The sequence below is a fragment of the Eubalaena glacialis genome, chromosome 14, assembly GCF_028564815.1.
Source record: "Eubalaena glacialis isolate mEubGla1 chromosome 14, mEubGla1.1.hap2.+ XY, whole genome shotgun sequence".
NCBI classification, from domain to species: Eukaryota; Metazoa; Chordata; class Mammalia; order Artiodactyla; family Balaenidae; genus Eubalaena; species Eubalaena glacialis.
The window spans coordinates 52,206,837-52,267,784 of record NC_083729.1 but is presented as its reverse complement, the minus strand read 5'-3'; the positions used below and the strand labels follow the sequence as shown (position 1 = coordinate 52,267,784).

The 60,948-nt window shown below is 36.6% G+C and overlaps 1 protein-coding gene across 3 annotated transcripts; it reads right to left on the bottom strand.

Annotated features, from left to right (window-relative positions):
• Positions 1 to 4,449: 4,449 nt before the first annotated feature.
• PAPOLG (poly(A) polymerase gamma) lies at positions 4,450 to 36,404 on the bottom strand. 3 transcript variants are annotated; one of them, XM_061168625.1, is made up of 23 exons: positions 36,160 to 36,404; positions 33,998 to 34,159; positions 32,436 to 32,502; positions 27,706 to 27,787; positions 27,369 to 27,478; positions 26,110 to 26,163; positions 24,131 to 24,242; positions 21,306 to 21,395; positions 18,031 to 18,169; positions 17,305 to 17,377; positions 16,390 to 16,510; positions 15,958 to 16,042; positions 15,515 to 15,568; positions 12,269 to 12,388; positions 11,730 to 11,839; positions 9,666 to 9,787; positions 9,241 to 9,416; positions 8,739 to 8,827; positions 8,438 to 8,658; positions 7,182 to 7,247; positions 6,941 to 6,997; positions 5,047 to 5,141; positions 4,450 to 4,875 (listed from the first exon to the last, which is right to left on the bottom strand). In XM_061168625.1, exons 1-23 carry the CDS (start codon positions 36,174 to 36,176, stop codon positions 4,656 to 4,658), a joined length of 2,442 nt encoding a protein of 813 aa, XP_061024608.1. In that variant the 5' UTR covers positions 36,177 to 36,404; the 3' UTR covers positions 4,450 to 4,655. The 3 variants fall into 3 exon arrangements, with proteins under 3 accessions (XP_061024608.1, XP_061024606.1, XP_061024607.1); XM_061168623.1 differs by having other exon boundaries at positions 4,866 to 5,141; XM_061168624.1 differs by lacking the exons at positions 4,450 to 4,875; positions 5,047 to 5,141; positions 6,941 to 6,997; ... (3 more) ...; positions 9,241 to 9,416; positions 11,730 to 11,839 and having other exon boundaries at positions 9,672 to 9,787.
• Positions 36,405 to 60,948: the final 24,544 nt, after the last annotated feature.

The following is a 60,948-nucleotide window of genomic DNA, read 5'->3' as shown; positions in this document are numbered from 1 at the left end:
TTTTAGAACATGTGCTTTAAAAGCATCAAATTCTATCTTGCCCTTAATAGCTTAATGTATTCAGATCCACAAAGAACCTGTTATGATGTTAATTTAACACATTCAGCATACTGTGATAATTGTTAAAGTTATATCCTAGGAGCAGTGAGTTGCCCTAATCAGAAATTCACACCCCAGGGATGGTCAGCTGGCATTCCAATCAGTGTACTTAACAAGTGACTATTAGAAGCCCTTCTGTTATCCACAGCTCACTCAATACAGGAGGCTTTGCTAATTAGCTTAATAAATGTCAAGTGTGTTTCCACTGGTGCCATGAGTGGCTTGCTAATAATCTTGATGTAGAGGCAGGTTCTTATTTGTGAATTCAGTACCTGATTTAAGATAGGTGGATAGGCTAAAAACAAGTCATTAACAAGAATGTGACAAGCTCTGTAGCTTGTACTTCTGGAGACAGTACCCAAGATCTGATTGCTAAATGTACTTCTGTCCAGCCATTAGTAGAGAATTCTGGTTGCCTGATGTTGACTACAGGGTGATAGAATTTTGCCCTCAACACTTGAGGCAGATGCTACTGCTTGCTAATGTTTAATCAGATATTCTGTGTAAGGCAAATTGAGTATGAACTTTGCTTTTATGTTAAGCAGGTTGTGGATACCACTACCTGCCAAAGACTCTGAGTGGTGAAGGACCGAACTGGCTGTCAGTTTGAAAAATAAGTTAAAGACGTCTGGTACTTTTAAGTTACTCCCGAATAATATCAGTCAATCATCAACACCTATTTATCAAAGCAAGTTTATTTGATTACTTATTCCAGACAGATAATGAGGCTCGTGTGTACAACTAAGAAATTAAGACAATCCAAATAAAAGGCAGGAAAAATTAATATGAACTACACAAACAGCTAGCTAAAAAGGAACAGGAGCTGCATTCATTTTACATAATACTGTGAAGTGATGTAGCACCATTTACCTCAAAGATATCCTAAGCACTTTTTAAGGTAATTACGTGGGTCCTTGCTAAAAATGCAGCAATACATTAAAAATTATAGCAAGCCTGATGATAATCTTATGTTCAACTACTTCAAATATAAAATTATTCCAGAAAAAATGGGAAATTTCGGAAGGATCTGACCTTGTACAATTCTTTTAAAAAATCCTAAGGAAATAGTTACCATTATTGAGACCAGTTTTCTTCCACCACTTGCACTATATTCATCACTATTATCATGACCTAAATTCTAAGCTTTGGAAGATTTAATAGGTAGTTATTTATTTAAATATGCACACAATTTTATTTATTAAAAAAAATTTTTTTTACACTAAAGTTCTATTTATTGGTCTGTTCAGTCTGTTCTGGTCTGAACCACAAACATGGAGAAATAAGAAATTTAAGGCTACCAAAATCAAAGGATTAGGATCTTTAATGATAAATCCTATTTTTTACCATTTCTAATCATTATTCTAAGCTATTCTACTCTGATCATTCTTAGGTTGAAATTTGTTGAACTTAAGTTTGACCCTGTTAATGAATCTAAGTTAACTGAAGACATAAATCTAATCATATGCCTTTTTCTAAATACTGATGAAGTTTCATCTGAGATATATAAAGAAACTTGGAGAGAAATTCAGTGTTCCAGAGTCCTTCATGAGCCCACTTTACTAGTTAAGAGCCACAGTACATTTTCAGAAATACACCACAGAAAAATCTTAAGAAGAAAATTGCAAAGAGTTTGGGATTATTCAATCCTGAAAAGCTGTGGTTCCTAACTTTAAGGGTCATGACCACTTTGAGAAGCTGATGAAATTATGAACTTTCCCTCAGAAAAAATGCATATGAACAAAAACTTCTTATATACATTTGCAAGGGATTCCCTACAGTCCATGATCCGCAGGTTAGGAATTTCTATTTCAAAGCTGTGGGACACAGTGGAAAATAAGTTTAGCCCATTTCAACATTGCCCATCTTCACTTCACTTCACTGCAACTACATAGGACAGTAAGCATTTTAATGATGTTACTAAATTGCTGCCTTAAGACAAAAACTCTTATTGTAAGCATAGTCTTATAAAATCCTCTTGCCCCAATTTTATAAGGTTTTAAGCCATTTATCCTGTCTCTCAAATTAGTTAAGTCCCTAAGGTTTAAACTAGCAGATAATTGTTTCATTGACATATTATTCTTTAGAGCCAGTCACTGAAAAATGAGATTAAAATACCCTTCTGAAAATGAACATGTGTCTACATACTGAAGAACAGGTTATTTGACTTTATAAAATATATTTCTAGTTATATTTCTAGGTATAGTCTCTACACTTTGAAATCAAATGCATCTACCTAGTGCCTCTGAACATAGCACATAACTGCAGACCATTCCCTCTTACTTACTTGGAACCCTTACAATGGAGGTCTCCTACCATGGTAACAAAATGTACAGTTGACCCTTGAACAATGCAGGAGTTAGGGGCACTGACCCATTCACCCCAGATGAAAACACTTGTACTGCTATCTCTGCTTGAAAAACAAAGGAAATGATACATGACTCACCCAAGGGCAGGAAGCTGAAACAGTCTGGATCGAATCAGGACTCAAACCCTAGTTCTTTCGATTCCACATATTGTGATCTCAATCAAACTTTCTCCTATAATTAATTAATTAAAGTTCTGTGAAATGAAAATACAAGTACTATATTTATTGAAAAAAAATCCACATATAAGTGGACCCATGTAGTTCAAATCTGTGTTGTTCAAGGGTCAACTGTACTCAACGTTCTACCTACTGTTCAGGATAGAAAACACTTCATTTCTGACCAAACCTGCTATCTCAAAAGCACCTCATCAACTCCCCGGTTACCAAACAGGTTGAAGAATGCTATCTTTGAGAAGTCTAATGTTAAACTCTTGGCTATGTCTTAACCCCATGTCAAATGGACCATTAAAACAAGAGGAATGACTATACTACAGTACAAAGGTTAGGCCTGTTGCTTTCTTATTAAAGACGAACTCCACTAGTTACTCCAAGGAATCAGTTTATATAATAGGGTAAACATGGATGTACGTATGGGGAATTCTTAAAGCCCTTATTAAAGAAGTTTTCAATCAATCAGTGTTTTAAGTCAGGTGACAGTTATTCAGTCCTTTCATAATCATTCACTTTTGCTCAAATAGAGTATTTATAGAACAAATCTCAAAATACTTGAATAAAGAAAAAGGGTCAACTAAGAGAACAGCTTTGCCAAGGAAGCTACAACTTGGTTATGGGATTTCATTCTCGTCTTTTGCTATATAAAAAGTGAATAATGGAACCACCATTGTTTTCCCCTTGCTCTTCTTTACTTCTAAGAAGTCTTCCTTTGTAAAAGTTAAACACTAGAATTTCCATTTCAGAGATGTAGGGGTCAGGAACAGGAGTGGGAAAAGAAGGATCCTGCTCTCTGACAATCAGAATTCAAGTATTTCAACTCAATGGTAAAGGGCTTGCAAGAGAAAATGGACTATTACTCCACTGGCTAAATGGCATCCCATGAGTCCTATAAACTATATAACCAAGGATTTTCCCTGCAGTATTCAAATGTACCATTTTGTGTTTTTCCTACTGGACCTACTAAATGGTGAGTGAAAGCTGAAGAAGGTAATATATACCAACATTCCTGGCTGTGTAATCTATACATTTTCATTTTAAGAGTAATTCAAGCATAATCCATATTTAAAAAATTAGACTAAAGAGAGACAGTAAAGGTTTTAAAGTTTTCTCTTTGAAAAGATGGTATCTTACAGTACATACAAAAATACTCTGAAAATACATACGACTTCATTTACAAAACACTGAATCAACATATTACAAGAAGAATTACATGGTTATGGATTTTAATAAATGGAGCATGCGTTCATGAAACTTAAAAAATATTAAGAAATGCACTGAAAAAAGCAGTGTAAAAAAAGACAACTCATATATTTAAATAAAAATTACAAAGGTCCTGAGCCAATTAATGGTTGGTAACAATGTCATTCAAAAATGCCTTTAGGTTTCAGTAAAATCCACTGCTCATTTCTGCATGCCTAGTCCATGAAGGAACTGTTTGAAGTTGTGGCGGTAAGTAATGGTCAGGAAGTATCATGCCAAGTTAATCGTACACTTCAAAAATACAAGTTTGCCATACTTAAAGGCATCTTGCTGTTGATGCCGGAATGAGTTGTTCCTCAGTAAAAAGTACCAGTCAACTAACAAGAATGGCATGAGATAGGATATGTAACAATTTCACCGTTCATATACTGACTTTCAGTATCCTGGTCATATTTTGATTCTTAATAAAGATGCATTTCAAAGGCCTCCATAGGAGGCAAAATATAGAGAATTTATGGTGCCCAACTCTTATGTAATCACTGGACTAATCCTCCCTGGTAACTATGCAACATTTGGATAGAAAGGCACAATAAAAATTTAAATATTCCGTGTGCCAATCTGAGAAAAAATAATTTAAATCAACAGAACAGACAATAAGTACATCTACACAAATGAGGAAAGCAGAGAAGATACCTCACATTCATTTATCTCAGGTTTCACAAAGTGGCTTCAATGCTAAAGTAAATGTGTTAACATTTGGAAAATTACATTTTTTGTTTTATTTTTTGTTTTCAACTTTTTTAGTTCTATACAATGATTACAACATAAGACTTAAAAAGAAGAGGGGGGCGGTGTTCAGGACTTGTTTTATCAGTGTCCAGAGAGCCAAGAACTGGTTCCCACAACAGAGAAACAAGCATCGAAAGTTAAGGCAGTAAAACCTCCAACGCAAAGCCATAATATTGTAGATGATAATTTGATAGCAGGTGATCCTCAGAGAATTGTATGTAGCAATCAATGAGAGAATGCTACAGCATCTGCAGGTCAAAGTGTGAGAGTTCAAAAAACCACTTCAAGGTTGTTAGGCCGATGACTGTAACTTTCACCTTATTTTATGTATGACAGCCACCTCTATCTTAAAAAGAGTGGCTGCATCTATGCCACTAAATGATTGCATATTCACTTAAGTAAGGAGGCACTGCTTTTACCGATTTAGGGTCAGTCGAATGGAATTTTTGATGACACGGATGTTATTTGCTGGAACTGGAGATGATGAATCTGGTAGTTCTTTACTGGGCAGTCTCTGTTAGAAAGAAATACAAAGTAGGAAAAACAAATACACATTATAAAGGTTCAACTGAATAAATCAGTCTCAAAACTCTGCGTTTTTTCCAAATGCTTTAAGTTCCTAAACACTCAAGTATATGTTGAATATTTTTTCCCTATGTTCAAGTCCCCTTGTTTTGGGGACTTTTTTTTTTTTTTAAACAGGTGAAAAGCAGAGGGATAGGGAGGACTGTATGAATAGGAAAGAGGACTTTGTTTAATCAGTTGCCACTTCTAGACTGAGAAATGCATAAAGAACGAAGTCCTCCTCAGACTCAGGCAATCTTAAAGAGAAATAGCTGAAGAGCATGGTCACTAAACAGGAAATTCTTGGGGTGCAAGGTGAAAAAATGAGTGTGTGATACAGAGGAAAACTTGATATCCAGTTATATCCTTCAATTAGTTTCTGTAATACATTCATGCAGAAGAATAACCCAACTTGTGAGATAATTAAGTTTTTTGGAAAACCAACTTTGTAGTCAGGGTAGGTAACTTCAGTGACGGTAAAATTCAGGGACATCTATATGAGGGCTTTTGAAGACACTAAAGATTATTATATAATGAAGGCAAAGTCTAAGACTGAGAAACAAAGACAGAAGCCTAAAATACAGATAGTTGTCTGACAGAAACAGCGTATCAGCTTCTTGTCAAGAGATGACTGCAAGAATTAATTCTCCTCGCATGTTACCTTGGCTAAACAAATTATATCATACGCACATCCATTCAAAAAACAAAAAACATGAAAAATTTCAGACGTGCACAGAAGTAGAGAATAGGAAGGACAATGAAGACTTAAATGCCACAATGAAGACTTAGATGCCACAGTGAAGACTCACATTATTAAAATTTTGCCACATTTGTTTGGTTTATGCCCCTTACCCTTTATACTTGAAATCTTTTAAAGCAAAACCCAGACATGTCATTTCACACTTTCACACTTTAATATCCATCTCAAATTTTCTTTTCCATTACCATACATAATATAATTATACACCTCTACTTTTTGTAACCCACTCTTATGTTAAAAGAAATTTTACAAATTCTACAACCAATAGAAAGTATGAGGACATTTTCTATTTTGCTTTAGAATTGCCAATACATCCTGGGGAACCTGGCAGGGTGACAGTTGACTGTGATGAGAAACACTATTATTTAATGGGGGTGAAAAATAAGCCATTTTGTTTACTGTAACCTCTCAAAGAAGGGCTTTTTCTGATTTACACAAGACCGATTTTTTTGAGCACCTATAATATTATTAGCTTAAATGGTAATCCTTTGAAAATAAATTTTTAAATTGAGATTTAGGGGCTCTTTAGCTCATGTTTTAAAGGTACTTACTCTGTATACCAGTATATTTGGTTCCTCCAAAATATTAGTAACTATGGTCCCCAACTATCAAACCTAAATTTTGTCAGTAAGCAGTGGTGTACAACAAAAGACTATCAAGTGTTGGTAAGAAATTATTGTGCTGAACACTAAACTGCTTCTTTAAAAATAAATAAAAACAAAGGTTGAACATAACCTGCATAAATCGTGAAGTCTTAAACGACTCCCTCTTTTCTAGACTTTTGAGGTACATACATTTAGGATCATACACTTTGTTTGCTATTTCCAACCCAACTTCCAACTATACTGCTGGTCTTTGAGGACAGGGACAAAATCTTACTACTCTTTTCCTCACCCCGTGCTAGGTTCTTCTTAGTAAGCTTTTTGTACCTGCAGATTACCTATGAATTTTTACCTGTGTATTTTATAACAAATAAGACTATCTATTACCTTTTTGCGTGATGTATCAATAGTTGGAATAGGCATACATTCTCCTCCAATGGCATCCTAAAAACAGAATTACATACAAGTGAAAACTTTCTTTCCTATATGCAAATGCTTATTTCTACATGAAATAAAACATAACCAAAAGCTGACAGATATAATCTGATCTACTTTTGAATATAGTACTTTTCCTGATACATGGCTCTTTAAAAGTAAATATTTTGAAGCACACTATTGATATACTTACCACTGATTTTCTTTTTCTGTCTTCAGCAGCACGTGATTCCTTAAACGTTGATTCAAGTCGAATAAACTAAAACATAAACATTAAAATGAATTGCTATTATTACCTATAAAAACCACATAAATCTATATAAACTGAGAAACTAATTAGTGACCAGGCTAACATCAAAACTATTACGGGGGCTTCCCTGGTGGCGCAGTGGTTGGGAATCTGGCTGCCAATGCAGGGGACACGGGTTTGAGCCCTGGTCTGGGAAGATCCCACATGCCGCGGAGCAACTGGGCCCATGAGCCACAACTACTGAGCCTGCGCGTCTGGAGCCTGTGCTCTGCAGCAAGAGGGGCCGCGACAGTGAGGCCCGCGCACCGCGATGAAGAGTGGCCCCCGCTCACCACAACTAGAGAAAGCCCTCGAACAGAAACGGAGACCCAACACAGCCAAAAATAATAAATTAATTAAAAAAACAAACTATTACGAACATGGTTTGATGAGGGAAGAGAATTTAAATTAGATTGAATTCAATTGCCACCCTTAATTTCTAAAGTTTTATCTTTTTGTTTAATCTATCCAGATGATAATGAATAAAACAGTTTTACCACCACCTACTGGAAGCAGAGGAGATCAACATTATAACACAATAAATGTGATTATTTAGTTACCAATAATGCCTTTATGTAAGTCAAGGAGAAACGAAGATCAATCATTCGAATTTTTAGACACATTAGTAATTTGAATTTTTAAAAAATTAATTAAATTTTTATTTTTGGCTGCATTGGGTCTTCGTTGCTGCACGCGGGCTTTTCTCTACTTGCGGCGAGTGGGGGCTACTCTTCTTTGTGGTGGGCAGGCTTATTGCTGTGGCTTCTCTTGTTGCACAGCATGGGCTCTAGGTGCACGGGCTTCAGTAGTTGTGGCACGCAGGCTCAGTAGTTGTGGCTCGCAGACTCTAGAGCGCAGACTCAGTAGTTCTGGCCCACAGGTTTAGATGCTCCGTGGCATGTGGGATCTTCCCAGACCAGGGCTCGAACCTGTGTCCCCTGCGTTGGCAGGTGGATTCTTAACCACTGCACCACCGGGGAAGCCGAGTAATTTGAATTTAAGATGAACAATTAGTATTATCCTATTAGGGTTTAGGTAAATACTCTTTTTAAACAGTCAAATCCTAATGGAACATGAAGAATTTGAGTTTCTTCAGCACTATTTTAAGTTTACTTTGAAAAAAATCAACTACTGAATCACCACTGAAGTTGTAATTTTACCTTTTCTATGTCTTTCAACCTCTTAGAAGACCCATCTATGGATGGGGAGTGGGATCTTTTGGTGGCAACATTCTTAGTTATATTTGACATTCCATTTAGATGTGGCTGCCCCTGGGCAGGGTTGTGGGGTGTTGTGATTCTAGGAATGACATTTCGTCCTACTACAGTAGGAATGGTACACACAGCTGGAGGTGATACAGCTTTTACTGCAGAGTCAACTTCTGAAAAGGAAAAAAGAAAGATTTCAGTAATTAAATACAAATGTAGTAGTATCGTTACTAAAAAAAGCATAGATACCTACTTGCACCAATGACGGGAATAGACAGCCCTTGAGCTGGAGGGACAGTCAGTGGCTTTTCCACAACTACAGCAGCAGGCTCAGCATTATTCCTGTTAAAAGTGTTAAAATATCATCATTAAATGATTTAAATAGTATGTATTTAAAACACTCTTATTTTAACATTAAAGGTAATTTCTTTCAAGTACTCCTAACTTTTAACATTTCACTGAAGGAAGAGAAAAGGGTAGGGAAAGGAAGAGGACCTAGGAAGAGAATTAACAGAAAAAATTAAAGGAAAACCTGCACATTTCTGTGTACTTATCTACTCCCACATACTCATAAACCTATACCATGCCCCAGAGGATTACCACAAATTGTCAAATAATTCTAAATAAGAAACTGACTAACTGGCAAAATAAAATCTTTTTACAGTTAAAAAAAAATGTATTTAGCCAAGGTATAGAAAAGTTTACATTATCCTCAAATAAACTGAAGACTGAGAGGAAAATTTTGAAATACAGACCTTTCTGTCTCTCCTGAAGGAGGAATATCAGGCTTGGAAGGCTTGTTTGTAGACACTGGGGAATTAAAAGGTGTTCCATTATCAGTGTCTCTGGAGCTATCCAAACAATTGCTATCCAGAGATGATCTTTTGGATTGAGGTCCACTTGAACTTCGACTGACATCAGAAAGACTTTGCTGAAAGAGGGGAAAGCTTTTAGGATTTCAAAAAGTAAATGAGAAAAATGACTAGTTTCAATTCTGAAGTACATATAAAACAAATTATCTTTTGTGATTAATGAAGGTAAGATTTTAGTCCTAGATTGAACTGTCTGTACTTTCCCTCTTTCTTCTCAATAGGTTTGGGCGTTGTAAAAATGCAAATTTGGTCCCAGGATCATTCATCTGAGTTCCACTCAGATTGGAAAGTTACAAGTACAAACTCACCTTTTTCTTCTTCTGAAGAATCTCTGCGGGAAGGTAGTGATGAAGTTGTTTTTTTTTAACATGAGTTGCTTCAATTTTCATTCCCTCCTTTAGCATGTTTATATTGTTTGCCTGTCTGTACACTGTAACAGAGTCAGTATGTTAAAATGGGGAACTTCCTTCTGAACCTAGGGCTCTGTTTTCTTTTTCTGAAATACATACCTTTAATATCTCCACATCACTACACAAACACACATTCCTCTTGCAGAACAAATACTTCCAAAACATTTTCACAATGTCACAATCCTATTCAAGTACTGACTAGTTTTCTCATGTCCAACTTCTAAGACTTCCCCATAATCAAATCTAACAAAATAAATGTATGGAAAAAAGGCTTTTTCCAAATCTTGTTTTCTGCTATTTTCCCCAAAGGCAATGTCTTCTCATAATTATTTGCCCAAGTCTGAGCTAATCCTAATACCAAATATCCAAGATGCAATTCAAGCTCTCCTCCTCCATGAAGCTTCTTTTACTACACCAATCACAGAATGTTAGACATGAGAAACCATCTAAAAGTACATCCTTATTATACAGGTGGGTAAATGAGGCTCAACAGCCTTGAATGCCTTGCCAAAATTGGAATACACGTAGCCCTAGGTCCCCAGTCTAGTGCTTTTCACTCCTTATAAGAAAATCAGTTTTATTAACTACCATATAAATTATTTAATGTATGTTAATTGTGAATACCAAATTAGATTATAAGCTTACTCAAGACAGGGATAGGAGGTTTCTTTTGCACAGTAACTACTGTGAAATGTAAATTATTTAATCTCTTGGGGCCTCAGTATCTCTATCTGGAGAAGAACATTTTATAAATCTATAATAAACAGAGCTTCCCAACACCCTCCTTTTGGAAAAATGAGTCCAAATTAGAATGGAAAAATTTATATCTATGTTTTCATTCCAGATTGCTTATAAAAGAATCACCAGGAGTGCTTGTTCAGTGTGCAGACTCCTGGCTCCACTCCCAGAGCATGTGATTCAGTGGTTCTAGGTGATGCACAGGAACCTGGATTTTCATGATAAATGTGAGTGCTAATTGAAAAGAATTTAGAAAACTCAGATGAGCTAACCAAGAATATTAATAGTATGAATGTACACTATTCCAGATTATTAAGACAACTCCAAATTTATAACAGATATATTAAGATATTCCAGGGAGATATTCTTAGGGAGCTAGATGTGAAAGACTCTTTTCACTGATTCTGAAACATATTCAGCAAGCCTGTACTGAATGATATTTATTTCATGTAAAAAAAGTAAAAAGCAAGTCGTCTTTATGACTGTGATTACAAACACTGGCTGTGCACACTAAGAATCACCTATAGAGTTTCTTTAGTCTTCTTTTTGTTTTAAAACAGTTAATACATTTACCTGGTACAAAACTCAAAGGGGGGATTTCCCTGGTGGTTGAGCGGTTAAGACTCCACACTCCCAATGCAGGGGGCCCGGGTTCGATCCCTGGTCAGGGAACTAGATCCCACATGCATGCTGCAACTAAGATCCCGCATGCTGCAACTAAAGATCCCGCACGCGGCAACAAAGATCCCACGTGCTGCAACTAAGACCTGGCGCAGCCAAATAAATTAAGTAAGTATTTAAAACAACAACGACAACAACAAAAACTCAAAAGGGTTCAAGAGTATACAGTGAAGTTGCCTCACTCCTGTCCACTAGACACACCTGGTTCCTTGACCTAAAAGCAACCAGTTCTGCCAGTTTCTTTTTTAAAAAAAACTATATATCCTTCCAGAGATAGTCTATGTATTTTTAAGCAAACATACATATATTCCTTCTTTACACTGGTCTGCAACCCCCCACCCCCCGCCCACCAACAGGTCTTGGAAGTCGCTTCATCATGCCTTTACTTTTTTAATAGCAGAATTTATTTTCATGATATAGATGTTCCATCTTCATTTAACCAATTGCGGAACTTTAAAAAATATAGCCAGCCAGATCCTAGGCAGGTGATACTGCGTTACTGCCAAGGTTGAGCACCACAGCTCCATGATGACAAAGTCTTACCTGTATCAGTAAATGACTGTATATCATATGTCAAGTCTATATTAACACTTTCTGCATTTTCTACTCTCCGAAAAATTATTCCAAGGAACCACATTGATACGTAATTGTTGCTATAAAATAAAATTTAAGAATTTCCATTAATTTTTACAATTTTACAGATGCTATTTGGTAATTAAAACTTGGTCTATGGAAGCATAAATACAAATGTCAATCGTTTGGCCAAATTCTTAAAACTGACACCAATGACCCCTGTTAAGTTATCCTGTGTTATTATAAAAGAGGATTAAATGCTTCGAAAATGACTTACTAAATATATATTTAAAGATGCTCCAAATATTGTGATGGAGTTTTTTGTTGGGGTCTGTGGGCTACCAACATAGCATGTATTTAGTTTTAATGCATGACAACTCGTGCTCAAGTATACAATGTATTATCCTCCATCAATGCCTGTTAAATAGCATCTCACAACTGATGTTAAACCATGCATATTTTGGATACCATTATTTTAAAAATATGATATTAAAAAATAATTAACTTACTCTTTATGATGTTCCTTATTTCCTGGGAATGACTGGGGATTTACATGGGCAAGAGTAATAAATTCATTCCGTTCCAAATTTCCAACAAGTACACGTATTTTAGATTCTACTAATCCAACCCTAAAATAAAATGACAAGATTTTTCCATATTAAATGTGGAAGCTACATCCAAGTAAACCAAACAGCATATTAGCTATGATGCTTTACAGGGTTCATTAAAAAAATTCAGTCCAATATTTTAGGGACTCTGTTTAAAATACCATTCAAGTAAATGAGAAGTTACTTAGTGAATTTGTTTCCTCCCCTTTCTTTTTCAAGAAGAACTGATCTATTTAATGCATTCCTGATCTAAAATACCCTGCCTTTTAAGACCATAAAATAGTCATGATTGGAGCATGAACAAAAACTGTTCGTTCACCTGGTTCTAAATCTTTTTCTACTTTCAAATCTTATGCCTAAACCCTAAGGCTAACATATATTTAAATAATGTTAACAAAAAGAGCTAATAACTAGCACTTAATTCATGAAATAAACATGCTCTAATCTTTACAAAATTGATACTAGATATTAAATTTTAAAAAGAATTCACTAAAATCAGATCAGATACTACTAAAATATAGAAAGTTTCATCAGGGACTTCCCTGGTGGCACAGTGGTTAAGAACCTGCCTGCCAATGCAGGGGACACTGGTTCGATCCCTGGTCCGGTAAGATCCCACATGCTGCAGGGCAACTAAGCCCGCGCGCCACAACTACTGAGCCTGTGCTCCAGAGCCTGCGAGCCACAACTGCTGAGCCCGCGTGCTGCAACTACTGAAGCAAGTGCGCCTAGAGCCTGTACTCTGCAACAAAAGAAGCCACCACAATGAGAAGCCCACGCACCGCAACGAAGAGTAGCCCCCACTCGCCGCAACTAGAGAAAGCCCGTGCACAGCAATGAAGACCCAACGCAGCCAAAAATAAAAAATAAAATAAATTTATTAAAAAAAAAAAAACTTCATCAGATACCTGCAACTTTACTTTCTACCTCACTTAAATGTGACTACTGTCACTTATCTTATTAACTTATTAATGATTTTATGAATTACAAAGAACTACAAGAACATTTTCACATTTTCAAACGCTTGAAAAAGCTTACACATTATAATTATGTGTTCTTCAACAGCAGATACACAAAACACTGAGTTACTCCTCTGTGTTATCTAAATGAGATGTTGGCAAACTTTTTCAGTAAAGGGCCAGAGTAAATATCTTAGGCTTTGTGGGCCATACGTTTCTGTCACAACTATTCAACTCTGCCATGCAGCAGGAAAAAAGCCACAGACAATACATAAATGAATGAGTGTGACTGTGTTCCAATAAAACTTTATTTATAAAAATAAGTAGCAGACTGGATTTGCACTATACCATAGTTTTCTGACCCCTAATCTAGACAAATAAAATAATGGTTTAGTGAAAGGATTCTTTTCAGGGTCTCTTTTTTTTTTCTTGTTTGTTTGTTCATTTGTTCATTCATTCATTCATTCATTTTGGCCGACCAGGGATTTGAACCTGTGCCCTCGGCAGTGAAAGCGCGAAGTCCTAACCACTGGATCACCAGGGAATTCCCAAGGTCTCTCTAATTGTCAATGAAATAAGCATTAAACCCTTGAAGCAAAAACAGGACAGTAACATGTTTTCCTTTTCCAAAAATCAGACCCGAGGAAAGCACAACCATCTTTGGTGGTCTAATAGTTTCTGCCTGATGGAGCTAGTGAAGTCAATACAATGGAGGCAGAAGGAATCAGTTCAGATGCGCTAGAAAGAATGTACTAGTCCTTGACCAAAAATATCTCCTATCTGTTGACAGAAGCTTAAGATTCTGAAATCTTTCATGCCACCGTCTCCTAAATTAAAAGAATATATAGGCTCATACAACTCAATATCAAAAATAACAAACAAACCAATCAAAAAATGGGCAGAAGACCTGAACAGACGTTTTTCAAAAGAAGACATACAGATGGCTAACAGGCATATGAAAAGATGCTTAAAGTCACTAATCATCAGGGAAATGCAAATCAAAACAACAATGAGATGTCACCTCATACCTATCAGAATGGATGTCATCAAAAAGTATACAAATAACAAATGTTGGGGAAGATGTGGAAAAAAGGGAACCCTTGTGCACTGTTGGGGGGAATGTAAATGGGCACAGCCACTATGGAAAACAGTATGGAGGTTCCTTAAAAAACTAAAAACAGAACTACCATATGATCCAGTAATTCCACCCCTGGGTATATATCCGGAAAAAATGAAAACACTAATTCAAAAAGATACGCGCACCCCAATGTTCACAGCAGCACTGTTTATAATAGCCAAAACATGGAAGCAACTGAAGTGCCCATCAACAGGTGAATGGATAAAGTTGTGGTGTATGTGCAAAATGGAATACTACTTAGCCGTAAAAAGAATGAAATTCTGACATTTGCAGCAATGTGGATGGACCTGGAGAATACTATGCTTAGTGAAATAAGTCAGACAGAGAAAGACAAATACTGTATTATATTATATCACTTATATGTGGAATCTGAAAAATAATACAAATGAATGTATATGCAAAACAGAAACAAACCCACAGATACAGAAAACAAACAAGTGGTTACCAAAGGGAGAGGGAAAAGAGGAGGGACAAATTAGGAGTACGGGATTAACAGATTTAACTATGTATTAAATAGATAAGCAACAAGGATATGTTGTACAGCACACGGAATTAAAGCCATTATCTTATAATAACTTTTAATGGGGTATAATCTGCAAAAATAATGAATCATTATGCTGTACACCTGAAATTAATACTGTAAATCAACTATACTTCAAAATACATATATGTGTATATATAGGCTAGGGGTGTGTGTGTGTGTGTGTGTATATGTGTGTGTATATATATATATATATATTTATATATATATATATATGGTAATAGGCTAGGTATCAGAATCATTCAAACTGCCTCACAATTTTGCTTAAATCTGACTCTGAGAAGTGACAAAAGGCAAAAATCTGTACATATATTCTTATCTCATGTCACTTCCAATTCTGAAACATTGATTTGATGGCATTTCTTAAACACTGATGCTTCATGGTCAAGTACAACAGTCATCAATAAGATTTAATAATTCTGAAAATAGAGAAAGTGTTTTAGAAATGATAAAGCACCATATAAATATGTTATCATCACACAGTAGGTAGAGAACTTGAAATGTCTTACCACTCTAGATGATTTTCTTCTGTTGATGCACTGGCAGTCAATACTATATAATGTCTGTGAAGAATTTTCAGCAATAATCAGGGGGAAAAAACCAGAGAAACATTGTTAGGGTCTGACTTTCCATCATTACCTTTTCTTTCTCCCTCCCAATGAACAAAACAGCTAATACAGGCACACATTTATGAAAATTAAAACATGCTCTGATTTTCACAAAATTAATTCTAGACCTTGTAATTAAAAACAATTCACTAAACCCAAAACCCCACAAATACTGGGTTAGACACTACTAGAATACAGAGACTTTCTCATCACCTAGGGTTTCTGCTAACCTATTCTTTACCTCACTTAAAATATAAGTGACGTCACCTATCGTGTATTAACTTTGTAAGTTTAACATTCTTCTTCCTTAAACACACACACACAAAATGCAAAATTTCACATACCGATACTTTTGGAAAAAATTTGGTGGCTCAAGGAGTTTGGACCAATCTGATTTCCCTTGAAGAATTTCATCTGTGACTGCAAGACCTAAAGAAAGAGAGACAGACAGACAGTGATTTTGAAAACTGACCATCGTATTATCAGCTCCTGTGTGACCCTACCCCCAAAGTTCTAACCCCACCAAATCCCTGAGTAAAAAAAAGTGTAGATTTATTATGCTCTTTCTTAGAACATAAAAGTCAATTTCAACCAGACTGGGGTGGCTCTATTTTTGGCCTTCATATTATCATATATTTTGCAAAACCAAGTACTTAAAAAATACACATTTGAAAGAACTTTTAGAAATAATAGGCATAACTGCAATAGAGAATAAAACTGTTGTCAATCAAAAACTCGTGGGAACATGTAAAGGGTAATAGGGCTAACAGGTTTACCTTGTTTAAATTCTTCTACCATTACTGTTCGAGTTGATGTGGACACATTATACGTAGAATTCTGTTGTGGGTAGGCAGGGGTGATTATGGGCATGAGATGATACCTATCTGATGGATTTACCTGTGAAATTAGAAGCAGAATAATTGATCTATTCTCCTATTTCAGTTGTCCTCACTTCATTTCCCCAAAAGTCTGAAGAATATGAAATATAAATTTAATACTACATCTCCTCAGTTCTAAGAAGTACATTTCCCCTCCCCAACTTCATTTATTTCTGAAGTCAGATGTGTCTGATAATCAGAGTTAAATAAAACTCTGCAGAAGTTTATTTCTCCCCCAAAAAGCTGTTAAATGGATGGTGCAGCTTATAAACAGTGGTCTTTTAGAACCAAGGAAATACAATATCATAAGTGCAAAAAGGATTATCTGGTCCAATGGTTCTCTATCCTCTTCCTGCACCTATTCAACAGATGACTTCCCCGTGGTTACTCAGAGGAATGAGTACTCACTCTAAAAGCAAATTAAAATGCAAGGTGAGTGAGAGTTATGCTATCTTGGAACCATGAATCTGCTTTAAACTGTACTGCAAAGTACACCTTTTATATGCTTCAGTACTTTATTATTAGTAACTAATTACTTGTAAGACAGTTTTTAACAATAGATTATAACATCTTGGTTGATATACCCACTCATCAAGTCTTATATGGGTGATTTTTAATGACATAACATTTGGATCAGCATTGGAGATACAAATCATCTGCACCAAAAAAACACAGTAGAGGGAGGGAAAGGACTATAGTTACACAGAAGGAAGATGAACAGGAACAAGAGGAATTATCCTTAACTAGATTGCACTTTACAGAATCATCCTATTCCTAAAAGGTTTTAATGAAATGCCGTAATAAGTCACATACCCGAGGATCCCAAACTGGCAAATTCAAATTGCTTTCTTCTGGTTGCTTTAGCAGCACAGGATTTGGCCATTCCCTAACATGAAATAGGCAAATAAACTCACATAAGACCTCATTTCAGGAACTATATGAAATGTTGAAATCATTAGATGCTGCTCCAACTTTCACATAGCAAATGTTTTGGTTATTTGGTATTGAAAAAAAAAAAGAAACTGACAAAGGAAGGGAGTATACAAAGGAAAAAGCTGCTTATTTTAAAGCAGTGTTCTCTGAAAGGGCAAATACTACTTTGCCCATTAGCTGTAACTAATTTAAACCTGAATTTTTTCTTTCCTTCTCATTTGCTTTCATGGACTTAACTCTGATAATTTAATAACAGCAACAGCTAACATTTACTGAGAATACTCCTAATAAATTGTGTGCAGCAGCTATGGTTATCATCTTTAGTTTACATATGAGATCTTAACCTCTATATAGCTAGTAATTGGCAAAGACTACTCTCATAAGCTAAAGGCCCACATTTACAGTCCCCCTAGAAGAAAAAAACACCATCTGGGGTCCCATCATTGCCTCAAATTTGATGTTTTTAAATTTAACTTAAAAAAGGAAAAAAAAAAAAAAGGAATGTAAGACGACAGAAAAGGTGTAAGCATGGCTCTTAAATTTGCAAACAAATTTACATATAGGCAGAGGTTAGTAAGTAGTGAAAATATGCATATGAATACTTACCACTTGGAAAAAACTAAGAAGAACTTATGAACTAAAGTAGAAGCTGCTGCATTTGGATATAATTGGCAAGTTCTTGCAACTAGCATTGCCCAGGAGACACCACCAAGGAATCCCAACATGTTGGAATAAATACCACGTCCTAGAAAATTAATACAGTTGTTAATTATTGTTAGGACCTACTATCCATGACATTCAAGTGTAAGGAACAGTGTAACTTCCCTCCTAAGATTTGCTTAGAACATTTCCCGCTTATAGAAACATTAAAATCAACAAACAGACCTTCGTGTTAGGCTCACATTCTTATCAGTAAACCCTAAGCTGCTCATCTTACCCCCTACTTTGCCCTCCAATACAGACATCTCAGTTCCTTGCCTCAGTTCTGACTGTCCAACTGGGCTCTACTGATATGACATTGGAATTTCCCACCTTTCAATATCTGTGGTTGAGAGAAATGAAAGGGAGGAGGAAAGATATTCGGAGGGTCCACAAGTAGGGAAGAAAAACTTTTCAACAGTACACTAGTTCCCCCTTATCTGTGGGGGAAACCTTCCAAGACCTCCAGTGGATGCCTGAAACATGAGATGGTACTGATATTTATGATAAAGTTTAATTTATAAATTAGGCACAGTAAGAAATTAACAACAATTATAAAAATAGAACAATTATAACAGTATACTATAATAAAAGTTATGTGAATATGGCCTTCTTGTCTCAAAATATCTTATTGTACAAATTTAATGCCCTTTCCATCTTAACTGAGTACTTATCACTAACTGTGGTCATAACGTTTTAAAAATTAATTAATTAATTAATTTATTTATTTTTGGCCGTGTCGGGTCTTTGGGGCTTTCTCTAGTTGTGGTGAGTGGGGGCTACTCTTCGTTGCAGTGGCTTCTCTTGTTGCGGAGCATGGGCTCTAGGCGCGCGCGCTTCAGTAGTTGTGGCACGCAGGCTCAGTAGTTGTGGCACATGGGCTTAGTTGCTCTGCGGCATGCGGGATCTTCCTGGATCAGGGCTTGAACCTGTGTCCCCTGCATTGGCAGGCGGATTCTTGACCACTGCGCCACCAGGGAAGTCCCGTGGCCACAACTTTCGCAGTTTCGCAGAGGTGAGACAGCAAAACTAGCACGAATTTCTTTTTCTTCCTTTACAATTTCATGACAGAAGATTCGTTCTTATGTAGATCTTAGCAACCTCAACATATGGTTTTTTTCTTTCCTTAAGTTGATAACTTTCACCTTTTCACTTAAAGGAAGCACTTTACAGGCTTCTCTTTGGCAAATCCAAGTTGTCAGCATCACTACTCTTGCACTTTGGGCCCATTAATAAGTTAAATAAGGGTTACTTGAACACAAGTACTGCAATACCATCCCTGTCCCAGGCAGGACAGCGAGAGATTTCATCACACTACTCAGAACAGCATGCAATTTAAAATTTATGAATTGTTTATTTCTGAAATTTTCCATTTAATATTTTCAGACTGCAGTTGACTGCAGGTAATTGAAACTGCAGAAAGCAAAATGGCAGATAAGGGGGGACACTACCCTAATCATGGTCTTGGGCATTTAAAAATTCAACTGTAAAGTTGGGGACTGACTTCAGTATTGTGCAAAAATTTGTATACCTCTCCATAAAGTACAATACACCATTGATATTACTCATTTTCTTGAATGATTGTTTTTTTTTTGAATGATTGTTTCTTATAGCAATCTATAAAGAAGCATTACCATATTTCATCAAAACTAAGATGTCCTCAGTTATTATATAACATAGATGATTTTATGTCCCATTAAGAGAAAAAAATACAAAATATCATTTCAGTTATGTTAAATGTGAAAAACATGCATCTAATAATTGACAAAACATGGTATTTATAAGGAAAAACAAATTGTTCATGATACCCCTTTACTGCAGATTACTTTACCCTGACTACACAATGTAATTGAGCCCAAGGACAAATTCTACTTGCTTAAGGTCTTTTTAGATGTGTACTGTCCTATATGGTAGCCACAAGTCACATGTGCCTATATATATTATTTTTTTGGTAACAGCTTTATTGAGCTATCATTCACATACCATAAGATTCATCGATTAAGTATAAAATTCAATGGTTTTTATTCTATTCACGGAGTTGTGTAATCATTACTTTAATCAACTCTGGAACATTTTCATCACCCCAAAAAGAAAACTTTAACAGTCACACACCTCTTATTTCCCCCAAGTCTTCCCAGACCTAGGCAACCACTAATCCACTTTCTACCTCTATAGATATGCCTACTCTGAACATTTCACATAAATGGAATTATACAATATGCAGACTGGCTTCTTTCACTTAACATAATGGTTTCAATGTTCATCTATGTTGTAACATGTATCAATATTTCACTCCTTTTAACTGCCATATAATAGTCCACATTATGAATATACCACATTTTGTGGTCGTTTCCACTTTGACATTATTAATAATGCTATGAACATCTGTGTAAAAGTTTTTGTGAGGACCTGTGTTTTCAATTCTTTTAGATATTATTTAATTTTAAATTTAATTAAAATTAAATAAAATTTAAGTTCAGTTCCTCAGGTGCACATTTCAAGTGCTCAACAGCCATATGGTTACTGTATTGGACAGCACAGATATGAAATACTTCCATCATCACAGAAGGTTTGATTGGAAAGCACTGTTTTAGACTGTAAAACCTGGTGCCAGAAGTGCAGCACAGCTTAAATGTAGTTACAAATAATACAAAATGTGCTGTGCCAGCTCAGGGCTGGGTCTTTTATGAACCACATCCTATATATATAAACTAGTACAGTTCAAGGCTTTATGAGAAGAGTGTTGAAAGGTAAAAACAAAAGGTTAAAACTATCACAGTAGGTTCTTCATTTAATAAATTTACTGAACACCTGCTATACACCAGCCTCTCTGCTGGTAATGGGGAGACAGAGATGATAAGATGGTCCTGTCCATAGAGAGCTCGAACATGAGTAAGGGTTTTACTCTTCAAGTTCTAACTCATTCTGACTCCCTGGCTGTAACCCAAGATGTAAAGTCAGGGGCTTTTAGTTTTCACCCATGGGAGAAGAAGGTAGAGTCACACATCAGAGCACTGGTAAGCATCACACCTGAAAAAGAAACAGCTTCTCCAAAGCTTACTGCACCTCAATCCCCCAAGGTATCAACAGGTTCAGGAATTCCCATATGTGCTTCTACCATGAGCAACTGCAAATTATAATTTTATAATGCAAACGTAAAATGAAAGACTTGGGATACTTACGTTTTGCCCATAGTTTGACTGCTCTTAGGGTGAGTCTGAAAGTTTCTTTATTTGGCACTAAATGCAAAATTTCATCAGTAACTCTACACCCTGAAAAACATAAAGCATTCATTTTTCATTATGCAACAAATTCCAGTTAATTCAAATGTCCTTCTTTGACTCTCAAATGCTAAAAATATCAAAGATACTAAAATATGAGGTTTAATTTCTTTATGTACTTTAAATTATGTACTTTAAATGTAGCCCTTATATAAGAGAAATCACTTTGCTTATAAAGAATTAAAAAGCACATGGGTTATACAATCCAATATTAAAATAAGAGATGAGTCTGAATATCTTTTTAGCTTTTTTCCACCTTTGGCTTTACTGTTAATCAAATGCCTCCAACTTATAAAACTGTTATTGCTTTAATGCAAATCTTATCCACAAATACTGTGATTTACTATTGCACTCTGGAAATACAGCAAAATGCAATGATTAAGTTAAACAAAATATCGGGTTGGCCAAAAAATTCATTCGGGTTTTTCCATAACAGCTTATGGAAAAACCTGAATGAACTTTTTGGCCAACCCAGTATAAACCAGTGGTTCTCAAAGTGTGGTCAGTGGACTCCTGGGAATCTATTAGGTCAAATCTATTTCTATAATATTAATGCTTTCTTTGCCTGTTTCACTGTGTTAACATTTGCACTCATGGTGCCAAACCAGTGGTGGGTAAAACTGCTGGTGTCTTAGCAGTGAATCAAAGCCATGGCAACAAACTGAAATAGTAGATAATATTATCTTCACCACAAATTTGCAGTTAGAAAACAGGAAAGGAACGTGTGTGATGTTTGAACATGTTCAAGGTAAGGTGAACTATCTGTTTTTTTCAAGGAACACCAGTTTTACTTGAAAGAATGATTGACAAGACAACTACAGTTATTCATACTTGGGTATTTAGCAGACATTTCCTAAAAAATGAACAAAGTGAGCCCCTCACTTCTAGGAAAACAAATGACAAAATTTGTTGCCAATAATAAAACTTGAAGTTTCAAGTAAAAATCAGAATTTTGGACAACTGGTATCTGCTAGTGTGAGCTTGACAGCTTTCCAAGACTCAGACTTTTCTAATGAGATTGGTGGTGACATTAATGAATGTGATTTTTAAAAAATTATTTTATAATGAAATGTGTGTTAACATTTAGACAATCCAAATAACTATGTGAGCCAGTATTTTCTAAATGACTAAGGCATGATAGGACAAAATCATGCATGGGTAAAAGATCCATTCAAAGAGTAAGACAGACCAATAGATTTTAATGCAACAGAGTACAAAAAGTTAACTGATACAGTTTTAGGTTTGATATTCTAATTAACACTTTAAAAAGATCACTTTTATTCAGCAAAAAAAGGAACAAACTACTGATATATGCTACAAACATGGATAAACCTCACAAACATTATGCTAAGTGAAAAAAGCCAGACACAAAAGACCACATATTATATGATCCCATTTGTATGAAATGGCAAATCTATAGAGATAGAAAGTAGATTAGTGGTTGCCTAGGATTGGGAGGTTAGAAAAAGGAATGATTGCAAATGGGTATGAGGGATCGTTTGAGAATGACGAAAATGTTCTAAAATCAGATTGTGGTGCACAACTCTGTGAATATACTAAGACTACTGAATTGTACACCTAAAAAGCATGGATTTTATGGTATGAAATTACTCCTCAATAAAGCTGTTGAAAAGAAAAAGGAAATTGGGCTTCCCTGGTGGCGCAGTGGTTAAGAATCCACCTGCCAATGCAGGGGACACGGGTTCGAGCCCTGGTCCTGGAAGATCCCACATGCCGCGGAGCAACTAAACCTGTGTGCCACAGCTACTGAGCCTGTGCTCTAGAGCCTGTGAGCCACAACTACTGAGCCCGTGTGCCACAACTACTGAAGCTCACGCGCCTAGAGCCTGTGCTCTGCAACAAGAGAAGCCACCGCAATGAGAAGCCCATGCACCGCAATGAAGAGTAGCCCCCGCTCGCCGCAACCAGAGAAAAGCCCGCGCGCAGCAATGAAGACCCAACACAGCAAAAAATAAAATAAATAAAATTTAAAAAGAAAAATAAATAAATAAATAAATTTAAAAAAAGAGGCTTCCACCAGAAAGATTTAAAAAAAAAAAAAAGGAAATTGTCATCAGTCAAGTTTTGGTGTAGTATTAAAGAATACCCACAATTATCTAAAAAGGTTATGAAAATACTCCTTCCTTTTCCAATTATGTATCTTTAAGAGGCCAGATTTTCTTCCTATACTTCAATCAAAACAAAATTTTACAAGAGATTGACTGCAAAAGCAGATATGAGAATCTAGCTGTGTTCTAGTAAGTCAAATATTAAAGAGTTGCAAAAATGCAAAAAAATAAAAAAGCCATTCTCACACAAAAATATATTTATATTCACTTATAATGGGTTTACTATTGTTATTTTAAAATGAACTAATAATTAAACACCTTAAAAATTTCTCAGTTTTTATTTCTAATATGATAAATTGATAAATATAACTCACATAAACAGACGATCTTGGGGGGGGTGGTCCAAAAAATGTTTAGAGTACAAAAGGGTCCTGAGACCAATAAGTTTTAGGACCACTGCTATAAACATAAACATTTCAAGTAAATTTGAGTTTTAAGATGCTTAAATGTGATCAGATTACTTGTATAAAGAAAATTACATCATTTTTAACCGAGTCTGTCTAATTCTTAAAAAGTCTATTAATAGTTTTGCAAAAAGATCTCTATTTGTCTAATTGTTTTCAAGCAGGTATCTAAGATTTCTTTTTAGAAGCTTACCATTTAGGCTGCGAATACACCTTATATCAAGGCTTCTCAGTCGAGAGTCGTCTCTTAGATCTAAATTATCTGATATGGTTTGTATTGCCAGTCTTGCAAAGACTAGATCAATCTTTGGAAAGATGAAAAAAAAAGAGAGAGAGAAATATTACTTTTTCTCCTTTTAGTCCATTCTCCCCCCTTCCCACCTCAAAAATGTAAAAAGTTCTAACTATTAGTTTAGGAAGTTCTACCAAAACTTCCAAAGGCCTATGCAGGTAATATCACATTGGAAAATCACTGCAAAGTTTTGGGAGAATAATTTTCAAATTAAGGGAAAGCATTTTAATTTTGCCAATCATTAAAAAAAATCAAAACCTTGTAAGTGAATTTCTAGATAAAGATGGCAGATCCAACACATTTACATTCACTCCCTCTTGAAACCCCACTAAAATACCAGCAAAATTTTGTTTTGTTTTTTTGTTTTAGTTTTATTTTGTTTTTAAAGGCATAACCCACTAAGTCAAAGAGAACAGAAGGAGACAACAGTAAAAACCATGAAATCTGGAAAGCAGATGGACAAATGGTAACTGACTCAGCAGATCTAAGGAAGCAGAGATAAAACATATTATATCTGGGAAATAAGGACAGGAGGCTGTAAATAAGTTCTTAAATAAAAAGGAACATTTAGGGAATAAAAAAGTATTCTTAGAAATTAAAAATATGATGGCAGAAATGGAAAACAAGAGAACATTTAGAAGATGAGAAAACCCCAAAAAAGCAGAGCAAAAATATGAAGATGTAGTTATAAGTGGGAAGGAAGAAGTAAAAAAAACACAAAAAACAAAAAAAAACGGCAGTCCTGGGGGGTCCAACATACAAATGTTAGGAGTTCCAGAAAGAGGACAGAAAACAAAGGCGGGCAACACAATTGAATTCAATACAATTTCCAAGAACTGAAGGACAGGTATTTCCAAATTGAAAGAACTACTTGAGTGCCTTAGCACATTTGGTTGAAAAGACACATACCAAAACAAAGTGTATTACCATGAATTTTACAACTATGAAGACCAGGGAAAAAAGAAGAAAAGAAAATCACACAAGTGGCCAAAAAGACAAAATAGGTCACATACAAATGATGAGTAATCAAATTGGCCTCACGCTCCTCAACAGAGTATGGAAGCTAGAAGACAATGAAGCAAGGCCTTCAAAATTCTGAGAAACATTATTTCCCACCTAGAAGTCTATGCTTAGCCAAACTATCAATTTGGTGTGAGAACAAAATAAAGATATTTGTAAACATTCAAGATCTCAAAAATATGTGCTCTTTTTCAGGAAGCTGGTGGATGAGTGCCACTAAAATGAAAGTAAGTCAAGAAAAAAGAAAACTCAAGAGAGAAGCAAAAGGAAATCCCAGGATGAGAGAAGAAAGGTGTCAGAATGACAGCTGTATATCAGTCTTGGAGAACAATCAGTGTGGATTAGAAGAAGTGAGAAGAATCAGTGAGATTTTTTTCAAGACGATAATGACAGGACACCTGAGAAATCCAAATCTATTTAATGGAGATTTAGACAACTAGGAGAGACTGAATTTAAATTAGTCAAAGTATAAACATCAAGCAAATAAAACACAAAACATTAACTCCCAAGAAAACAAAAGCCACACAGCAGAGAATGGTAACCTAGTACATTTTGTGCCCAGTTTTGAACATTATTTATAAGACCATAATAATATAAACACTGAATACCGCTCCAACTAAAACTATAATAATATAATTATTTTAGGAGATTATGGGAATGAGAAGGATGTGTATAAACATCTTGTGGGTAGGGATGGAGGTTGGTTCCTTTCCCATGGTGAGGAAGGACTCACCATGACTAGACTATTTGATTCCTTAAAATTCGTGCCTATGTAAGTCTGATTTTTAAACTATAAAACAAACAAACCCATATAGGTTAAATAGTTCAATTGTAAAGTCAGAAAAATATTTAACACTTACTTCAATTCCATCAAATTCAAATTTTATAACAGGAACAAAGGCATCTTCTACAGCCTACAAAAAAAGAAAACAATTATAACAAATAAGGTGTAATCCTTTATCCTTCCCAAATGCCAATAACATGAATACTTTTTCTCCCAATTTTTATTTTAACTCAGCAGGAAAAGTGAAAATTTTCTTAGTTTCTCATTCTAGCTAAGCAAGCACTTCTACTTTGTGACTGTGTTGTTTAAGATACGCAAAATGTCCATGACAGTAGTTACCTAACATATTATCCTTCTAAAACTATTCATCAGAAACTGGCAGGCAGAACTGCTATCATCTGGGTATTTACTATTCATTGAACTTAGCTGAAAACTGATTATTTACAAAAAGCACTAGTGTTAGATATTAAAATATCAGATCCCATGACTAATCTATCAAAAAAAATCTTTATCATTTGGATTTAGTAGAAACGTTTCTCTGAGCCTTCTTTAATCCCCCAACCTAACACTTTTTTTTTCTTTTTTGTAAATTTTTTGGCCCCACTGCCACGTGTGGATCTTAGTTCTCCGACCAGGGATGAAACCCTCGCCCCCTGCACTGGTAGCTTGGCATCCTAATCACTGGACCACCAGGGAATTCCCCAACCTAACAAATTCTTAACCTCCTTCTCCATTCCCAGACACCCAAATAACACAAATTCTCTGAGCTTCACCTATCCAAGCACTTGAGATTGCATTAAAACTACCTGTTTGTTTAGTACCCCCAGTCCCTCCCTCACATAAACTATCTTGTTCGCTCTTGTATTTGTGGGACTAAGGCCAGTATCTGATGAATCATTAGTGCTGAAATTTTATTTGCTGAATGAATGGCTAGATATACACACATAAAGAGTTACTAGTTGAACATTATACATAATGAGCCACCATTTGCTGTGCACCAACCATTTATCAGATATTACAGTAAATGATTTATGTAAATTATCTCATCAATCCTCCAAAAATCTTTATAAGAATGTTATCACTAGATCTTCATTTGATAGCTAAGGAAACTGAGACTCAGAGAGAATAGGTAACTTGACCAAAATCCACGAGCCAATATGTGGTAGATTCTAGATTTAACGCAGGTGTGTATAACTAAAAAGCCCATGTTTTTAGTCATTACTGTTATTTTAACAAGATACAGCAACTTCTTAAGAAATACGTCAACCATCATAAGCCCTAGCTTGCAGTTATCTGTTAACAAATTCAAAATATTAAATACGAGAGGATACTTACTCTTAAGTTTCTAATGCCATCTTGATGTTTCAATTTTTCAAAAAAAGACTGAAAAAAATCAGATCTCTCCACATGTCTTGGAGCAACACAAAGTGCATCAATGTCAGCTCCTGCAAATCAAAGTATTTATTATCAAGAACAGTATATTGAATATGTATTACATTTTTGTATACACAAACATATGTACAGAAGAAACTATGTAAGATGAGTATAGGAAATAATATAGTACTCTAGTAGTGAGATAATGGGAATTTTTTCCTCTGTATTTTCTAATTATGAACAACAAATAAGTTTGTTATTGAAAGTTCTTATCAGTAAAACATAGAAAAGCAATTACCTTTGGTGTGTACTCCAAGCCTATAGGAGCCAAAGGTGAAAATTTTTCCACCAACAGTAGCCACAACAGAAGGTGGGAGATTCTAAAATAAAATAAAAAAATTTTTAAGGCATTCAATTGTTCAAATTATTTAGCATTAAAATTGTCTAAATGCTCTAATACATGTTGACGAGGATGTGGAGAAAAAGGAACCTTTGTAGACTATTGGTGGGAATGTATATTGGTGCAACCACTGTAGAAAACAGTAGTAAGGTTCCTAAAAAAAACTAAAAACAGAACTACCAGGGACTTCCCTGGTGGCGCAGTGGTTAAGACTCCACACTCCCAATGCAGGGGGCCTGGGTTTGATCCCTGGTCAGGGAACTAGATCCCACATGCATGCCGCAACTAAGAGTTTGCATGCCGCAACTAAGGAGCCCATGCGTCGCAACTAAGGAGCCAGCGAGCCACAATTAAGGACCCTTTAAGTCGCAGCTAAGGAGCCCACCTGCAGCAACTAAGACCAGGCACAACCAAATAATAAATAAATAATTAAAAAAAAAAAATAACTACCACATGATCCAGCAATTACACTCCTGGGTATATATCCAAAGAAAATGAAAACATTAATTTGAAAAGAGATATGCACCCTAATGTTCATAGCAGCATTATTTACAATAGCCAAGACACGGAAGCAAACTAAGTGTCCATCAACAGATGAATGGATAAACATGCGGTATATATACAGAATGGAATATTAGCCATAAAAAAGAATAAAATTTTGCCATTTGCAACAACGTGGATGGACTTCGAGGGTATTATGCTTAGTGAAATAAGTCAGACAGAGAAAGACAAACACTGTATGATATCACTGACATGTAGAATCTAAAAAATAAAACAAACTAGTGAATATAACAAAAAAGAAACAGACTCACAAATACAGAGAACTAACTAGTGGTCACTAGTGGGGAGAGGGAAAGGGAGAGGGACATGATAGGGGTAGGGAATTAAGAGGTACAAACTACTATGTATAAAATAAATAAGCTACAAGGATATATTGTATAGCACAGGGAATATAGCCAATATTTTACAATAACTATAAGTGGAGTATATAACCTTTAAAAATTGAGAACCACTGTGTTGTACACCTGAAATTTACATAATATTGTAAATAAACTATACCTCAATTTTAAAAAATTGCCTAAATGCTACTGATATGTACTACATTTGTCAAGTTTGGTGAGCTGACATTTGTAAAAGTACTTCAGAGCTTTTTTGATTGCAGCTGAAGTAATGAAGGTATTCCCAGAGGAAAGACAAGACAAATTTGTGTCCAGTATACATGCACACATCTCTATCTTAAGAAAAACATTTTTTTATCACTTGACCCTACCTGATTTGTCCCCCCAAATTACCTGATTTGGCTCCATCACTCTTAATAGTCACCAAGGAACTTGCAACTACCAAATTAATGCACTTTCAGCTCTCTACAGTTATCATACTCTTGACTAATACCATCTCCCCTTTAGTTTTTGTGACAGATATGCTTAACTTACTGATTCTAGCTCTGTAATATTTCTGCAAGAAAGTGGGGTAATTCTTGACATGATCTCCTTATGAGAGCTAATCTAACAACTTTAATTAACATATTTTTGGTTGTACCAGAATTACGCTACTTTTCACCCCTCTCTAGAGCCAATTCTAACTGCCCATCAGATATTTTCACCCAGACTTTCTGATCCACTTCAATATCCTTGCCTGAAACCTAGCAAAAAATTCTTCCTATGATAAACCAGGTATACCTCCTGAGTTCTCTATTTTTGTTCCTTATTTTCCTTACTGCCCATACCTATAAGTCATTATTATTCTTCCTGGCTTACCAATTCTTAGGTTATATCCCTCACATGTCACTTTCTCCCCACCCACTCCCATTCTGTGCTATTTAACAGTATCATAAGTTACCCTCTTGCCATTAGTCTTTATTTCTTACTCCATTTTGTTAAAAATTCACTGGCTGGTGTTCTTAAATTAACTCTATTACATAACTCTTCTGCTCAAAACTTGCCAATGCATTCTTCTACGGATACTGATCCTTGGATCCCAAGGACTTCCACAGTATGCTCTTAAGGATCTTTCTTGCCTTGTCTCCTGATATTCCCTTCTGAAGCTCCAACTGCCAACATGTTACATAACCTAGTCTCCTTTCCATTGCATTTGCCATTTTCCTTCTCTCAAATGCTTGCCATCCTCTCTGGGTATCTCAATACCATCTAATTTTCAAAGATCACTTCAAGTTCCACCTCCCTCATGAAGCTTTCTTTGATTATCCACCTTGTAACAAGCTCTTTTTTCCCCCTGTGCTCCTCTACTGTTATTATCTTTAACCACTTTTATACTACATTTATTGACTTTTTTTATTCTGTGTATGTTAGTTCCATCTCTTCAACTATATTTGAATTCCTTGAAGGTGAGAACTATGTCTACTACTTCTATTTCCCCAAAATGCCCAGTCCAAGTTCCAAAGAGTAATATCTGCTAATGAACTTGACTATAAGTATCTGCATAACAGGACATTATGTTTGTTATTTTCTCTGTTTAACGGACATGTTTCAAGAGTACCACAAATAATAGCTAGAAAGAGTTAATAAAATTATTGATGACTAACATGAATCAAAAGGATAGAGAAGCCCCTTTTAGTTTACCTTCCTACTTTGAAAAGCATGATTTCTTCTTGATTTATGAGAAAGTGATAAACTGAATCACAGAGTATTTTCCCCACAAACCACAGTATTTAACTAAAATGATCTGACTTGGAGTTCTGGACTGTTTAAACTTTAAATATTCCAACTGTGTGTAGAATATTAAAATGATCTTTGATCTAACTCAAATCCTTCAGATATTTTTCAAAGTAAAATATGCATAAATGAAAGGGAATTATAATGATATAAAAAAAGACCAATCACCTTATCTATGCAAATAAAGACGTTAAAACCAATTAAAATTTTTAAAATGATTAGATATTTTATTTTCTTTGCTTAAAAAATGCCAAATAGTGGCAAAGCCTCAAATTTTTAACAATGGTTTTATGCCTAGAAATTAAATGGAAACCAGCTACTGGTCTTTGCAGATTAAAGCACTGATGTGAAGGAAATGAGGGAAAAAGCAATTTAAATAATTAAAAACAAAAAAACCTTTTGACCTTGGAACAGATTCTACTGGATTTTTCTTTTAGGTGCAAAAAACCACACAGTAAGAAAATTAGTTAGGTGTATCTCTCAATAAAGTAATCTAGCCTCTTTTGTGAATAGTTTAACACTTGACTTCCCTTGATGTATCCTAGAATACGGATGGGAGCAAAGACCTCAGCACAACCTCATCAGCTGACATAAAGACCACACAAGAAGTCAAAAAGCTTGATACTCTGATTTTAAAATAATTCTAGCAAGTTGTGTATCTGGTTTGCATACCCATAGCAATTATGGGCTGACATTTATTCAATGCCTGAGCTCTGTCCTGAGGTTGCACAGGTGAATAAGACAGGTTTATTTCTTAAGGAGTCGATCAGCTAGTAGCAGAGAAACAAGCATGAATTTTTTTTTTTTTTTTATTACTCATGACTAGCATTTCACCTGCTCAGAATTCAACCTAACTGAAAACCTCTACTATTGATAACCCTGCTGTGAGCTCAGAAATGAGCCAGATAGTCATTTGGCAGCAAAAGTAAACAGCGTAAAGACCATTTATTTAAACTCAATGACTGTAGATGAGCACAGTCCCTCATAACCTTATTCAGAGCCCATTTTTTAAAAGAACCAATTTTATATATGTATCATAAGTACAGAAGGAAATAATAAAAGTTGTAAAAGAAAGAATTCTAACAGGTGTTTATCTAATTTCTAAACTGATGCAGATTAATGGGCAGAAAGGGATTTGACAGAGAGACACTACTGCTGTGAGCCATTAACTTTCAGCTGAATGCTGTTAAGAGATGGGAAAACTGTAAAAAAAAAAAAAAAAAAAAACCTAAAATTTAAAATACAACAGTTTGAGCCACTTAGTGAAGGGGCAAATAGTATTACCCAGTTGAACATGCCCTACCTCATTTTACTATAGCCAGTAAAATAATATTCATAGTGATGATTCCCTGACAAATGAGAATTCAATTATACTCAAAATACTCTAAGCAAGAAAAATGTAATCGATTTTAGAAGAAAAATAGTTAAGCTACCAGAGGGGGGAAAAAGTTGTGTAAGTATAAATTAGGGTTTGCAAACTCCTATGTCTCATGGGCCAGGTAGGTATGCAAATGACGAAAGTATACACATAAGAAATACAGAAACTGATAAATGACAGTTGCTGTGTCAGAGAGAGCAGGGAGTGATGGGGACCATGAAGCACTGAAGGGGAGGAGCCCAATTCCATTCAAGCCTCTTCCTGCCTTGCACAAAGGAAGGCCCAGTGCTGCCAGACCTGGTATTTCACAATAAGTCTGAAATCTGGCTTTTAAAGTAAAATCTCAGTATTTAAATTTTGATCTACTACATGTGAGTCAAGCAAGACATTTATGTGGAATTGCAGTCAGACACTGGCTACCTCTGGGGTAAATCCTCACTTATTTAGGACTCAATATCTATACCAATTCATTTCCAAGTATACTAAAAAGTTTTAATGTATTTCTGATTATTCTCAACTCTGCATCTTACTACCAGGACATAATGAAACTATGAATTCAATTTAGTTTAGAGTCTTACCTTACTCTCACTGACCTCAGAAATCCATTCTTTTACTAAATTGTTCAGTTTACCAAGAACAACCAGCCTATAATAAAAAATAACATGCTTTAGATGAAAACAAACAAACACCAAAAACAAACAGTATTTTAAAAAGTAATTAAACATATAGGCAGTACCTTTGTGTTGGTGCTAGAGTAAAAGCATATTATACACGTGCTAATGCTATCACATCTGTTGACACATGGCACATCTCTTTGGCATTCTTAGGTTCCTAAGAGTTCCAAAGAGACGATAAATGTGATGACAGTATTTTGGTCTTTGAGCTATTTTCAAAATTCAAAAAGCCTAATAAAAAAATCAAAATTACCTTCAATAAAGCTGTAGAGGCCAACTGAACTGTCAACTTTCTTGGCCTTACTATGGAATAAAATCAATTCAGTGTGGTGATAATAGAGGTTAGCATTCTCTCACTGACAGTTATGAGTTTTTGGATAATAAAAACAGGTAAATAATTTATTGGCTAATTTTTATAAAATTTACTTAATAAAAGCAATTTGATATTAAAACAAACTTGCAACCAATGGCATATCCAAATCCAGATTTAAAAAAAAAAAAAAGAAAGATAGAAGAGTTTAGGCATTTCAAAGATAACACATGAAAAACTGAATTCCTGATCTGTCCGAACCTGCTTCTCCTTCAGCCTTCCCCAGGTAATGGAATCCCATCCTTCGAGATGCTGAGACCAAAAATCTTGGCATCGTCCTTGACCCCTCCCCTCCCACCCCCTCACATTCCACAGTCATTAAACCACCCTACTTTTAAAATTCATCCAGAATTCTACTACTTCTTATCACTTCCACTGCCATCCCTAGTTCTGGCCACCATCATGTTTTTCCTTGGGTTATTATAATAGCCTCCTAACTAGTTTCCCTGCTTCTGCCTTTGACCCCCCTTCAGACTATGCGCGGTAAAGCAGCCAGAGTGACTATGTTAAACATGAGTAAATCATGTCAATCTTTTGCTCAAAACCCTAACAGCTTCCCATCTCACTCAGAGTAAAAGCCAAAACCATTATAAATGGCTTTCAAGGTCCTAAGTGACCTTTCCTTCCAAGCTCCTTCCCACCTCATTTACTTTAAGCCCACATTCCCCTTCTTATTCACTCTGCTTCACATACCTAGGCTATCCTGCTGTCTATTTCTTAAATATACTGGGTACACTCCCACCTCAAGCCTTCTGCCTAGAATGCTCTTCCCTCATATCCACAAAGCTCCTCCCTCACCTTTAAAATTTCCCTCAAATGTCAATGAGGCCTTCCCTGACAACCTCCTCTCCCAGCTTCATTCTTCTCAGCAGCACTTGTCATGTGTAACACTGTATTTATTTTACTTACTTGGCTAATTGTTAGTTTCCTCCTCTAACCTTCAACTAAAATATAAACTCCAGGAGCGCCAAGTTTTCTCTTCATTTTGTCATTTTTATATCCCTAGGCAGGGACATAATTGGTACTTGATATATGTTCATAGAATTAATGATTAAAGAATGTACTATAAAATATTTTGCATTTTTAAGTGACATACCTGTGGTTCAATTCTTCCTCATCTTCAAACACTCCAAATGGTTTCATGGCATCAATTAATTTCTGTGTGTAAATATGATCAATTTCTTTCGGACATGCCAAGCTAATTGGAGAGGTGATTCCATAATGCTTTTGTTGACGCTGGCTGTCCAGCATGGTGTTTCTGTTCAAGAAAAATGAAACAGCAGAAAAAATTTAAAGTATCATATACTGATACATTAAATCTCTCAATCCACTCATTACTTTAGCTACCTTAAAAGTTTACTAAATACTAATGGTTGGAGCCCCCGCTTTTTTTTTTTAAGGAAAAAAGGATATTTTGTGCTTATGTTGATGAAGGACTATTCATACTGCCTCAAGCTTTCATGGTTAGGATGTCTTTTCAAGCCAAAAGCAGGCTGTGTTGGCATCAGGACAGCTGTACCAACACTACTCAGCTCAAATGCAAAGAGCCTGAATGGGAGCTGGGCCAGGGCCACCTCCACTACACACCCTGCAGACTTAAGTCAAGTACCATCTACAGTCAGTCTTTGAAAAGCAGTCAGCCACTTGAAAGAAAGCTCTAAGTAAAAACAATACCCCCCCCAAGAAACAAAAACATCCCATTAGCAGGTCCTTGTGAAATAGTCTAGCTTTTAAAAAGAAATCACAACTAGATTTGTTCCCGGGAAACCGACATTAACATTCCTTGCTTGCATCACAGTTTATCCTAACATTCTGTCACTCTAGTTAATTGTTTTCTTCATTGTCTAAGTGAAGTCTATGACACCAGCTACCTTGGGCCCCACTTTCTTATCTCTATGCTGAAAAAGTTGGCTATCAAGGTCCCTACTAGCACTGAAATTCCAAATCCATTATTCTGAACCTCCCTCATCTAGACAGGAAAACAAAGCAAGCAACAGAATTCCACATTTCCTTCCACTCATCAATTCCACTTATAAGTAAACACCCCTGGAGCAAGTCTAGTACAAGTGTACAAGGAGACATGTACAAAAATGTTCACTGCCACACTGTAACATTAAAAAACAAACAAAAAGAACTTAGAAATGACCTAAAATAATCACTAACAGGAAAAGGACTAAATTAGGGTGTATCCCTACAATGGAATACAATACAGTAGTTAATATGAATTAATTAGAGCTGAAAATACTATCATGGACAAATCTCAAAGATACTATGTTGCACTAAAGGAGCTGTTGAATGACAAGTGTGATACTAGTTATATAAAGCTTAAAAACAAGTAAAACAATGCCAATTATGGACACATACATATGTAGTAATAGCATAAAAAAACATGCAGCAATAAGCATCAAATTTGGAACTGTGGGGAACTCTGGAGAGGGAGGTGGATGGACCAGTGAAGAAGGTAACAGAATCCTTCAGATGTATTCGGTATGCTTGTTTTCTTTTAAATAAAGCTATGTGTGTACACACACACACACACACACACACACGGAATGTTATGCTTTGGGAGAGATGGATGGTGGCTACACAAATGATGCTTATGTTATTCTCTGCATTTTTCTGTATGTTTAAATTATTTCCTAATAAACCAAAATGTAAGAAGCTACAACAAAATCTTGCCAAGCACGGACACTGTTTCTGACTTATCAAAGTATGAGCAGGAGGTATAGACCGGCAGATGTACTGTGGATAGGTGGGGAGACCAAGGGAGGGTGAAAAGACCATAGTCATTACGAAAGAGAAACCCATGGGCTGGGACAGGTCATTCACTCCAGGAGACGTGGAGACAGCCGGTCAGGAAAGGAGGAGGGGGAGGGAGGGGGATGGTATTTGCGCCAATGCAGACAGGAGCAGACACCGGCTCAGACAGCGCTGGGGGCAGGAGAGTGACCGACAATTTCTCCCCACGGACACACGCGCCTCTCTTCCGCCGCAACCTTGTCTGGGGGCGTCCTCAGAGGTAGGGCAGCCAGGGGCAGATGGGGACTCCTGCAGTCCCCGAGTCTGTGCAGCGGTGGCCAGGTGAGCCGCCGGGTGTAGGGGAGGTGCCCTTGCCGAACGGCCGGGAGAGGGGAAGGAGACCACCGAGAGAGCTCAGGGCACGGCGCGACGGGCAGGGAACAGAAACGGGGTGCCAGGCCGGCCACCCCAGCCCACCCCGTTATGCCTCGCCCCCAACCGCCGGCCCCCACCACTTACGCAGACATCTCTTTCATCGCTTCCTGCGCCTCCCTCACCGGCGAGTCTTTCGCTCTGGAGTGCTGTTCTTGCTCTTCCCTTCTCCTCCTGTCCACTTTCCTCCGCTCGCTTGTAGCTCGCTTGCTCGCTCACTCTCTCACTTACTACGGCCGAGGCATCCAACCGAGTAGTGAAAACACCAGAAAACCGGCTCTATTTATGACAATACAGCGCGGCCGACGCCAATATGGCGCCGCTTCCCAGCCTGCCCCTCGCGCGCTGCGGCCCCGCCCCCGAAGGCCTGGACCCGCCTTGACCCCGCCCCCTCTCCCTTTGGGTCCCTGGAGGCTCCGGTGGCCCCGCCCACAGAGGCGCCGGCTCCGGCTGCCAACACCGGTACGAAGCAGCGTTTGGTCCCCTCCTTTGTCAGTGCGACTGTCAATCCAGGCTAACTGCTTGGAAGGTAATTTGGAACATGTTTTCCTTGTTTCTCTTATTCTCTTATGAAAGCCTATATCATATATTTTTAAAAACTTCACAGCCTTGCCTAGCGAATACTATTTTAACTCTTCCATTTTACCACACTTTTAATGTAATCGGTTATAGTCATAAATAATCTAATCAACCCACTCGTTGAGGAGATTATGTCGTGAAAAGGTCACACCCAGGAACGTGTGACTTTGCAGTTACCCCGGAGAGAAGCAAGCTTGTAAATTGGAGGCTAACTGTTCACCTCTAAGTACCGCCCCTGGTTCATGGCATTCTAGCAGTTAGGTAAGGGAGGTTGATAGGAAGGCTGGCAGTTTGCAATAGGAGGATAAATACAAGGCTGAATCAAAATCACACACTTTCAAATAGTGGAGATCACGTTCCATGTGAGTGTGAGGATGAAAACGGGAAAATGATGACAAATTTTAAAAAGTTAAAGGGCAGAAACAATTTAAAACGCTAAGTCGTTACAAGGAAAAGAATGTCAAGAAGCTGCTTTTTCTTGGAATGTGACACAGTAGATAGAGAAGACAGAATCATAGAGAAGACAGAATTATTCATTCAAAAATATTTATTGAAAATCTAATCTGTGCCAAGCACTGTGTGAGGCTCCGGTGCTTTAATCGTGCATAAAACCAGATGTATATTCTTTAATTTTATGGAGTTTAGAGTTTAGTGAGGAAACAGTCAAATATAAGTGATATTCTTCTGTTGTAGAACTAAATAGCCTACTATGTGTCAGGCACAGGAGATACTTAATTTCCGCTCTTGAGAATTCACAGTCTAGTGAAGGAGAACAAGCATATACAAAGATCATTAAAACATAGTATGGTCCGTGATAAGATGGGGTCAGGGCATTTAGGGAGGCCTAAAGCAGGCCGCCTAAACTTGAGGGCTGGGAAGGTCAATAGTGGCTTCCTGGAATAGGGTATTCGCTTAAATCAGCAAGATTTGGGAGTAGGGATTGGGTGCAGGTGGTAGGGAGAAGGCAAACCTATCCCAAGCAGGATACAGTAATAGCTAGCATGAGCTTCAGTGTGAGGGAAACCCAAATTTGAATTCTAGTTTTGCTACTTGCTAGTTTTGTGACCTGAGGGAAATTAACCTTAAAAAGTCCTTTCGTCATCTGTAAAATGAATAGGATTGTAAGAGAATTAAATGAGAAGAGTATGTATAGCCAATATGAATCTCAGTCCAAAAGTTCAGACATGCAAGAAATATCACTTTATTTTCTAAAACTTAATTTTTGACCCTGAGCCCCGCATTCCTCTGAGCTGGCTGACAGTCTTGGTTATCCTGGGTCTTTCCCTTCCCACTTCTTGAGACTTAGGTATTGGGGGAATTAGGGCAAATTGTGTACATCTGGCCCTGGGCCCTGGTAAATGCACCTTCCTGTCCTCTTGGCACATGGGCCTCGAGGGTCCTTGCTGCCTCTAAGTTTTGTCTAGGGCTCATTGGAAGGGCTTGTGGTCTCAGCCCAGAAGCATCACAGGGCTAATTCTTCTCCTACCTCTCCCCATCTCCCCAACAGTTTAGGGAATCTTGCCAGACTGGGAGACAGAAAGTCTCCTTTCCTCAAGGTTTCTAACCAAGACATTTGTTACTAGCTGCACAGAGTTCTCTTCAGGGCTCAGCCTTGTTTCAAACCCCAAAGCCAGAAAGAGTTGCAGGCTGATTCTGTTATCTGCACAGGGCAGGGTCCTTAGCTCAGCGCCAGGAACATAGGATTCGATAAATCTAACTCTTGTTTACATTGATTACCATAACTCTTATCTCCTAATTTTTCTCTTTGTTTATGTATTTAATTTTGAAATATTTCTTTTCCTTCTTTCCTTTCTTTTTTTTCTCTTATAGAATGCTTTTGTTTTGCTTTTTTCTCTGTATAGAATGCTTTGTTTGCTCTTACCTGCTGCAGTAATTTGGAAGAAAGGTGAACTCTGCTTTCAATTCTACTAGTTCAAGGAAATCCTAAAGTGTTTCAAAGACAGCTTTAAGCCTTTATTTATGTAATTATCAAAGTCAACATCAGAACAATACTTTTTAATTCTGTTTTACGTTGTTATTTGTAGTTTGCCTCATTTTTAGTTGTTTCTTCCCATTTTCCCCATCTTTGTTAATCTACCTGGGATCGAATGCCAGTCCCCAACCCCCATTTCAATAAGGACACTTTCTTTCAAGGAAGAATATGTTTTCCTTTGTGTGTGTGTGGGGGGGTGGTCTACATTGTAGCTGTACTTTTTAAGCTAAAATTTTCCAATTACAAATGTAACCCATGGGACTTCCCTGGCGGTCCAGTGGTTAAGACTTGCCTTCCAATGCAGGGGGTGCGGGCTCGATCCCTGGTCAGTCGATCCCTGATCCCAATGCAGGAGGTGCTAAGATCCCACATGCCTCATGGTCAAAAAACCAAAACATAAAACAGAAGCAATATTGTAACAAATTCAATAAAGACTTTAAAAATGGTCCACATCAAAAAAACAAAACAAAAAAAACCACAAATGTAACCCATGTTTGTAAAAAAAAGAAAAGAAAGAGTGGAAATCTCTCCCTCCCTTCCATTCCTAACTCCATTTTTACTCCCCAGGGAACCATTATTAATGGCTGGGTATCTATCCTTCCAGAATGTTTTCAATATAACCCAAATCACATATAAACATGTACCAGAGGTTTTGATTTTATTGTTTTTTAATTTTGAAAAAAAAATAAAGGGGTCATACTGCACGTGTTGTCCTGCTCCTTGATTTTTTTTTTAACCAAAAAAATCATGAGCATCTTTCTATGGTAGTAAATGTTATGGACTGAATTGTGTCCCCAAAATTTCATATGTTGAAGTTCTATTTTCCAGCACCCAAGAATGTGACTATATTTGGAGAGTTTAAATACGGTCATTAGTGTGGCCCCTACTCCAGTACAACTGATGTCCTTATAAGAAGAGGAAATTTGGACACAGATGGCACAGAGGAAAGGCAATGTGAAAGCACAGGAGAAGACGGCCATTTACAAGCCAAGGAGAGAGGCCTCAGAAGAAACCAACCCTGCTGACATGTTGTCTCAGATTTCTAGCCTCCAGAACTGTGAGAAAATAAATCTTTGTTGTTTAAGCCTCCCACCTAGTCTGTGTTACTTTCTTATGGAAGCCCTAGCAAACCAATATAGGAAATATACACCTACTTTTTCTTTTTAACAGTAATATGGTATTCTTTATCATAAATAATATGTAATGTTTATCAAAATATATTTAACCATTTCACTGGTTCATTTGTCTCAGATTTGTTTATATTATAAATAATGCTATAGTAAACATCCTTATACATATATCCTCTACACTTGTATCACTAGTCATTAATAGATTCTTAATGATGGGATTACTATGTCAAAGGGTATGTATATTTAAAAATAAAATTTATCAGACAGAGAAAGACAAATATGATATCGAAAACATATCACAGAATCTAAAACAATGATGCAAATGGGACTTTCCTGGTGGTCCAGTGGCTAAGACTCTGCACTCCCAATGCAGGGGGCCGGGGTTCGATCCCTGGTCAGGGAACTAGATCCCAACCTGCCACAACTAAAAGTTCGCATGCCGCAACTAAAGATTCCGCGTGCTGTAACTAAGACTTGGCGCAGCCAAATAAATAAATAAATAAATATTTTAAAAATAATAAAAAATGATAAAAATGAACTTACAAAACAGAAATAGACTCACAAACATAGAAAACAAACTTATGGTTACTAAAGGGGAAAGGGGGGAGGGGTAAATTAGGAGTCTGGGATTAGCAGATACAAATTACTATATATAAAATAGATAAACAACAAGGACCTACTGTACAACACAGGGAGCTATACTCAATATCTTATAACCTATAATGGAAAATAATCTAAAAAAAGAATCTAATTTATACATATATGTATAACTGAATCACTTTGCTGTACACATGAAACTAACACAACATTGTAAATCAACTATACTTCAATAAGAAATAAATAAATAAATAAAATAAAATTTATATATTCCAAATTGTCCCCCAAGAAGGTTATACCAATTTACACTCTAACCAACAATGTGTATGAGATGGTCTATTTCCTTAAACCTTCACAAATGCTAGATATTAAAAATGCTTTTTATCCTTATTATGAAAATTATAAATGTGCAGAAAAGTAGAGAGAGTAGTGGAATAAAGCCATATACCATATACCTGGAATAAAGCTTTAATAATTATTTTAACATTTTGTCATATGTTTCACTTTTTTTAAATTGAAGTTTTTTTAAATATAGACATTGTGACTCCTAAATATTTCACTCCTAATATTTTTTTCCTCCAGTTTTGTTGAGATATAATTGACAAATAGCACTCTGTAAGTTTAAGATGTACAGCATAATGATTTGATTTATTGGGTTGGCCAAAAATTTCGTTTTCTGTAACATCTTATGGAAAAACTCGAACTTTTTGGCCAACCCAACACATACGTCATGAAGTGATTATCACAGTAGGTTTAGTGACCATCTATCATCTCATATAGACACAAATTTAAAGAAATAGCAAAAATTTTTTTTCTTTTGATGAGAACTCAGGATTTACTTTCTTAACTTTCATATATAACATACAGCAATGTTAATTGTATTTATCATGTTGTACATTACATCCCTAGTACTTAGTTGTCGTGTAACTGGAAGTTTGTACCTTTTGACGGTCTTTGTCCAATTCCCCCACCCCCACCTCACGCCTAAATGTTCTGATATGCATATCTAAATAAGAACACTTCCCTACAGAACCACAATAATATCAACACACCCAAGTTTCCCCCACTTGTCCCCAAAATGTCTTTGCAGCAAGTTTGTTCATATTAGAATCCAATCAAGAACTATGATTGCATTTGGTTGTTGGGTCTCTGAAGTGTACTTTAATCTAGAACAGACACTCCTTTTCCTGTCCCTCCTTATCTCCCTCTCACACCCTCCAGCTTTTTATTTTTCCTATGACACTGACTTGGAACGACCAGGATAGTTGTTCCCTAGAATGTCCTAATTTCTGGATTTTTCTGATTGTCATTTAATAATAACCCCCATATTTTCTATTATTGGAAGTTAACTCTGAAGTCTTAGTTAGATTCAGGCTAAACACTGCATCACATAATGGTGTAACTAGGAGTCACATAATGAAGCTCTGGTTATTCCATTGTTGGTGATATTAAGATTGACCACTGGGTTTATGTGGTGACAATCATCTTGGAACTAGCTAGTGATCTGTGAGGTGATAATTTTGGCACCAGGTGAATATCCAGCTCTCTATCAAACTTTTACCTAGTAGTTTTAGCATCCACTGATAATTCTTGACTTAATTATGTCCTTAGGGGTTGCAAATTGTGATTTTCAAATCCTGTCTACATTCATAGCTGGCATTTTTCTTGAAAGAAGTGCTTTTCCTCATCAACTAGGACTATTAGGTCACCCTGTGATACAATTACTATTGCAAACGAAAAATATTCCTGTCCCTTTCAGAGTTAAGAACTTGGTGTAATGGTCACCTGCAAAGAAGTTTTTATTTATTTTCTTTGCTTGCCTGATTGTTTTATTACTCTTACTTTTTTTTTTTTTTTGAGTATCATATGGACTCATGGTTTCTTGTATAGTCAGTGTTTTTCAATCAATTACAGTCATTGTTCTTTTGATGCTAAAATTGTCCCAAATTTGGCCAATAGGTTCCTCTGTCAAGCTGGTTCCTCTGTTAGTATTCAAAAAGAATTCTTTTAAATTAATATAATAGGTTGGAAAGTGGTATTTCTTTGTGATTTTAACTTGCATATTTCTGATCAGTGGTGAAAGTGATCATCTTTCATATTTTACCAGCCATTTGTATTGTATTTCTTTCTGTGAGGCTTGCCTATTCATATTTTTTTGTCTATTTTTTTTTTTTGGTATAAGTGTATTTACACCAATTATCAAGTCTCATCCCTACAAATGAAATGTTTTCAGTACTTACTGCCAGTCTCTTCCAGCTGCAACTTCCCTATGCTTGAATTTTTTTCTTTTGATCATCTCTTGCTCTAGAATGTGTCTTGAAATAGCTTATTCATAAACAGGGTATGTATTCTTAGTTCTGGCATATTTGAAAATACCCTTCTATTAGATAATAACATTTCCTTGAAAGCTTGGTAAATGTTGCTTTATTGTTACCTGAAGGGTCTTGGACACTTGTAAGATTCTTATTTTTGAAGATTAAAAATTCTCCCTAAATAGGCCCTTGTATGACAGTCTTTTCCTAAAATATGTCTGGAACAAAATAAACATTCAAAAAATTTCTGAATCTTGTTTAAAGATTAGGTAAAATTTATTTCTACTTTAAAATTTATTATTGCTTCTGTTTATCAATCAGCTTTTTTTTTTTTTTTTTTTGGTTCATTCAGGTAAATAGAATTTCACCTTGAGAGAGTTTTAAAATGTTAGTACAAGTAATTCAGAAAAAACTCTTTAAAAATTAATATTTTAGCTTTTTAAGATATACTGGGCTGTTTACTTGTCTGTAGGACAAGTAGGGGCCATATCTGTCTTGCTCACCTGCTCATCCTCAGAACTTAGCACAGGTGTTGAATAAATATTTGCCGAATTAATTTATTTCAAGTATTACTCTCTCTTATATCTTTCTTCATCTCATCGTATCTTCATCTTTTTGCCCCAATTGATAGGCTATCTTCATTTTGCCTTCTCCCTGTAACTTAATATTCTGATGTGTCTGAATGTAATACAAGTACTCAATTAAAAGTTTTCCATCTCTGAACAATCTTCCATTAACTCTAAGTACTTCCTTTACCTAGCAGATTGTTGTAGCACGGTACTGTTTACACTGGCCATTAGCAGGTTATTACTAACACTCTTTGAAAAATGAATAGAAGAGTGTGATCATCCCAAAATGACCTTGGGAGCTAGTACTGAGGTTGCCCACATATCATGCCAGGAAGGACTAGGGTCTCCCCTTCTGCCAGCAGGATGGGCTATGCCCAAACTTAGCTTCCTAGGATAGATTTCTACCCCTAACAGAAGGAGCTGCAACTTCTTCTTTTTTTTTTTAAACCTTAACTATTTTATTTATTTGGCTGTGTAGGGTCTTCACTGCTGCATGTGGGCTTTCTCTAGTTGCGGTGAGCAGGGGCTACTCTTCGTTGCGGTGCGTGGGCTTCTCATTGCGGTGGCTTCTCTTGTTGCGGAGCATGTCCTCTAGGCATGTGGGCTTCAGTAGTTGTGGCATGCGGGCTCAGTAGTTGTGGCTCTTGGGCTCTAGAACACAGGCTCAGTAGTTGCGGCACGCGGGCTTAGTTGCTCCATGGCGTGTGGGCTCTTCCTGGACCAGGGCTCAAACCCATGTCTCCTGCATTGGCAGTCAGATTCTTAACCACCTCACCACCAGGGAAGTCCCGGGCTGCAACTTCTTAAGGGCCCCTGAGATCCCCAGGTATTGGGCAGCTGGCACCTAAACTCAGTCACGCTGGCTCTAGTCTCTGTTTCCACATTCTGACAAGGCTGCCCTCTCACAATTTTACTCTAAGAAAGTATCATCTCAAGGGACATGTCCCTCTCCTGGAATACACACAGCACCTAGCCATAGCATCCCTCTCTCTAGGATAATGACAAGACCTGAGACCATGCCATCTTCTCTTCCTGACCCTTGGCTTGTAAGTTTCCCCATTAAAGAGTGTTCCTTAACTCAAGCTGAATGACCATGTGGAATTCACCTCAAGCCCTGTTGCATGATAGGTGGCAACCATGCACGGACTCCCTCCCTACTTTGAACAACAAAAATAAAATATATGGTTGAATTTGTTCTCCATGGATTCATGTCCAATATTGCTCAGTTGACTTTGAACAAATAGGAGTTGGATACTGTCAGAAATTGATATAGGTTCTGATTGTTTGTGCCCCTCACTCTCCAATTCAAAGGTTAGAACTAGGGTGGAGTCCTCTTGATGGGATTAGTACCCTTAGAAAAAGAAACAGGAAGAAGCTTGCTTTCTCTCTTTGCTTTCTGCTTTATGAGGATACAATGAGAAGATTGACATCTGCAAGCTAGCAAGAGGGCCCTCACCAGACACCAATCTGCTGGTACCCCGATCTTGAACTTCCCAGCCTCCAGGACAGTGAGAAGAAAATTTCTGTGGTTTAAGACACCAAATCTATGGTATCTTGTTATAACAGCCTGAACTAAGACAGGTCCCCAAGCAAAATTTTAATAGTAGGACAACAGATCCGGATGAAATAAAAAGGAAAAGAAGCGGGCAACAATGACATTTCAGATATGTAGTAATATTTTGTTATCGAATTGTGGGGGAGGACAGAGTGGAATGGGGGAGGTAGTCAGAGTGAAGCCACGTTTTTATCAATGTGTGTAGTGTCTCTGGGAAAACGACCTTACTCTTTAAGGTTTTATGCTTGGATGACTAGTTTGTGCCTCACTGGGGCCTCAGCCTGTCACCAAGGATGTCAAAGAGGGAGGGGCACCCAAGTGTTACAATTCCTAACAGGCCTCTCAACCTGCTTTTCTTCAGTTCTGTGTGACAGGGTGGTCTCTACCACTCCATGTTAGGGGTGTCAGAGGACACCGTCTAGCATCTTTTGCTTACATCCATAATTTGTTGTCTCCTCAAAGAAAAAGGATTACTTTCTGTTTTATTTTGCTACCCAGTTCATTCAGCACTGAATTTTAGTGCAAGCCCTCAGTGTTTCTACTGTGAAATTTCTATTGCTGATGCAGATATTTTGTTTGTACAATTAATTGCCTAAAAAAATGAATTTGGTGCAAAGGAGGGACAAGGCAGGTGCCTATTCATTTTTCTTTATCTAGAATAATATGTAAAGTCCTGGACATGCTTTAAGCAATTCAAGAGCCCATTGATTAGATGAGTTTGCCCCTGAGAGCAACTCCAATTCCAACTATCTGAATTTCCTGGTTTATGTTTGTGGGGTGAGGCCCCCTGCATCTTCAAGTATTTTCTTGCATTAAAATCCTGCTAGCTTCATTGGAAGAGCCGTTGCTCTGGGCGCTTTGAGGAGTCACACCAAGCAAGGCAGCAATCAACAGCTCTCCTGGGAGGCGTCTTAACTGCCTGAAGTTAGGGATCTCAGCAACCCTTCCCAGCACTTTCTTCTCTATACATTCGGAAGGGCAGAAAAAGTCTTCACGCCAATTTAAAAACTTTTCCCCAGAGCTCGGGGGATTAACATATAAACTTAGTGGACAGGGCAGGTAGGTTCCCTGTTTCCCTCCAAACTGAAGCCAAGATTAATTACGGTATTCACCTGTTCCCGAAACAGGCTGGGTAATGGACCCCGGCTGTGCGCTCCCCGAAGCATCACTAATCCGGCAGTTCTCCGTGGACTCGCTGGCTTTGATCAGCTCATTCCCTCTCAGCAGGCCAGCACGGTAGCCGCAGGACACAAGTGTTTAGTTTACAATCATGTTAATTTTACTTTTTGTTTGTCTTTAGCAGTTGGAGATTAATGAGTAAAAGGGTGCTTAAATTTTCAACCAGCTTTCTTCTAATCGCTTGGTCGCATTGTTGCTGGAAGTTTTATTACTTTGATTTCCTGAATCAATCAGGTATACGGTTTCCTTGTCCAATATCGGTTATGGTACAGGAAAAGACAGTCCTACCAGGAATTGTTGCTGCTGCTTTGGATTCCACAAAAAGCGATGGTCAAAATAGCGCCTTTGTAATGACTTTTCATAGGATACCATTGCTGAATGCATCCCTGGCATTTTTAACAAACCCAAGTATTTTACAAAGGATGTTGCTATACTCATTTTTTTCATAGCTAAGGAATCAAATGAGCCTTTATCTGATGGGGTGGTGAAAATTAACTCTGAACTGAATTTGGAGTATATTCTTTAGAAGAGGAGGTTGGGGAGTTCCCTGGTGGCCTACTGGTTAGGATTCCAGGCTTGCACTGCCGTGGCCTGGGTTCAGTCCCTGCTTGGGGAACTGAGATCCCGCAAGCCACGCAGCGTAGCAAAAAAAAGAAAAATTGAAGAGGATGCTACTATAGCTCTGAATTCTGTCTTTTGAACTGAGGAAAACAAACTCCATTCCATTGCAGGTTTTCTTCAATGTGTGCTTCCTGGCGTGTATATAAACAAGCAAGGGCTGGATGATTCTCTCTCAAAGAGGCTTCATTTCAAAGAAATCTCCCTCGGGTCTAATACATTGTAATGGAGATTTTGTACACATAGTGCCACTGAGTATTGTTCTTGGCAGTAAGGAACAAGAATAACTTTGCTTTAACATAGCGATGATTTTTCTTCTTTTTTTTTCTATATTCTTTTATTTGAAATTGAAAAATAACGCATTTATGAATTGTCTGTAACAAAAATTAGAAATATTTTAAAATGTATACAAAAGAAACTAAGGAAAAAAGTCAAACCTATTGATTTTGTTATTAAAATTATTTCTGATCTTATATTTTTTCACTTAATATGACCATTTATGAAAAAGATGCTTTAAAGTCTAATACAATGTATTTCTAATGTACTTGCTTTAAATAATTTAATGATATTTTGTTTGGATATATGTTTATAACATATTCTCTTGGTATATTACATGCCCAGTGCTTAAAATGGTGTCTGGTATATATTAGGTGTCTATATATTTTTACTGAATATATGAATAAATGGGTGAGATATCCAGAAATTATCTATTTCTAAATCTTAAAATACATTGGGTTTCTTTTGTATTCTCTTTTATTTGGAGATTTGTTTAGAAGATTTTGACCTGAGGGAAAAATATGGGGCTAGGTATTCTGAAGGGCGTGTGGGTTCAACTGTTCCACAGTCCCTTAGTTAAAAACTTGGCCAACTCAAAACTTTGTAGGCTAATCTTACTCCTAGTTCTTACTGCCACTGATCTTGGCATCTTGGTCTGCTCAGAACACTCATATTTGTTTGTCTTAAGCTTTTCCATCAGTCTTGTTTCATCTGCTTTATATTTTCCAAAAAGTTCCCGTTATTCTTGACTGTTGGTGGCATCCTTCTTGAGTGAACTCCATCAATCGACTTGAATCAGAAATTCTATTGAATCCTTATGATTGGTGCATTTAAGTTTTCCTTCACATTAGGTGATGCTTTCTTCTATTATCTTTGAACATTTTCTTCTATATGTTCTATTTAAGAAGAAAACTAGCTGCATATTTCAACTCCGCTATTTTCCATATAGATTATTTATTCTCACTTTAATCTCTTTGTTCCTTTTCTCTGCATTTTGACTTTTTCTCAAGTCTTTGGCACTGAATCTGACACCATTCGCTTTTCTCTTGTATTTTTTCTGCTATTTTCTAAGGTTTAAAATTTTGCTCTTGCATTACTCATTCACATAGCAATGATTTTTCTAAAGTGCGAACCTGATCATGATACTTCTTGGCTTAACACCCTTTAATGTCCCGTATGTCCTCTGGATCATGTCTAACAAGTCTACAGACACATCTCTCCACCCTACCAGCTCCTAACACAATCCTGGTCGGGAGGAGGCCCTTACTGAGGAGATGTTTGAGGCATTGAGGAAAGAATTTCATCTTGGGACACTGAAATGAAGATGCATTCAGGGGTCTGTCCAGCTGTCCCGAGGGCATAATGGCATTTCTCAGGACCTCTAGCCTGGGTGATGTGTGATACCCATTTTGTAAGCCCACTAGGGCCCTTCCTCACCCTCCAAAACTCTAGGGAGGATATGTGAGAGATGGGCCTTAAGAGCGAGCTTGTGAGACTTCACCATGCAGCTGTGTGTGAAGGACAAGCTGTGGGGCTTGTGGGATGCTGCTCTGGCAGGTTACAATTTCTAAAGATGGCCTCACCAATATATATCACATGTTCTCCTTACAATGTGACTTGCCACTCCTCCACTGAGAGATGGGGCCTATGTTCCCAACCCTTGAGACTGAGTGGGCTTTTGTAACCAGTAGTTTGGTGGAATGATTCTGTATGACTTCTAAGGCTAGATCATAAAAGGCAAAGCAGCTTCCCTCTGCCTGCCTCTTGGGACACATGCCTTGGGAACCCTGAGCTGCTATATAAGAAGTCCTACCACACCAAAGCTGCTGTGCTGGAGATGTGCTCTAACCACACAGAGTTAGAGGGGATGTTTGAGGAGCCCCAAGTGTTCCAAAATCCAGCTGTTGGAGTCTCCCCAGCCTAGGCACCAGGGATTTGAGTGAAGAAGCTTTTGAGATAACTCCAATCCCAACCAATCAGACTTAAACCTCATAAGAGACCTTGAGCAGAACTGAGTCTGCTGAGTTGCTCTGGAATTCTTGATAGACACTATGAGAGATAAAAATGGTTATTACTGTTCTAAGCCGTTAAGTTTTGGTGATTTGTTACATAACCGTAGCATATGGGAAAGGGAGCCTAAAACATTTACCAAAATTGACCATAACCTGGGCATAAATTAAACCAAATAATATTTGAGATTTTTTTTTTAACCATTTGGGGGTAACTGCAATTTAGTCTTAAAATAAGAACCTAGCAAATACCTTAACAATTGTGTATAACCAGGTTGAGTTTATTCCAGCAGTGCAAGGTTGGTTTAACATTAAAACGTTAATCAGGGACTTCCCTGGTGGCACAGTGGTTAAGAATATGCCGGCCAATGCAGGGGACACGGGTTCGAGCCCTGGTCCGGGAAGATCCCACATGCCGCGGAGCAACTAAGCCCGTGCACCACAACTACTGAGCCTGCGCTCTAGAGCCTGCGAGTCACAACTACTGAAGTCCATGCACCTAGAGCCCGTGCTCCGCAACAAGAGAAGCCACCACAATGAGAAGCCGCACCGCAAAGAAGAGTAGCCCCCGCTCACCGCAACTAGAGAAAGCTCGCGTGTAGCAACGAAGACCGAACACAGCCAAAAATAATTAAAACAAAAAAAACAAAAAACGTTAATCAGTGTAATTAACTATGTTTACAGAATAAAGGCAAAGTATTGTTAACTTAATAGAGAAAAAAAGGGCATTTGGTAAAATTCTACATATATTCATGACTGAAAAAAAAGGTCTAGTGCCAATGGATAGAAAGAATCTTCCCTAATATGTTAAGTGATTCTCCAAATATCTATAGCAAATATTGTATTAAAGAGTAAAATATCAAAACCTTTCCCCCTGAAATTGGGAACAAGAGAAGGATACACACTATCACCATTTCTATTTAATATTGTCCTAGACAGTAAAAAAGGCAAGAAACAAAATAAAAGGTATAAGGCTTTGTAACAGGAGGAAAAAACTGTCATTATATATAACTGACATACTTGTATATTTAGAAAATTCATAAATAATCTACCGATAAATTATTAGAATGAAAAGAATTTAAAAAGAGTTAAAACATTACACATTATAGAGAAGTGAGAGTCTAGAGAGGTTGATGGATACAAGTTTAATCTACTATAATCAACTGAATTTCTATATACGATCAACAATCAGAAAATGATAGTTTAAAAATAGCATTAAAATAGCATCAAAAAACTCAAAACACATGAAATAGGGGAAATAGGGAAAATAGGTAACCTTACAGTTGAGAAGACTGGCAGATACTACTTCAACCAAGTGGGCAAAATTAACATTACCAGCAAAGGGAAAAATGGACATTATGTACCTCCTGACATGGTGCACAAAGAGAGACACAAAGTTACTTTCATGGTTTTTTCTTCCCCAAATGCATAACCTACATCCAACCATGAGGAAATATCAGACAAAACCAAATCAGGGATGTTGTACAAAAAATAACTGGCCTGTATTCTTAAACATTTCCAAACAAAGAAAGACTCAGGAAATGTTCCAGATGAAGGAAGACTAAAGAGACATAACAAATAAATGTAATATGTGATTCTGGATTGGAGGTTGGACCAGAAAAAACAAAAACCAAAACCCAAAAACACCACATCACTTATTTTCTCTTTTGCTACAGGGGATGTTATTGAAGGCATTAATGAAATTTAAATAATGCATGCAGATTAGAGAATAGTATTATATCAATGTTCATTTCCTGATTTTGATATGTGTATTATGGTTATGTAAGAGAATATCATTGCTTTTACAAAATACAGATTGAAATATTTAGAGGTAAAATGAAATCATGGCTACAATTTACTCTCAAATGTATAAATGGAGGAAAACAACACATTCATGGACTAGAATATAATTCTCTTTAAATTGATCTAAATATTCATGCAGCCTCAATAAAAATCTTAGCAAGCTTTCTGTTTGCTTGTTTTGGTGGGTTTTGACAAGCCAAGTTTGAAATTTATATGGAAATGCAAAGAGCCAAAAATAGTTAAGACAATTTTTAAAAAGAAGAACAAAGTAGAAGGACTTGCTACTGAGTAAAACTTATTACAAATCTACAGTTATTAAGACAGCTTAGTATTGTGCAAGGACAGATACTAAGGTCTGTAGACCAATTGGACAGAATAGTGTGACCAGCAATAGACACACACAAAAAGATTTGATTTATGGCAAAAGTGACACTTCAGAGCAGTGGGGAAAGATGATCTTTTCAATAAATAGTACTGGTACAATTGGATATCCAAATGGAAAAAAAATGAAACCTGACCTCTACATCATATCATATAGAAAATTAAACTCCAGGAAATTGCAGATTTGAATGTATGAAGCTTCTAAAAGCAATATAGGAAACAATCTTCATAATCATGATGAAAAGAATTTCTTAAACAGGACACAAAGTTGCGTTAACCATGAAGGAAAAGATTGATAAATTGGACCAAACCAACATTAATAACATCTGTTCGTCAAAAGACACCATTAAGAAAGTGAAAAGGCAAGCTGTAAGATATATATCCAGAATATATAAAGAACTCTTTCAAATCAATAAGACAAATACAGACAAGCTATTTAAAAAATGGGCAAAAGATTGGAACAGATTTCACAAAATGACTACTAATATATGAAAAAGTATTCAAAATCAATGAAATTAAAATGAAAACAACAGTACAGTGTACTGTACACTCCTGCCAGAATGACTAAGATTACAAAGACTGACACATAGCAATTATTGGTGAGGATGTGGAGCTAGTGGGAACTCTTATACATTGATGGTAGAGAGGTAAATTGGAATGACCATGTTGTAAAACTACCAGTATATCCAACTGAATACCTAAGATCCAGCAATTTCACTTCTAAATATATGCCCTGCAGAAATGTGTACATACATATACCAAAAGACATGTACAGAAATATTATTCATATTAGCCTCAAATTGGATACAGTCAAAAGTAGAATGGATAAATAAACTGTGGCATACTCATACAATTTAACACTGTTGGCAATAAGAATGAATGAACTGCAACATATTCAACTACATAGATGAATTTCCCAAACATACTCTTGAGCAAGATACAAAAGAACACATGTGGCACAGTTCCATTTACATGCAGTTCAAAACCAATCCTTAAATTTTTTAAATTTTTATTGAATTATAACTTAAGTAGAGAAAATGTACAAATCTGAAATGTACAGGATAATTTTTACATATGTAAACAGTTATGATAACCATCACCCAGATCGAGATATAGAACATTTTCAAGTTCCAGCGGTGTGTCCCCCTCCCAGATGACAGCTCCCAACATTAACCACTATTCTGACTATTTAGTTTTTTCATAGATTACCATTTCTTGACCAGATTGTTGGTTACATAGATGTGGCCACTTTTTATTATTTATCGATTTGTACATTTAGGATTTGTGCACTTTTTTGTATGTACCTTACACTTCAATAATAATTTTTTTTGAAATGAATGATTCTGTGACCTATGGCCCCTCAAATCCTGCACAGGGACTGTAGAATCTTATTCAGGCGTGTTCTAAGCACTTGCTTCTTCTATTTCTGCTACTGTAGGCATATTTCATGAATTTATGACTATTATCATTTTATGAGTGTATTCAAACTAAAAACTCACATTAAAATAGGAAGGAGGAATAACATTTTCAAAATTACTGTACTATAAAAATCATTGTTTCTCTGTGAGGAGAGATGATGAATATGTGCACTATTTTTTCTCCCTCAGCTTTCCTGGTCTTCTCAAGAACAACCTGAAAGACACTCTGATGAGGTGAAGGAGGGGGCTTGACAATATGCAAACAAAAGCTTCTTGTTGGGACCCAGTGTCTACCTGAACACTCTATAGCCTCGTCAGTCCCACTGAGATTAAGGTATGGCTCCAAGTCTGGCCTTCAGCATTAAAGTCTGACACTAATACCCCAAGGTAGAATCTCTCATTATGTCTACCAGTATTCTTTGTATTGAGTTCATTAGTTTCATGGCTGGGACTATATATAATTCTGTCTGCTGCTTTCTGAGAAAACTTACAGGAGGAGTGGATACCAATAATTATGGAAACATGGAGTTCTATGTAGAAATTGACTTTTTGCTGTTTTTATCTCTTCCCCCACCTTCCTCGTGTTGCACAATCTTCCTATTAAGATAATGTCCAACTGTTGTTATGGCTAGTGTTAAAGGATATTATTTTTATATGAGTTAGTTCTAATTTAATCTCCATGTCATAAAATTACCTCAAAATGAATTGATGGTTTAAAAAAATACTCACTTTTAGGAAACAGTTTGGGACATTGTGTTTCGAATACTATTAGGTGAACATCAAGTAGAATTTTATGTTTGAAAAATTACAAGCAGTTAATTGCACTCAAATTATGACTCTCTCCTGAGGAAAGTACTTTGCAGACTAGAATTATTAGTCTCACTTTGTAAATGAAAAAGCAAGCATTGAAGAAATCAAGTGCTCTGTGTTAATTTAGAGCCAGGAATGAGACTCAGGATCTCTGGTACCAAATCATCTGACCACAGGCAACTTTTAGAATTTAGCTGAAAGTACAAGAATTTGTCAAAATAACCTTGATAAATTAAAATGCAATATTAAAAGGGAATCTCTACCTTATATTCTTATTACTGTACCTTATATTCTTGGTCTCACCTGGTAACCCTTATCACCTAAGCTAGAAACTTGGGAGTCATTCTTGACTCCTGCCTCTCTCGTGTACAATTAGACTTTAAGCTCTGCCAGTTACTCTTTTTCTCTTTGAAATAATTTCAGGCTTTCAAGAATACTGCAAAGAATAGTTTTTCTTTGAACCACTTGAGCATAAATTGCTGACATGGTTCTGTAACACCCCACAAAAATCCCTGGAGACGCATCCAAGTTGTGTGTCAATGGTTTATTATCCTTCTTCTCCTTGAGTAGGATTCCATGGCACCACAGTTTTGTTGGTAACCTGTTGAAAGACATCTGGCTGGTTTGCAGGTTTTGGTTATCACAAATAAAGCTGCTATAACATTTGTATACAGGTTTTTTTTTTGGTGGCACGGCATGTGAGAATCTTAGTTTCCTGACCAGGGATCGAACCCGTGTCCCCTGCAGTGGAAGGGTGGAGTCTTAGCGCGGAATCTTAACCACTGGACCACCAGTGAAGTCCCCTGATATACAGGTTTTTGTGTGAACATTAGTTTCCTTTTTCTGGGACAAAAGCTCAGGAGGGCAGTTGCTGGGTCAAATGGTAGTTGTATAATTTTATAAGAAAGTGCCAAACTGTTTTCCAGAGTGGCTGTATCATTTTATATTCCCACCAGCAATGTATTAGTGATCGTTTCTTCATATCCTCACCAGCATTTGGTGCTGCTACAATATTTTATTTTGGCTATTCTGATAGGTGTGTAGTGATATCTATTATGGTTTCAATTTGCGTTTTGTTTCTAATTTTTAAAATTTTTTGGCTGCTTGGGGATCTTAGTTCCCGGACCAGAGATGGAACCCATGCCCCCTGTAGTGGAAGCGAGGAGTCCCACTAGCCAGGGAATTCCCTCAGTTTGCATTTCTTTAATGGCCAGTGATGTGGAACATCTATTCATATGCTTATTTGCCTTCTGCATATTTTCTTCCATGAAGTGTCTGTTCATGTCTTGTGCCCACGTTCTGATCTGTGCAATCCTCTTTCACATTAAATTTGTGAAATCACACTTAACGTATACTTTAACCAAGATATAAAACATTCTCAGTCTCAGCTGGTAATCCCTATTCACCTAAGATAGAAACTTGAGAGTCATTCTTTTTTTCTTTTTTAATGAATGAATTAATTTATTTTTTGCTGCGTTGGGTCTTCGTTGCTGCGCGTGGGATTTCTCTAGTTGCAGCAATCAGGGGTTACTCCTAGTTGTGGTGCATGGGCTTCTCATTGTGGTGGCTTCTCTTGTTGCGGAGCGCTGGCTCTAGGTGCGTGGGCTCAGTAGTTGTGGCACACAGGCTCAGTAGTTGTGGCACACGGGCTCTAGAGTGCAGGCTCAGTGGTTGTGGTGCACGGACTTAGCTGCTCCTCGTCATGTGGGACCTTCCCAGACCAGGGCTCGAACTTGTGTCCCCTGCATTGGCAGGCTGATTCTTAACCACTGCGCCACCAGGAAGTCCCTGAGAGTCATTCTTGACTCATATCTTTCTCTGGTCTCACTCTCCTGTCTCCTGTTCTCATTGCATTGTTTATATTTTTGCTGTTTTGAGTGTTCTATATATATTCTAAATACTAGTCCTTTGTCAGATTAAAGGCTTGCAAATGTTTCCCCCCAGGCTGTAACTTAACAGAGTCTCCTCTTAACTGAGTCTTTTGCAGAGCAAAAATTATTTTTATTTTGATGAGGTCCAACTTCAATTTTTCCTCCATGATTTGTCATGTTTTGGTGTCAAGTCTAGCCTGAGATCCCAAAGACTTTCTATTTTTTTTTCCTGAAAGTTTTATAGTTTTACATTTTACATTTAAGTCCAAAATCCATTTTATGTTAAATGTTGTAGAAGATGTGCGGTTTAGATTTAGGTTAAATTTTTTTTCTTATGAATGTACAGTTGCTCCAACATTATCTGTTGAAAAGGCTATCTTTCCATTGAGTTGTTTTTACACCTTCATCAAAAATCATTTGGTCATATTTGTGTGGGTCTATTCTGGATTATCTGTTCTGTTCCATTGACTTATGTGTCTATCCATCCACCAATATCACACTCTCTTGATCACTAGCTAAATAGAAAGACTTAATATTGGGTAAAGTGATTCTTCCCAGTTTATTCTTATTTCTTAAAATTATTTGAGCTATTCTAAGGCCTGTGTCTTTTTATATAAATTTTGGAATAAACTTGTGTATGTCTACAAAATACCTTGCTAGGATTTTTATAGAAATTGTATGAAACCTATAGGTAAATCTTGACCTGTTTGCTATGTTGAGTTTTCTAATGCATGAACATGGTATATCTCTCCGTTTATTTAGATCTTTGATTTTGTATTTTCAGTGTACAGATCCTGTACATGTTTTGTAAGTTTATACCTAAGTATTTAATTTTCTTTGGAGTGATTGTAAATAGTACTGTTTTAAATCCCAGTTTCCACATGTTCATTGTTAGAATATAGAAATGCAATTGATCTTTGTGTTTTGATCTTGTATTCTGAGACCTTGCTGTAGTTACTTATTAGCTCTAGGAGTTTTGCTTTTTGATTTTTTGGTAGATTCCATGGGATTTTGTACTTAGACAATCATGTCATTTGCAAATTGGGACAGTTTTATTTTTTACTTTCCAGTCTGTATGCCTTTTGTCCCTCTTTCTTCCTCTCCCCCCTCTTCCTTTCTTTTTCCTTCTTCCTTCCTTCCTTCCTCCTTCCCTTCCTTTCTTCCTTCCTTCCTTCCTTCCTTCCTCCCTCCCTCTCTTTCTTTCTCTCTCTTTCTTTCTCCCTTTCTTTCTCCCTTTCTTTCTTTCTTCCCTCCCTACCCCACAACTTTCTCTTTCTTTCTGCCTTACTGCACTGGCTAGAACTTTCAGTACTATGTCAAATGAAAATAGTGAGAGGATCTCCTGATCTTAGAGGGAAAGCATTCAGTAAAAACCGTTCAGTACGATGTTACCTGTAGATTTTTTGGTAAATTCTCTTTCTCAATTTGAGGTAGTTCTTTCTATTCCTAGTTTGCTGAGAGTTTTTATTTTGAATGAGTGTTGGATGGTGTTAAATGTTTTTTCTCTCTCAGTTTACATGATTATGTGATTTTCCTTCTTTAGCTTATGGGTATGGTAGATTACACTGATCATTTCTAAACATGTTGAACTAGACTTGTGTACCTGGAATAAATCCTACTTGGCTAAGTTGCATAGTTCTTTTTATACATTGTTGGATTAGGTTTGTTAATATTTTGCTGGGGATTTTTGTGTCTCAGTGAGATATTGTGAAATATTGGTGGTTTTCTTTTTTTGTACTGTCTTTGTTTTTGGTATCAGGGTAATACTAGCCTCATAAAAGAAGTTGGGACATGTTCCCTTCTCTTCTCTTTCTTTTCTGGAAGAGATTTTGTAAAATTGGTGTTAAATCTTTAAAAGTTTGAATTCTTCAGTGAAACTATCTAGAACTGAAAATTTCTCTTTTGGGAGTTTTTAATTATAAATTAAATTTCTTTAATGGCCACAGGACAACACAAGTTGTCTATTTTCTCTTAGTTGAGTTTGGTAATTTGTGGTTTTTAAGTAAGTTGTCCCTTTTTTTCTATTGTCAAATTTATGAATATAAATTTGAAGTACTCTTTGTCATCCTTTTAGTAGCTGCAGAATATGTAGTGATAGTCCCTATTTCATTTCTGATATTGCTAAATCATTTTCTCTTTTATCTGTGGTAGTCTTGCTAAACAGTTATCAATTTTATTAATTTTTTTCAAAGCTCTAACTCTTTAATTCATTAATTTTCTCCATTGTTTTCCTGTTTTAAATTTCACTTATTTCTGTTATTATCTTTATTATTTTTTGTTGTCTGTGTACGTTGGATTTTTTTTTCACTCTGCTCTTTCTGGTTTCTTGAGGTAGGAACTTAGATTATTGATTTGAGACATTTTCTTTTTTCCAATATAGCATTTAGTATTAGAAATTTCCTGATTTCAGCATTGCTTTAGCTAAATTCTACACATTTTGATATGTTATATTTTCATTTCATTCAATTGTATGTATTTTTCATTTATCTTGAGACTTTATATTTTACCCCTGTATTATTTAGAAGTGTGTTGTTTAATTTCTAAGTGTTTGGACATTTTCTTGTTCTCTTTCTGTTATCGATGTCTAGTTTGATTTCATTATGGTCAAAGAATACTCTCTGTCTGATTTAAACTCTTTTAAATTTGTTGAGGTTTGTTTTATGGCCAAGGATATGGTCTGTTTGGTGAATGTTCTATGGGTACTTAAAAATGTGTGTTCTACTGTTGTTAGGTATTGTATATTAATTAGATTTTGTTGGTTGATTGTGTTGTTGAGTTCTTCTATATCCTTGCTGATTTTCTGTTTAAGTAGTTCTAATAATTGTTAAGACTAGAGAGTTGAGTTCCCCAAGTATAATTATATATTTGTCTATTTCTCCTTTCAGCTGTCTCACTGTCTGCTTCGTGTGTTTTGTGGGTCATGTGTTTCATGAGCTTCACATGCTTGGTGGATTCACATTTAGGATTGCAATGTCTTCCTGGTGGAATAACATTTATCATATTATCTTTTATAAGAGGGACATTATGTAATGTCCCTCTTTGTCTCAGTAACTTCCTTTGCTCTGATGTCTACTTTATCTGATATTAATATAGCCACTCACAGCTTTTTTTGTTTTTGTTTATTTGGATTAATGTTTGCATGATATAACTTTTTCCATCCTTTTACTTTCAACCTATCAGTGTCATTGTATTTGGAATGAGATTCTTGTAAACAGAATATTGTTAGGTTATTATTTTTTAATCCATTCTGCCAATCTCTTTGTTTTAATTTGTGTGCTTAGACCATTTACATTTAAGGTAATTATTGATATACTTTAGCTTTTTATGAGTTGCTTTCTTCTTGTTTTCTCTGTTTCTCTCTTATTTGCATATTTTCAAGGATTCCTTCTTGGTTTATTTACAGTGCTTTTAGGCATATTGCTTTGTACAGTTTTCTTAGTGGTTGCTCTAGGTATTCCAATATACGTGCATAACTTAGCAAAGTCTACCGGTATTAATGTTGTTAATCGTCTTTTCCCTTCATTTCTAATATCATCTGGCTGTCATAAATACGAATCTCCTCTTTCTACTTCTGGATTAAAGATTTGGGTGCTTCTGATGATGCAGTTTCACTGAAGCAATCGCACCATCTGAAGCTTTGTGCCAATCTTAAAGAGGATGCTTTCTGAATATTTTCAGAAACAAACTCAAGATTCTTGCCCTTCCTTATATTTCTTGCTTCTAATACTTTAGCATTCATTAGTTGTTTCACACAATCACTTGGAAGAAAAAATTTCTTGAAGCTTGGATCCAGGAATGGGGCAAGAGAAGAATGTAACTGGCTTTTGCAATAACCAAATAATATTTGAATTTCAATCTGTGCCTCTGTTGTGACTGCACATATGCCAATTTCAGCATCTTACCTGGAATAGAATTATAAGAGGATTCCTACAGCAGGTATCATTCAGGAAAGGCTGTACTTGAACTCATAAGGCACATCAATTTGTTTATTTCTTCATCAGGTTCCAGCAAATGAGGAACTTTCTCTGCAACCAACTATTGAACTGCTACTAAGCTCTGCTACATTGCCATTGTTTTCTGTGGTACATTATTAAGGCTTTATTTTGTTCAAGTGCCTTTAAAACATGTAATAGTCACTGTTCCATCTTATTTGAGCATCTTTTATAATAAGTGAAAGATAAGAGAGCTCCTAAATCTCTTATATGTTCAATAGCTTCCTTTAGCTGAAGAATGATGAGGGGCCCTCCACAGTTGAACCCATGCCAGTAATCATGTGACATTATGCCATACTACAATTACCTTATTGAACATATAACTAAAAGATGTGAACAAAACATTGAATATTTGTGATTCCTAAATCATTCTTAACCTTTACCTTGCTTGTTTTATGCAGTGACAATTGTATGACACCTAAGTGATTTTCCATTCCATTACTGTTTTATCAATCAGATTCTCTATGCTATCAGTTTTAGGGAAATCCAAAAACCTCTCAGCCACAAAGGAGAGCAGGAGAGTTGACTTAGTTATTATTCCACAGAACCACCAAACTTACAGAAGTCAGATTTTCTCCATATAGCCAAATATCTACATATACAACACACAAAACACCAAAACAACACATTCAATAAAGCACTACCCTTTTTGTACACGGCAAATGAAATTCTGGAAAAGATTTTCCAGTATCTTGTGTTCTTAAAGGAACTTTGTACCTAGGATTCGTAGCTTGGGAAATTTCAAAAGATTTTTTACTTCACCTATGGAAAATGGTAGAAGTTTAATTGGTGAAATCAAAATATGTTTGGGGTACTTCATTTTTCTTTAAAAGTTTTGTCTTTTAAAATGCTACTTATATTCTTTATTATGTCTGAATTAAAGACATAATAAATGTATTAAAGGTATTAGGGATGTTGTGGTACTTGAAATAGGAGTGAAATTTTGAAGTGGCACAGTTGACATGATGTAAAGAACACGCAAATAAATATTCTTTTCTTGAAACTCTCATGGCCAAAATGGAATTAAATAATTAAAACTTTAATACAATTCTTACAGGTTATTTTGTGTTACAAATGCAGGCTTGTACACCGAGTGCTTCCACAACTATTAAAATTATAGTATAATAGAATCCCTTTTAGTCTGCCTTCTATTTTTTGGGGGGCGGGGCAGCACTGTGTGGCTTGTGGGACCTTAGTTCCCAACCAGGGATTGAACCTGGGCCCCAGCAGTGAGAGCACTGAGTCCTAACCACTGAACCTCCAGGGAATTCCCAGCATTCCATTATTCTTTAAAGTTTTATAAACATATTGGCTCTAAAAGAATATAAGTTCTTTCTACACACTGGGAGAAAATATTTGCAAACGACACGACCAACAAGGCCTTAATTTACAAAATATACAAACAGCCCATACAACTCAATAACAAAAAAACAAGCAACCCAATAAAAAAATGGGCAGAAGGGACTTCCCTGGTGGCATGTGGATAAGAATCCGCCTGCCAATGCAGGAAACACGGGTTGGATCCCTGGTCTGGGAAGATCCCACATGTCACGGAGCAACTAAGCCTGTGAGCCACGACTACTGAGCCTGCGTGCTGCAACTACTGAAGCCCACACGCCTAGAGTGCTTGCTCTGCAACAAGAGAAGCCGCCGCAATGAGAAGCCCGTGCACCGCAACGAAGAGGAGCCCCCGCTCACCGCAACTAGAGAAAGCCCGCACGCAGCAACGAAGACCCAACGCAGTCAAAAAAAAAAAAAAAAAGGGCAGAAGACCTAAATAGACA

Excerpts from the sequence above, each read along its gene's own strand:
- PAPOLG (XM_061168625.1), bottom strand. Across the intron at positions 16,511-17,304 it reads TGCCAGTTTGGGATCCTCGG|GTAAATCCATCAGATAGGTA; the intron begins GTATGTGACTTA and ends CTAATTTCACAG. Across the intron at positions 11,840-12,268 it reads AATAAGGAACATCATAAAGA|CAACAATTACGTATCAATGT; the intron begins GTAAGTTAATTA and ends TTTATTTTATAG.